Below are 72,089 nucleotides of genomic sequence, written 5' to 3'. Positions count from 1 at the left end.
ATATAAAAGCAAATGTTTTTAACATATTTGAGCCAGTTTCTGCCTTTTCAAGCAAGAATTAAAATAAAAAACATACCCCAAATAATCATACAAAGCAAAGGATTGTATCCTTTCTGAGCCAGTTTCTGCTTTCTTTTCAATCATTTTTTGCAGCGTTCTGAATGGAATCAAGTAATGAAAATCAGTAAACTGTAAGATTTGAATGTTAAAATGACATTTCAGTATTGTGTGATACGTTTGTGATGATGACCAGTTATTAACGAATTCATAATTTCTATAAGTTCACTATCAGCCAATCAAAATGAAGGATTTCAGTAGCTTTAAACTGTTATTGCAAATTTGTTTTAATAACAAGTTTTATGAAATGAGGGGGGCAGAAGTTCAATGAACATGGAGTCATTTGCAGGTCAAAGTCCTCTGTTTCAGCTTCCCATACTTTACCCTGTAGTATTTCTAGGGGAAATAGGGGCATGCATCATTCTCTACTTTCAGGGGGTGCAAAAATATTTTACAATTTTTTTTTAAGTTTAATTTGATTAGTCAAACAAAGATGCCTCCAACCACAGAAGTTGGAAAGGATACAATTTTATAATTTTGGTGCTTGATCATCAAATCTTTTTGCATCAATAAATGTCCATGAGGAAATTTGGGTTGTGATTTTACAAGACATTTAAAAGTAACCTACATAACATTTGTAAAATATATGAATAAATGACATATAAATTGAAAACAATAGCCTTCAGAAAAAATAAATCATTGAAACGTTAATCACCATTGCCAAATTTTAGAAGGGTGCATGCCTTTTTTTGGGTGGTGGTTTTTAGAGATACTTTAGATGTGAGGGATAAATATCTTTAGGTTGCTGCATACAGACAGTCTCGTATTATCATTTTTTTTCCTGTATGACATCCACAGAGTCCCACATATAGCTTTCCATGTTTGTATGCACACACTCCCTAGCTTGTTTTCAATACAGCCCTATATCAGAAAACAGGAAATCGGCAGTGACTAGGGATATACAGAGGATCTGGGTTTAGCCATCACTTAAACCTAATCAACGACATCCAGGCCGAAAGGGACGAGATTGTTACCCAGCAAACCGTCTATTTATCGTGGTTACCGGGCAAAAGTTTTCACCTCTCCAATTTCAGGAATGGATTTGTTTTGTCTGTGGGTGCTTGGAAGGAGGCTATAATTAGAATAGGTACATGATTATGCATAACTTGCCTGGTTTAAAGGTCATCAAGAGACAAACCAAGATCTTGGATAATTTCAAATCTTGAGAGATGACTTTATTAACACCTCTTTCCCCCCTGCTCGAATAACACAAGTTTGTTCTGGTAATAATTTGTCAGAAAAAAACGTTATTCCTGAAAAATCTTCTGATTTGTAAATATTTTACCCATTAAAATTTTTAGCTTGTAATTTCATTTTTTTTTTAAATTAGAACAGTTACCTTACAATGAACATTACAAATCTGTTTTAAAGATCATATATCACTACATATGTGACATGGGCAATAAAATACTACAACACTGCAATGTTCGTGATATTGAACCAAAATTATATACATGTAATCAGACATAATACTTCAGTGAACATTGATTAGTTTTAATATTTTTTATACAAAATAAACATTTGAAGCTATTGAAGTAATGTTGAACTCATGTAATGTTAGTTAAACTTATGTAATTGAGGCTTACAGTGATGCCAAAAGAGCTATAAATGTGCTATTCATACATTTTACATTCACCCATGGCTTTGTTCATTAATATTCCTTTTTTTATGTACAAAGATGTGTTCTCATAAAATGAAGTCTGTCTGGGAGCATTACTGCTTAGTTGTTTTGATGTTGGGTCATTTTAATATGAAGATGTGCAATTTAGCCCCAAAATCCCGCAATCGATAGCGAGAAATGACTTCTTATAATCCAAATCAAACCACATGCAATCTCGCTTTCATTAAGCACGGTGAATGGCATTCTGCAGAATGAATACTCTGACTCATCCTCTAATAGGGGTCCGTTGCAGAAAGAGTTGCGTTTAAACGTAAGTCAAAAATCAATGGCAAGTCCCAAATGCGCGCTGTTGATTGGTTGAAAATCAAGTTGCGATTGATTGCAACTCTTTCTGCAACGGGCCCCAGGGTCTTACAAATTGATCTGATCGATCCTAACTCTGGAAATCCATTGATGTCATAATACTTCATAAAGGAAGTGTACACAATGTCTCTTTGTGAACAAAGAGGAGCATAAAGAGGAGCATAGTTGTCAAGACACATGTAGAACACTTAAAAATGACATGCATTCTAGATTTTGGCATTGCTGGCTTTTCATAGTTGTAATGAATCAGATCAATTGCAACTCTTTGTGAGACATGGTCCATATGCCCTATTTTACCATGCTTTGCTGCCTGTCTGATATTACATCTAATAGAGTCATATCTCAATTTCATTCAGACAGTCATTTATAGTAGAAGATGCTGTAATTCAGGTCCTGCATCCCATGAATAGACGATGCATTCATGATGCCCTAGTATCCCTACATTACTTTGACATGTAATATACATGTAACTGCCAGCTCTTGTATGATTTAACAACTTTTTGTTTTTAGTTGTTGCTTTTAATATTTTAGAGTATTATTTATTTGATACATTTGGTACTCCAATATTGCATTAGTATTCTGTACTCTATAGCTATTAAATGCTTTTACAAACACCTACAAACGAGTTTATACCATTTATTTGTATGTATAAAAATTGTTCGTAAAGGTATTTGTGACCATAGCATTAGCTGCTTGTCATATTTCATTATCTGTCACAACAGGTTTGTTATCTGGCGAGCATCACAGTCACTTTCTTCAGATTCAGTCAATATGAAATGATTTTGTTACACTCTCAGAACTCTGTTCAACTCTTTGTCACATTTGATAATCACTTCAATTTATTATTAATGTTTTATCTTATTGTTATATCTTTCAGCTCCTAAGAAGACGTTATTCCACTTTTCAGTCAAATTCTACTTATCGGATCCAGGTCAGCTGCATGAAGAATTCACAAAGTAAGTGATATATCAATCAGTTCTTCTTTAACCCATAGACTTATATGTAAGTTCAAGATTAATCTGTTTCGCTCCTTAAACTGGCAACAATCATTGATTTTCCATTGATTTTCATACTTTGAAAATATGAAATATGGATATGATATGAGTCAAAATGATTAATTCACAAAGTAAGTGATATATCAATCAGTTCTTCTTTAACCCATAGACTTATATGTAAGTTCAAGATTAATCTGTTTCGCTCCTTAAACTGGCAACAATCATTGATTTTCCATTGATTTTCATACTTTGAAAATATGAAATATGGATATGATATGAGTCAAAATTATTAATAATGGCAAAATGCATCCTACAAGTACTGATTAATATCTTTATGAATTATCATCCTCATAATCATCACCATTACCATCATCATCTTCACTTTCATCGTCACCATCATTATTATCACCATCACCGTCATCATCACCATCATTATCATTACCATCATCATCATCATCACTATCATCACCATCATCACAAACACGACCACTGCCACCACCACCATCATCGTCATTGTCATTACCAATCATTATCATCCTCCTTATCATCATCATCATCATTGTTGTTTTTCATTTATGATAATATTTTCTTTGATTGCACAGATACTTGTTTGCCTTACAAGTGAAGAAAGATCTAGCCAATGGTAGATTACCGTGCTCAGAAAACACAGCAGCCCTCATGGCTTCATATATCTTACAAGGTGAGTTTTGAGTTTTATGCCACAGCTCCTCTAAACAGCGCCATCACAAGACCTAAACTATCTCAAATGGGGACTTTGCATCCTTATCTAAGATGCAATATTTTATTATGTAGTCTTACATTCAATGATGAATAATTTCCTTCTCATATCTACAGAATTAATACCACAATATTTGTCATTAAAATTAAATGAAATGTATGCTTCTGGGCCTGTCTGTTTCTCATTATAGATCAAATGGCCAATTTATTTACAAACTGAAATTTCACAATATGTTTCTTCTGATCTTATTTTATTGAGAGGGTATACTGTATAATTATATCAAGAATATCTAAATTTAAATGGTGGAAGATTCACTCTGTATTGAGTTCAAAGCCCCTAAATGCAAAGGAATAGATCTTGGCAAGTGCACGCATTTTAGTGTTGGCAACTCTCGGAGTTGCCAGATTGAACTCTCAAGATAAACAAAACAAGAGCCATCCAAAATGGCATACTTTTTAAATACTGATAGGCCTATACTGAAATTGCTGGTAATGCTGTAATGAACTTGAATGAAATAAACTGATTTTTTTATCACTGTACAATGAGACATAAACATGAACAGATTGGTCAGTAGCTTTCACTGAATAATGTCTCTAGTTAATGAAATACTTGCATATGATTGGCTGAATGTGATTTTGTCACTTCATGAAACCTCCCCCTGTGGCCTCTTGCATTTGAACTTCATACTTTAAAAACCTTTTTAATTCAAAGTTAGGTCAGCCTAATTCCGCCACTGTCTTTAAAGAAAATCTCTTACAAAATCACTCTTCTGCTATAAAGCATAAATCAACGGTCCCTGGTTTAGCTTTTGAAATGGTTTATACACTCTTCCTTTTTCAGCCGAGGTTGGGGACTACAGTCCGATGGAACATGACGATGGTCGTTACATCACAGCTTTCCGTTTTGTGCCCAACCAATCAAGACCAATGGAACTTAAGATTCAGGAGTACCACAAAAACCACATGTAAGTTACACATTGATTCTCCATTCTTGAAAAAAGATGGGAAGTCAATGTTTTGTATTTTTTGTTTCCCTTAAAATTATTTTTTGGTCAATTTATTAATTTAAATCCTCTCAAACCATTGGAAATTTATATCTTCAGTGATTTCAGAGCCCAGGGTCCAATTTCTTAAAACTTGAAATTATAAAAAAAAAATTGCAATAACAGTTACAAGCTACTGAAACCCTTCTATCTGATTGGCTGATGTTAAGCATTTTTTTTAATTTTAACAATTCTTCATGAAACGTGACCAACGAAAGCTTTCTGAGGATGAAATATTATCAAAAGAAGGAAATGCTAGAAAGAAAGTTTTTATGTTCAAATTGTTTTTGTTCATTAAAGTGTACCAATGAAAATGTGAAAGTTTACATTGAGTATATACTAACTTTATGAGTATCAGAAAAAAATTGTTTGATTTCACAGCAACCTTTGTTTAAGTCAAGGGCTCCAAGTTACAATGTAGGCAGTGTGTGAATTCTGTGTAAAATTATTAGATGTGTTCTGTCTGTCAATTAATATTTTTAATTATCTGATCTGTTCTAATTAACACATTTGATTTTGTTTAACTTGATTTTATTTTTTTCCAAAATCATTCGGTGCAACATAATGTGATATAATACAAATAGTAGATAAGATAACACATTGCATTCACAAATGATTATATAAGTGCAGTAATTCCAATCGAGATGTTACATGCAATGTGAAATAAAATTGATCCCCACTCCAGCGGTCAAACAATGGCTGATGCAGACTTCAATCTCCTGGACGTTGCAAGAAGACTAGAGATGTACGGGGTGCGTCTTCATCCTGCCAAGGACTATGAGAACGTCCAGCTCTATCTGGCTGTATCCCATCAAGGTACCTTGGTCTTCCAGAACAACACAAAGATCAACACATTCTCCTGGGCTAAGATCCGCAAGCTCAGCTTCAAGAGGAAAAGGTTCCTCATCAAGCTACATCCCGAAGGATTTGTAAGTAGTTTCTTTTAAAGGACAAGTCCACCCCAACAAATAGTTGATTTGAATAAAAAGAGAAAAAAATCAACAAGCATAACACTGAAAATTTCATTAAAATCAGATGTAAAATGAGAAAGTTATGACATTTTAAAGTTTCGCTTAATTTCACTAAACAGTTATATGCACATCCTGGTCGATATGCAAATGAGGAGACTGATGACGTCATCTACTCACTATTTCTTTTGTATTTTATTTATGAAATATGAAATATTCGAATTTTCCACTCACTGTCAAGTGAAACAACGATTAATTCCTCCCTGAACATGTGGAATTAGCTTCTTTTTTTTTTTACATTGTATGGTTCAGTCAAGTTGGTCCTTATTGTCAAATCTGTAAAAAAAATGAAATATTGTATAATTCAAACAATAAAAAACAAAATAAATAGTGCTGGACATCATCGACTGACTCATCTGCATGTCACTGAGTTGTGCATATCACTGTTTTGTAAAAAAATAAGGGAAACTTTAAAATGCCATAACTTTCTTATTCTACATCCGATTTTGATGAAATTTTTAGAATTATGCTTCTCACATTTTTCTCTATTAATTCAAATCAACAATATTCTGGGGTGGACTTGACCTTTAAGAATGCATATTGGCCCTGTAGCACAACACTTAGCAATCGATCATTGGGCAGGTTTTGTGATTGATAGCATTGATCACTGTGTGCAATCAGTTATAAGAATGAATGAAATGATGGAATAGTGAAGTCCCATAGGATGTTGTTCAATACGTCCCCTCTGGCCACATCAATCTGAATCTTATCCTGTGGTTAAGAATATAGTAAGTGTCCCGCTTGTCCTTTCATACTCATAAAAAGCTTATGGAACCCCACTCCCCCCCCCCCTTGTTAGTGAGAGAGTGAATCTCCATTGGGGGATTGTGATTTGTGATTGTACATCCTTTTAGCGGCATTATTATGAATCTTATTCTAGTCTGCAACCACAGACTCAAGTTTGTCTCTTTAACAGTATATATGTAGCATGTCTTGAGTTGAGACTAAACTCCAAACTTTCTGTCGAATAATCGGTAGAAGCAGCCTCAGTACATGGGCGAATCTAGTCTCCTATTTCAGACTCTGCATTATGCATTCATACCTGCCAACCATTCCGATTTTGGCGGAATTATACCGATTTTTTAGCCTCCATTCCGAATTCCGAATTTTTAAACCAAAATTCCGATTTTTAGGTCAATCAATATAGTGTTGAAATTATTGAAACGGCTGTATGATGCGACTAACGCATAAGCGGCTGTAACATACGACTAACGCATAAACAACTGGGGCGCACGGCTAAGTGCTAAGTGCACAGTTCCATTGCAATTGCATGTGAAAATTACGAGCAGCGGCCACAGCGGCGCGGCCGATATTAGCGTTGACTTCCGGAACAAAATGGCGGCTGACATCAGCTCGCGAAAGTGCCAGTTTTCAGTGAGGACACGTTTTCAAAATCCACGAACATCGGAAAAACCGTGAAAAATTCACTTTTTTAGACCCCTTGTTTCCTAACTACGATGTATAGAAGTAAGGATGGTGATATTTTTGACGCGAAATATGGTGATTTAGTAAGATAATTTCACTTTTTATTCGAGGTTTTGCTCTTTTCGCCGGATGATTTTGTATTGTGGAATGAGTTAGTGAATGAGTCGTGTACTGGTGTCTAGAGTGTGCTGGTAATATCATTGATGAGTCTGCTTACCGGCGCCTGCTTACCCGGCCGATCGGCCGCGCCGTGCACATCGGGAGGCTCTGCCGCAGTTACTCAAGTTTATCCCTACGCAATGTTAAATTGATCTGTACTTTATTTTTTCGAATAATTGTCAAATTTGTGAGAAAGAAAGCGGCAATTATCAACTTTCGAGTCAAGTTGATCCATCGGAGCCGAACGCCAAATCTACTTGCTTCGCTTGCCTAAACTCCCGGCGCCCGAGTTGCAGCGCCTCAGCCTCACAGTCTCATCGGCGCACCGCAAGTGCAGTGGTGGGTGCGGGTCGGGCGTATTCCGCCGTATTACTTCGGCTCCGTTTTTGTCATGGCTGAAAATATGCTTTCTTATGCCAACAAGCACTTATCTAATAAAGGTTATGATATAACCTTGTCCTCAGTCACTACTCCTGTGTGGTGAAATATAAACATGAATAAGATGACAATGTTTGGCTTATTTTGATGCATATGATAGACTTGATATAATTATAAATGATAAATAAATGTTCTGGATCTGGATGTATACGATGCAGGGCCCTCCTGGGCATAAACGCATCGGGTGAGAGAGGGCGGGGTGAGGATTAGAAAGCTCTGTCAATGGCCTTCTTGAATGAGCTTGTCGATGTTGAGTTGATGACAGCGTCACTCAAGTGATTCCATCACTTGTTAGATTTTTTTGCACTCAGTTTTTAATACAGTAGGCTAGGCCAACTTGAATCTGAATTAATGATACAAAATATCCCTTGGCCCAAAACTCAATTGAATTCTTGAAATTAGTTTTTTTCTGATTAAAAAGAGAATCTTTCCAGAAACTTTCCAACAATAGAGGGCCTTACAAAAATATGCTCAAAATCAAATTATTCCTAAATCTATATAGATTTCAATGAAAACAAATCACACCTGAATGAAACTGGGTGTATTTTTTTGTCACAAACGTGATATCTTAAAGACCCTTGTTTTAATGTTTGATTGATAAATGATATTATATTACATATAAGTAGACTAACGTTACATGTAGGTCATCCTGTGGTATGGTTAAGAGGGTAAATTTGCTTTAAAAAGGGTAGGGAAATGCTACTTTTACATGCAGAAAATGCAGAGTCCCTACCATGGGAGGGGGAAACCATCTCGCGCGCGACCCGCTCGGCGCCCTCGTGACTTTGATACTGATTTTTTATTATCAAAGGTTGGCAGGTATGTGCATTATGCGCGAACCAAGGGTATGTTCCTGCAGACTAATCTTATCCTGTTAATATGAAATAAGTATCTCACTTGGCTTTCCATACTCACAAATAGCTTATGGAACACCCCCCTGGTCAGGATGATAGGGAAGCCCCATTGGGAGGTTGTACAATACATCCCCTTTGGGTGTATCTACATTCCACGATACATACTTGGAATGCCTTATAATCTGTTCAGGTGACGGGGACCATACATCATATATCCTCTTACCCCAGTTTCACATCTGCCTCGACCAGTTTCCTACGACTAGTATTACAGTCACATTTGCCTGGCAGAATTTCTCTTATCAGAACATAGATATATTTAAAAAAAATGACATGTATATGAAAATTATATAGTTGATTGGTTCTTGTGTAAAAATATAAACGGACAATCATGATGAATTTAGATGAAGCGATAGATAATTAATTCATTAAAAGCAAGATAAAACATGTATAACTCAATTATGCCATGTCATTTTCATATCTTGGATATGACTGGGGTTGCGTTCATATTCACTTTTTAACCCAAGATTTGTTTTCGAAGATTCTTGCATTCAAGTAACTTTTATCGGATGTAGAATTGAATGCCTTTCGAATCACGAGTATGACATGATGACATGATTATGAAAACATTCGGACACAAAATTTATGTAATTGAAAAACAAACGAACCTAGGTGGATAGCAAAGTCATTATAGTGGCCTGTTTCATGTGTGAACATGAATAGTATACATTCCCAAGTTGACATTTACTTTCTGGGTCAAAGTTCATGTTATGTGTGCATTGACCTGGTATGAATTGAGGGACATCATCATTGATGAAATAAAATTAAAAAAATCAGAACAAGATATTTTTTTTAATAATCTCTCACATTGACTATGTTTTGTGATCATGTTTTTTGTGATTTATTTTTGTGATTCGAGCTTAATTGATTCACATGAACACACCCCTACTCTAGATGGAATGATAAAGTACTAGTATTTAGTTTATGAAGGGTTTATGATGAGGGTAATGCAATTCATGTTGTGTTATCATCATATGACCTTTATCGATGAAAGAGATTGATAACCAGTCTAGCTATGTATTGGTTCCTTATGATAATCATGTCAATCGTTGAATGGATGGACTGATGGATGGATGAAAGGATGGATGACAGGTGGAGAGGAAGAAAGAGAGAGGAAGGGAGAGAGATGACCAGTCTAGCTATGTACTGGTTCCTTATGATAATCATGTCAATCGTTGAATGAATGGATGAATCGATGGATGAAGGAGGAGAGGAAGAAAGAGAGAGGAAGGGAGAGAGATGACCAGTCTAGCTATGTACTGGTTCCTTATGATAATCATGTCAATCGTTGAATGAATGGATGAATGGATGGATGATAGGAGGAGAGGAAGAAAGAGAGAGGAAGGGAGAGAGATGACCAGCTGGAGCCATGTATTGGTCTCTAATGATTATCATATCAATCATTGGATGGATGGGTGGTTGGACAAACAGACGGACAGTAGAGAGAGAGGGGGGAGGGAGAAATTACCTGTCTAGCTATGTACTGGTTTCTAATGATAATCATGTCAATCATTAGTTGGATGGATGGATGGGTGGGTGGGTGGATGGACGGACAGAGGGAGAGAGGAAGAAAAGGAGAGGGAAGAAGGGGGAGGGAGAGTGAGAGATGACCAGTCCTAGCTATGTATTGGTATCTAATAATGATCATATCAATCATTGAATTGATGGATGGAGAGGGTAGAGATAGGGGAAAAGAGAGGAGAGAGAAAAAGTGGGATTGGGGGAGGGGGGGGGGGGGCAAAAAGCAATGAATAGCAAGAAATGTGAAAATGATATGCACCATGATTTAAAGCCAAGCTTAAGGTTTGGTAAAGGGTCAATAATTCGAAAAATACATAAGTAAAATCTCACATTCCAATCATAGATATGTATCTGGGGCCTTTGATTTTATTATTTTTCTACTGTATGTTCTTTTTGAAAATTTGAATTTGTTTTTATACTAGCACCCTCTCTCTTTAATGTTTTATTTTCTTTAAAAAAAAAAGGGACCTTCTAGCTCCTTCCTTAGAAATTTAGTGATTGGAAATAAACAAAGCTATTCATATCGATAGGATAATATCCCAAAATGTCTTCCCATTCCATGCTTAAACAAGAGATTTATATCTCATCTAACAAAAATATGCAAATATCATTGAATACATGCTTACGCCATTTGCTATTTCTTCTCTCCTGCTTCACAGGGTTACCCTAGGAGCACCGTAGAGTTCCAGATGGAAACGAGGAATGACTGTAAACAGTTCTGGAAGAGCTGTGTAGAACATCATGCCTTCTTCCGTCTAACACAGATCAAGTATCCTAGATCAAGGAGGCGGCTCTTGAGTAGAGGATCAACATTCAGATACAGGTATGTATATATATAAATCAAAGAGTTTTGCGTCTGCGTCATAATGTAGAAAAAAAAGAAGACTTAATAGAAACGCCGTTAGGAGACATAATCTTCCAAATTTGCCTGGACTTTACTCATTACGTCACAATATCTTCTAACAATGCACCTGTCGCGTTATGTTGCGCATTGTATTTATTGCGCGTTGGTATCATCACCAAATGATGCAACCTGTTTTGGATAATAAAATCATCCCTGAAGAAGGTCTATGACCTAAAATTTGGAAGATTATGTCTCCTCACAGCGTTTCTATTAAGTCTTCTTTTGTTTATATATATATATATGTATATATATATATACAGTTGTGCTCAAAAGTTAGTGAACCCCTTCACAAATGCACTCCTTCATAATGAGTGATGAATGTAGACAACAACACTTCAATGTTTGGCGAGCCCTGAGAAATAAACTTTTATCTAATCTAAAACATGGCAAAACTTGAACACTTTAAATATGTTCATTTTTCTGGTGGGGTTCACAAACTGTTGAGCACCGCCGTATATTTAGTCTGTCTATCATTCTCACAAAATTGGTAATCAGGTTGTTATTCCCAACATTTAAGTACTCCAAAGGCTCATTATTCCAAAGGTTTGTTAAGCCGTAGGTCTGCTACTCCAAAGAGGAAATAAGGCTCAATATTCTAAAGATTTGATAATCTGAAAGCAGAATGAGGTTTGTTATTTAGAAAGTTCTATAGTTCCCAAATTGAAATTTAACAAAGTGTTATGTTATGAAATAATCTTGATTAATTTGCTTAAAGAAATGCATTTTGGATTTTGTGATCAGAAGGATTGCAAAAGCACTGGCTTGTGTTATTCAATTTGTTGTGGAAATAGTTCTGTTCACATCATCAATTCTTTTCTTTCTTTTTCAGTGGAAGGACACAGAAGCAAGTAGTTGAGCAGGCCAGGGTCGGAGGAAACTCAAGATCATTAGTGTAAGTTTTGAAAAAGACTGATTTATCGTTAATCCAAGGAATTATCTTAATTTGAATTTTCTAGATATAATATGAAGAGGAAAAAACAATTTACAGTCCATGTTCTTTTTCTGGATTTATTGAATAAGATCTGTAAAAAGAAAAATTATGGTAGGCTGTTATCGAATTTTCAGTTTTGATGTTGAGCAATTCCATGAACAGGTATGTCCAACCCCCTTTGTGGGAGTTTCCTAAATGATTTGTCTATGTTTTCTTCTTTATATGGAAGGTATAATGTTCTCAAATTATCATGGCTAGAGCAGTTCTTACATGAAGTAAGAATGAGAAAGAAATGAAGTGACATATCAAACATACTAAAAGGTTAATTATTTTATGGTATGCTCATGAAATTCAGCTATGGTATTATTGGTATCTGTATCCATCTTGAATTTACAGGACATTAAATGCTTCAAGGATGTCAACAAGAAGCCTTGGTGCTCCAAGGACCACCACCCCTCTCACCATCGACATGACAGAGACAATAGTCACTGATCATCACAGTGCACCTAACCTGGCCTTCCCAGATGACCCCACCTATGCCAAACCCGACATGCCTAAGAGTCCTGTCTCTGAGTCACCGACGTCGCCTCCGTCGTCGACTCCCATCACGCCAGTCCATGAGAACTCAAGGATTGCCATCCACAAAGGCCAGTCCAACTCAAGTATCATGTACGAGTACACAGTGAATGATGACAACTCACAGCAACAGAACCAGGCTGAAGTGGATCCAAGCCAGGCGAGCAGGCTGGCCAGTTCTTCAGGTTCCTTCAATGCCAGGATGGAGCCGGAGCCGTTGGTGTCTTCGGGAGAGACCAGACTGGATGCCCTCTCGGATGCAGAGCCCAAGAGGAATGGAGACATCAACATGGGAGGCAATCAGAGTATGCTTTCTTCTAGTTCTTCCAGTTTAAGTGTTGTTGATGAGCATGGGGAGGAGGAGGTGAAAGAGGAAGAGGAGGGGACGCAAGCGGTCCGTCCCATTGCGGACATCTTGCGTCCTCTCCTCATTGGGGGCAAGTTCACTTCCGAGGACTCTGATAGTGACTCCTCCCTCGTCTCGTCAAATCTAGACATTGAGACGGAGGGAGACAAGGAAGGGGAGGACGGGGAAACAGAAAACCAGGATTTTGACCTGGGATCAGTTTCAGAAATGCTAAGTGAAATGGGTACAGTCAGCCCCTCGGAAGTGGAGACTCAGATTCATAGTGAGGCTACTCTCGGCCTGCTTAGTGAGATGAGCACTCCCGGCACTTTCACTGACTTAGAAGGTGGGTTATTTAGTTTGCCAGAGGTCATTTCGGATACTGAACCTAATTCTGACATATTTAAAAGTCTCGGCTCCCCTGATAGTGTTAGTGATATTGATCATGATGATGATGGTCGTAATTTATCCCCTTTGCAGATTAACGAGTCCCTCTTTGTTTCTGAAATTGGCGATATGCTACATAAAGATGGGCTTCGCAGAAGGGGAAGTTCTAGTTTGAGTAGCAGTAGCTCAAGTAGTAGTAGTAGCAGCAGCAGCAGTGATGACTTTGATCAAAGAGGGCGTACCGATACTGAAATTAAAGTTGAATATCCCGCCACTGAAGTAAAACCTGTTGCAAGTAATCTAACAAGCCCTTCTGTGGATGATGCTTTCACTTTCAGTAGTTACGATTCACCAAGCCTTGACTCTTTCTCACAAGTCCATTCTGATGCAGCGCCAATTGCGAATACGGGAAACGTAGAAGGTAACCTTCATAGTGATTATAGGGCCTTTAGACAAGAAAGAAAACTGTTCTTTGAGAGTGATGAGAACCTTGGTCAAACTCTTGGAGAAACGAACGCTACTCTCCAGGCATTAGAAGACGACCTTGATGAAACTTCCCATACCCTTGTACAGTTAGAAGAATCCTTAGCAGAGACTCGAGATACCCTTCAGGCGGAAGGAGTCGATGCTTTTACAGAAACAAGCTCTGGAACTGACCCAGATGAAGAAGTCAAAGGGGTAATCTCTAAGGGACTTACAGAAATCGAAGTGGGCACAAAACATGTTTCTTTTTCAACAGATACCAATGAGACATCAATGATTCCCGGCGTGCTGGAATCGCTCAAGGAATCTAGGGAAACTTCAAGTCCAACCCCATTAGATCTTAAAATAGATTACTTGAGGGATTACGATGAAATATTTCAAAGGGATAATGCTCTAGTGGATGATGTCTCTGGTAATTCTGCTGCTCCCCTTCAGTCACCACCTCACCATTATGTTAGTCCTGGTATTCTACCAGAAAGTAGTCTTCCTAAACTTCCAGAATTGTCTAAGGAAATGGTTGCCAAACTAGAAGCCCAGACCGAGGCAGCACCTATCCGCACAGTAATCCAGGATGAGATAGAGGGAGGGGGTGATGATATCCTTGGGGATCTACCAAATATTGCAGGGAATGGTTTTCAGGGAACAAACTGGCATCAGAAAGGGTCGGGTCAATCCATGTATGTCAGTAAGTTAAAGGTTCAGATTCCTCGACCAGGTGAACTGTTAATCCAGCCCGGAAGCGCCGGGAGTGCTGCCAAGTCAAGCAGCCCCGGGAGTGACGACTCCATGCGCAGACACTTTGGTACGGTGCGCAACCCCGATGACCTTGTCAGTTGTAGTGAGCTGAGTTTTGGAAACCTAGAAAACGAGAGCTTGCGTGTGCACTGTGATGATAGTGGTAGTAATGGTGCGTATTTGAACTTGGGGTGTGGTTTGGCTGATCATCTGAGTGATGAGAGTGATAGTGAGGTTGGGAGTGATGAAGGCACTACTTCTAGCTCCAATGATAGTTGTGTGTATCAGTATAAGGTCTCTGAAGCCTGCTACACCAAAACTCATTCTAAGAGCAGTCTGGGTGAATCTGGTAGCTCCAGTAGCGAGGGAGGAGACCAAGTGCTAGGTCCGGATGCTGGGAGTGCCGCTGCTCACTTTGATATTTTCAGCAGTAGCGGGGGAATACTGTCTGGGAATGGACACGACTTGTTTGCTGACTTGGAGAATAACGATTTCTCCCTGGCAGCGAGCACTTGCAATTCAGATGATTTTGACTAAAAAACACACATTATTCTCACACTTTGAAAATCAGTCACCACTCTGAATAATCAAAACACTATTTACATTATTTCAATTCATCATTCATGAAGTTTGATTTTTAAACAAAAGAGAGAATATGTCGCACTATGGATAATGACATTGTAAACTGCCTAAATATTAACATATGAACAATAAAAGCATACGTAAAGTGTATAAGCATCAATATAATGCAGCACTTCCATATAACAATACATTTATTAGCATTAAATACAATGATACAATAGAGATTTTAGTAATTTTCTATTAAAAGGGGCAGTCAAAGATCTTTTCTTTTGCTGATGCCCATTTTTTAACAAATATATACGTAAAAGTTGTTAATGATCATGTATGTTTTGCGCCAAAATTTAGCAGTGCATTTGATAAATTCATTATTTTATTTCATAGCTTGCATATATAAGCATGTAAACTATTCAAGCGCATGAAAGGTAATACTGAAAAACATATTGGATAATTGTTATATACATTCACAATTAGTTTGGCAAATAGTATGAACAGAACAGCCATGGGTGGTCATCTCGTGTTATTTTTGTGTTGGGGGGTATTCCTATCCATGGCTGTGTTCACACCTGTACATAATCAAACAAGCTATCGCGGGGTCGATACCCAGTACTACATCAGAAATCTTGCATTGGATGATCGTTGTGAGAATCCAGTCTTTGTATGAACAAGGTACTATTTCCTCAACCCACGGAGAAACCATTGCAACGTTAATCCCACCTAAGACAAGGATACTTTGAAGAAAAAAATGATTGTCTGTACTACATAGTGCGTACCTGCTTCACTAATATTCAGCTTTGATGAATTCTATTCAATAAAGTACCGTGCCCCACCCTGCTTTCTGCCCCCACCCATGCCTCTTGCCCAAAACCATGTTGTAAATAAGAACCCCAAAAATCATGAAATTAACTAGGAATTTACTTGAAAACCCTTCTTCCTTTATCATAAACTCAGGAATAACTTATGTTCAAAAGCCTGGAACTTTTACCATCTAAATAAAAAGTTTCTGAAGCTGCCCCCGCTACCAACCCCTCTTTTTCTTTTCCTCTCCATATTCCACCAATCAAAATTTAGATATTGTGTACTTGAATTTAAGTTTAAATTTTTAATAGAACTTAATTTAATGATTGTGTTTGAGAAGATTTGTCTATGAAATAATGCTCAAATTATAGGTTTTATGTTAATTCTTCAATCTTTGTGATTTATTTCTTGTCTTGATCTCATTGAATTACATTTTTGTTTTGAGATAAAGATAAACTTGATGACCGATCTACTTTTTCTTTTCTAGCTCAGGAAATTTTCTGTACTAATTTCAATCCCACCTTTCTGGTGAGCCTTAAAGTAAAAATTATGTTGGAGCTTTCATTTAGGCATGAAATATAACTCTCACTAAAATGATTTCTCCCAAAAAAATAAAGTAAAAAATTTAAACACTTTGGAACTTACCTGTATTTATATGAACTTTACTTGAAATCTGTTAGATCAGCCATTCTTTGGATGAAATTATTTCAATCAAGTTCTTTTTTTTCTTCTTTTTTTTTTGCTTCCATATGTGATCTCTACCTTAAGTGAAAAAAAAACCCCTCTAAGTGCCTAATTCAGCATTTTTTTAATATGTATCGTACATTATGAAAACTGGATTGAGAGGAGAACTGATTTTATTTAAGATTGAACATGAACTCAAGATGCTTTGATATCAATCAGAAAAATACATTGATAAAATTTTTCGTCACTGTTTACTTCATTTGGAGATATATGTTCTGTCTTCTCTGACGTGGGGGAAGGGGGGAAGGTATTTGTATTAGTTATTTTCTGGCAACCTGTAAGTCCTTTATACTATTTTCGCAGTGTCAAAGCTTTATGAGCCTTCAGTAAACTTAGCTCAATTGCAGTTTGTAAAAAAAATTAAATGATCAGATGGATGGTAAAGTAGAAATTGTTTTCTTATTTTGATTCCATCTTCTTTTTTCTTTTATTTATTTTTTACTCTCAAGTGTTGCTTTCTTATGCTTAAAATGCCAAAAATATGCTTTATTTCCCAATTTTCTAGTTCAATTTATTCCTTTTTTAATTGATGAATTCATTCTGTATTGCAAAAGGAAGCTATACCCAAGTTGACTATTTTCAATTGAAATTACTATGGATATTTTGAATTGAAATTACTATGGATATTTTGAATTTTGGGATAGCAACAAAACTTTCTTTTCCCTTTGTGATAAAGCATATAAACAAGGCAGGTTGCTACATAAGCACTTGCCTGGTTGCCCGGGGCAAGTAAAAGTAAGAGTCGGGGAAAGTGTTTTGAAGTAAAGACCAAAACTACTTGCCCGAATTGGGCAAGCAAAATTCACTCAGTAGAAAGCAAAATTCTCACAGTAGAATGACCAAAATTAGGGTCGATATGATATGATATTGACCCTAATTTTGGTCATGGCAGGCAAGATAAAATTACTTTGGAAAAAGAAATGCAATAACAAGGTAGATCAGTTCATGTGAAAAGAGAGAAAAGGGTCAGTGGTTTATAAAATCGCAAAACTTTCTTTTGAAGAGGTAAAACTTTTTTTTTCAAGGATTTGTTCGGGCAAGTGAAATAGATTTTTGGGCAAGTATATTCCAACCATTTAAAACTTTACTTGCCCTACCGGGCAAGCGCTTCTAAAATGTTATGTAGCACCCTGGCAAGGTAAGAAATAAATGTCTATCACACAAACTGGAATGTGATATTATGTTTTGATTGTCATCACTCGCACCAAATTAATCATCACAATTTTACACCCCTTTAAAACTCTAATGTCAATGCATCAAACAACTCTGTTCGCAGCAAAATTGATTTACTTATTAATCCATTATTGCACAGATTAACACATTTTATATTTAGGATTGTAGTGGTTCTAATACATAATTTTCATATGGAATGGTGGCATTTATTTGACTGACTACTAATTACTAATAATTATGATAAATGAATGTAGTAACCTCTTTTGTAATGCAAATATATCTTGCCCTTAAAATAGCATTTTACCCCCCCCCCCTCCCCTCACCTTACATTAAATTTAGAGATGAATATTACAGGTATTTTTTTATACACTATAAAATATATCACACTCATACAGGAAAAAAAATTCCATCCATTTATTTTTAAACATATAGTAGTACCGCAATTTGAAAAGAAATGTAAATTTGTATGATTGTAAATACTGCTCAAAATGTTGTTGCTGTTTTTTCAAAATTATGCAGCTCCAAACAAAAGCTGGTAAAATGCACATGAATTTAGATCAAATATCTTTCAATTTCTTGAAAAACTAAGTAATTTGCTATAGTTTTAATTTACCCATGTTAAGTGAGTGATATGACTTCGGAGTGGATGCCAATTAAGGCTCTTTTAAGAACAATGATTTGATAAAATTGTATAACTTTATCCTTCCAAGTACGATTGAGTAAAACAAAGAAGAAAGAAAAGAATAAATAAGTGTGTCAAAGTCGGATCTTTAGTTGCATTTTATTATTTTTTCTTCTTTTTTATTGATATTGGTTTGGGGCCTTTAGGAATACTGGAGTAATTATAGCTTTTGTTCTGAGAATATGGGATATAATACTTAATATAACAAGAACCCTTAGGCCTTTGGATAATTCAGTTTGTAGGACAAATATGAAATATGATCAATAATAATATTTAAAAACATGACAGTTTAATGGAAAATGCTATATCTAAGTTTTCATTTTGATTTTACATGAGTATTTCCATCCTAGTCATGAAAGCTTTAACGATTCAGAAATATATAAAAGATTATTTAATAAAATGCAGTAAATGAATGCTATTTTTAATCAATTTAGCACTATAGTTTTATTACTTGATTTTGCCCTCAGAGGAAGCATAATGTGCTATTATAGAATTTTTTTTCATAGAAAGAGTGAGAGACAACTGTATTACTTGTATACCTCATTTTTTCATACTTTTTCACACTAACTTCCATTTTTATGTCTCCACTTGTTGAGGCAAAGATTATATTGTGATATTTCATTTGTTTTTTTATTCCACTACCAAACATTACCGGTATACACTAACCCAGAGAGCTCCCGTCCGCGCAGCGGGCGGGAGCCCAGAAGCTCACAGTGTATTCTACCATTGCCACCGGACAAGGGTGATTTATGGTCTAAATATTTCTCCAAATGAATTGTGAAAACAAAAAGTGTACAATTACCACGATTATATGGATGAAGGTCTAGCGAGTGGCAGATTCCTGACATCTGAGCACAGTCTGGAACCTCAAAACAACGAAAAGTTCTCTGCTTCTACCCCGTCTCGATCGGCCATTTTTGTTAAAAATCGTAACAAAACGGCCGATCGAGACTGGGTAGAAGGAGAGAACTTTTGGTTTTTTTGAGGTTCCAGACTGTGCTCAGATGTCAGGAATCTGCCACTCGCTAGACCTTCATCCATATAATCGTGGTAATTGTACACTTTTTGTTTTCACAATTCATTTGGAGAAATATTTAGACCATAAATCACCCTTGTCCGGTGGCAATGGTAGAATACACTGTGAGCTTCTGGGCTCCCGCCCGCTGCGCGGGCGGGAGCTCTCTGGGTTAGGTATACACTTGTTATTCTGAAGATGTGTTATTCAGGAGGTTCGTTATTCACCAAAAAAAATCACAAATCGCATATATATACCAAATTTTCATCGTAAGGTTGAAAATGAATAAGGGTTTGTTAACCCGAACATTTATGGCATTACCCTGAAGATTTTAAATCTGAAGAGAAAAGGAGTTTGCTATTTCAAAAGTTCAATTTCCTACAGTCAGAAAATACAATAATGTTTGTTATTCCAAAGGTCTGATAATCCAAAAATGAAATTAGATTCATTGTTATGAAAATAAGTAAAGAACTATAAACATTTTCCATTATTTTCAGACTATCAAACCTTATTTCATTCACGGATTAACAAACCTTTGCATCAACAAACTTTTGAAATATTGAACCTTCAAAATATCATATCTTTAGAATGACGAATGTTCCAAATAACGAGTGTTAACCAATATAACATTGTGTGAATGGTGATTGCATGGTATATGGAAACAAGCTTTAGAAAGCCCCTTTCTTATTTTTTTTTCTCTGTCTCATTTTGTTTCAAATTGTGTTCTGGCTCTGATGTCGAATAACGATTTGAATGTTGTTCTGGGTTTCCAAAATTCAGCTGATCTGTAGGAAGACAAGATTACAACTAAGATGCAAGCGTTATGTGGGTGTTAATATCAAATTGCTTTTTGTTTCGTGTCGTTCAAACTCTTAATATGATTTTGAAAAAAATGTCAATTTTTTAGAAAAAAAGAGGAGCATTGTTTATATTATTTTTAATCTATTCTATAAGACCTCACATTGATCATTCAGATTTAAAAAAAAGTAAGAGGAAAGAAGCTCTGATCATAATTCATTTAAGTGCCTTAATTGGTATTTATCTAATATTCCCAAAACTGAAAAAGCCTTATTTAGTATACAGTCCAATAAATATAGGGCACAGAGAATATCCATTTTAGCATATCTGAAATTGGTTTCTATTCGTTTCCTTATACTGAATGTTTCTGGAATTGAGTAGATGATTTCAATATTTGTTTTTTTTAAATGTAATCTTTTAAGATCAAATTTATATGTACTTCGTTTAGTGGTTCTCTCATTTTAAAAAAATACACCAGTTTATGATTTAAGCCAGATCTGGAACAGAAAAGGAAATGACAATCGTATTAATTAGAAACAAATATTTTATGAATAAAATGGTCTCAATTTTCAGGAAACTTCGCTTTCACTTTTCATAGTATTCAAACAATGATAACGTATATCATAGAAATATCTTCCAAAGTATTCAACAAAATCATGAAGTATTCACCATAATGTATCAAAGTATTGATCTGAAGACTGGATTTCAATTTAGAAATACATTACAGTGCCAAATTAAGTTCGCAATAGATCTGTTTTTAGAATTTTCAGTATTCCAATAAATTATTGCCAGGAAAAGTGTTTAAGTGTACACGTAGATGAGCAAAAATCAAGTTAATTCAATAATTTCATGTGTTTTGTTTAAATTGTGCAAGAATTTTTAAAAAATATTATGTGAACCTGAAAGACGGAAGGTTTTTTTTAGAAAGAAGAGTCCATTTTTTTAAGATGATAATGAGATTTGATTTTTTTCTTCATATTCACATTGTAAATATAGCAATTAATGAATTGTATTGCTATGACAATCTCTGAATTTTAAGACATCTAGGCTTAGATAAGATTAATTTAGTTAGATTATTTGATTCCAATTTTATGAAAATGTTGGGTTAGTGATTTTTAATTTGTAAATATACAATATGAATACTATGTATAAATTGTGTTTATTTTGTTGCTATATAATTGTATGCTACTGCTTTTCATCAATCTTTTTTTTCTTTTTAATTAGCAAATTTCTTTTATTGTGCTAAAGCAATCATAAAGGAGTAAGGACCAAACAAGCTGAATGATTTTATAATTTTCTAATCCATGTCATAGATCATTGGTAATTGTAGTCACTCTCGCATGCCCTTTCTAGCATTGTTTTTATCTCTTTAGACTTTTTTCTTTTGCTGTGAGTTTTTCCATACTACCATACCATTCCATCACACTTTGTTTACATCAGCTGAATAGATAATCTCACAGTAACTCAATCTCCATCTATTGTCTTGTTCATTTATCACTGTTTGGTTTTGAAAAGAATGGCTTGCCTGCTCATAAGCCATTGAGTGTTTTTTGAAGTATAATTTGCTGTGATACGTTGTCCCATAACTAGTGATGCTTGGTACTGCAAAACTGGGCTAGATCAGGGGCAGATCTAGGGTACACGTAGGGTACATCTGGGGTGGATCTGTGGTGGACCAGGGTCACATCTGGGGTTGATCTAGGGTAAATCTGGGTTAGATGTGGATTGATATGGGGTAGATTTGGAATACACATGGAGTACATTGAGGGTACATCAAGGATAAATATTTGGTATATCTTGGGATGGATATGGGGGACATCTGGGGTAGATCAAAACAATGTCAGTAGGCATGTCTTCATCAAATTATCCAACTTTGTTTTCCTTTCAAGCAGTCACAGACTATTTCATTGGGTTTATTTCAAGATTCCTTTTTTTTTTTAAATAGCACTTTACTTGGTGAATAATCAAGCTACTTCTGTTAATTTCAAATGAAAGCACACTTGTTTTGTCTCAGGAAAATTCATTAATGAGACTATCCCATGACACACTTCACAGTCGAAGGTAAAACAAGAATTCTACTAGCTGGGCTAATGGAAATAAGGTTTCTTTAATTCTTCAGATTTAGCAAATTAAGAAGAACCCACCTGTTTCTCTGTTTTATTCCTTCACAATGATTATTCTACATAATGAAAGCAGTATTAAGTGTAAGTAAGCAACCAAGAGACAACTGGTCTGTAGTCCTTTCCGAGGGACTATGATGATAATGATGATTATCATTATTCTTTACCAATCGACATGCATATTGCTTCGGTATCAGTCCACAAGATTACTGGACAGATTTGCTCCTGAGTGATTGATAGTTATGATTACATTCTTTACCTTTTGAAAATGCTTCCTCATCCAAGGAAGTTTACTTCCAATAAATTTGAAAAAAAGTTGAAGGGTATTTTACATTTCCATATTTTTTTATTTTATTTGATAGATGATATGGTAACATTTCTGGTGAATGCAAAATCTCTTTTTTAATGAAAATTTATGATGAAGTTTTGATATGGTATTAAAATTGTTATGGGCTTCCTTGAAATTATGCGGATAAAATCTAGACATTTCAAAATTATATGGCAATGGAAATTCATATTTACTTTGAATCAGAATGAATATGATTTATATAGGCGTTCTAGTCATTCATGCGACTTTACTCCGATGAGTGCATGTTGAATAGCTTCAGTATGTCCGTTTTTTAATAACAATAATGATACATAACATTTATGTAGCACTTAATGGAAAATTTGAACATCCAAACAAGTTCTTTATTTAGAATAATTGACTCGGAAAACAGGAGAGGAAGATTCCAAGTCCACACCAAACATTCCTCGTACTGACGTTAATCTACATTTGCCACTCTCCACCCAGGTTTAGAGCTAGGGGGTAATGTTTGCTAAGCATGACTGCCATAGAAAATTAGCCAGGATGAAATTTTCCCCAGGAAAATAACAAATTGCTTATTTATGTACATACCAGAACCAGTTAAAAGAGAGTTATACATACATCTGGAAGGATATCAATGATCATATTCCATGAATATAATTCATATATGAATTTAAATCAACATTCTTTCCATTCTTTCTATTTTATTCTACCATTCATGGACATTTTCTGATAGAATTTTTTTAGATTTTGGACAAAATGATTTTGGAAAGTATTAAAGCTCAAGATCCAATATACAGTATCAATTTATTCTATGGTGTGAATCCGCCAATGCCAACATAATGTGCAATTGAATATTTTTTTTTTGTGTGTTTGCCTTTAAAGTGCTTGACATGCTTGGCTTGCATGGTATTTTGCCAATTTAATCTTTTTTGTTTGTTTTTATAATATTCATATTTGTATTCATTCTGAAACTTTTAAATTCTCATTTATATATTACCAACTCATTACACCTGTGCCAATTTGAAATATATCACAAAATCAGATGCTTAAAAATGTGCAATGATTAATCAGTTCATAAAATTTGCTTATGTAGGATCATTTTAAATCCATTGTGATTATTTGAGAGGGTTACAGATTGGAGGAAATATAAACTTTTCCCCCAATTGTTACACTTTATAAAACCCCATGTTTCAATAGTTAGAAATGTATTTTACATCACCATGGCGATTAATGGACCTGAGATTACTGGGTTTTTTTTATTACAGTATTATTTCAATAAATGATTTTAAAGACTTCAGACTCTAAATGCATTTTCATATAAAATGACATATTATGCATTTAACATGACGAGATGAAATTTAGTAACTGGCATGAATAGGCAAATTTTATGGTCAAAATGTATTTACATTTTTTAATGATCCCCAATTTTTCTCTTACAATTTTGTATGAAAGCACTTATTAAGCTTGGCATGGGAGAAAATTTTAAGTCTGTACAAGAAGTACATGCTACACGTATCTTAAATGGACACTCATTTTTATACCACTCTATGATGAAATAGGCGGTTTTGGGTTTTTTTTTTTTCTCTCGAACATATCATCTCCATCAAAGTTTTTCATACCTGAAATAGTAATTTTACTTCACTGAAAATTGTGATAATCCTATGCAATCATAAATATCTTTTTTTTTCCAACGATATACAACACCGACTTATATTTTTTGTGAAATTGGAAGCAGGCATCATTTCTGCTTCAAATTTTAATCTTACCTATTAACTCCTTGTTGAATAGTATTTTCTTCTTTCTTTTCTCTTTTATTAATCATTTCAATTCATTTTACTGGTGCTTAACTCTTAAGCGAGATTACCCAACGAAAAAAAACCTCTTTGTTTCATGTTTATTTCAACAATGACTTACCTAGGTTTTATATTCTAACTTCCAAATTCTGTGAGAATTAAAGAGGAATTTGTAAACTTTTACAAATTCTATTGATTAATTATAATCCACTTAATGTTGTGGGATTTGTATGACCAAATTATTTTATTATTGCTGCTAAGTGTCATTTTGTCAATTACTTGAAACAAAATTTGTATTCCAACGTTTTATCTGAAAATTTCTGCTATTATGTTCTCTCTTCATTGAAATTATTTGTTTTTCTTCAATTCATCCCACCTTTTTTTTTACTCTTTAAAAAAGATTCAAATATTTATTTTCACAAAAAAGATATAATATCGTAAAAAGAGTCTGAAAAGCTCGATCTGAATAGTGGCATTCATACATTAGTACTTAATGCAAGAATAATATGCTGTCGACAGAATTGTCTTGCATGAACTGTCTGTGCTACTCAATGCTAATACGTGTAAATGTGATATCTAAACATTTGCCTTCAGGCTCAAAACATTAATCTTCACTGTAAAAACTTTGTTGTGGAGACCAACACCAAACTGTGTACTGAGAGGACCACACACTCAGGTGTTAAATATACACCATGGAGTTTGAATGCAACACCAATGTGTGTTGATTTGACACCATGAATTCAAGCACTGCCAGTGCTAAACACCAGTGACTGGTGTATATTGCTTGGTGTAGTCCTTTAGTAAACACTGATGGTGCAGTTTTAACACCCTGTTTTTACACATTTCTTGCTTTATGTATTCACTTTATCTTCCATTTTTTAATGTATCTTGTGAACCAGTTTCTCAACATGTTTTCATATTTTCAATTATGATTAGGGAAATACATGTTCTAATGTCTTCACATTCTAATGTATGAAATCGTTGATAGTGCTGGTGTTTTATATCATGATGATATTAAGTGTCTTGTGTAGGTTTATAATTGTTAATTAATACTATGGAGACTTACTGTAGCCTTATAAACATTGATGTCTGTTTCTTTCACGTGATCTTCTCTTTAGAGAGCAATAATCTTCTTACCAATCAAGCCTAGAAATTAACAAGTTTAATTGTCTTGAGATTTGGAGAAATTGTAAATTAATCTATTCCAATAATTATGTGTCTTTCCTAAAACTTGTTATAGTGTTAAGTGTAAATCATCATAGGCTTTTTAAAAAGTTTGTAAATCAAGTCATAGAAATCATATAGATATTCATGGGCTTTTTAATTCAAATAGTGTAAATGAAAGGGGCACTTTTAATGCCCTGATACATGTAGTGCATAACTAAACTATTTATTTAAAATGTACTTCAAATATTCATGTTTAATGTTAGTATTTCTTTCAGTTTAGTAACCTTGGGGGGGGGGTACATATACTAGGTAAGGTTTGGCTTAGGATTTCAATAGGCTTAGTTCAGGGTTGTGGATGATATTTAAGTACGGGTCTAGATATGGGTTATATAATGATTAATATTAGGATTAGTTTATAGTTAAGGTTAGATGCGCTGTTAGGATTAATTCAGAATTTTAGTGAAAGTTAAACTTAAGGTTAAGGTTTAACATTAGATGAGGGGTGTGTTTCACAAATATTTTAGTATGACTTACGGTTGCACTTAAATTCCTAGTTGTGTGCATACATGTAGGCATGACTGCATTGGTCAGATCATGCCAAGGGGGCGTGCACTACTGCGTATTAATCAATAAGATTGCGCGTTGCATATCATGTATGCGTTGGCATTTAAGTGCGACTCTAAGTCATACTTAAATCTTTGTGAAACACCCCCACCCCACAGGACTGTCCAATTATGGTTACAGAGAATACTAGTGCGTTCATCAGTTTACGCTATGGCTTAGGGCAGCTTTAGGTTTTTGGCCAAGATCTAAGGTTCAGTATTTAAATCAAGAATTTGACTTAACTTTCCACCCTTTCACACAGTTAAAAATTAAAAATTGGAATTGGAATGATGATTCCAGTGAAAAATAAGGCTAATGACAAATTTTTAGCACGTGTGAAACCAACTTTAACATGATTAGAATCACGAACGCTGATCACAAATTCAAATTCTACTCCGGAGGTAAATTCCAGTTCCATTCCATTCAAATCACAGTTTTCGAGCGAGCGTGTGATAGGTACGATGATTCTAAAGACGAATTGCAATCATCATTACAATGATGATTCAAGATTCACGTGTGAAAAGGCCCTTTGTTCTGTCTGTCATCCAAGGAAGAAGGAGATAGTGGGGTCATATACCAGAGACCACACAACCGATAGGCAGTAATGTCACAATGGAACAGTGACATTCACATTGAATCGTAATTAACAAGTAGAGGGTTATTTTCAAATTTCTGTGAGACTTCATAACAAACAAGATTTGATAAACCCCACTTTATATTCCTTCAGAAATATATTTAGTACACAAGTTGATCATTGAAGCTTATGAAAGGCAGTTATCTGCTTGTTAATGAATTTGAGATACTTAGATTGTTGGCTATCCTGTTTTTTCCTGAAGACTGTCAGAATGTAAGTGGGGTTTTGTTTATCCTGTGAGAAATGTTCCTATTTTTTACATTCATCTTTTGTAGGCTACTGTTAAGACATGCGCATCTTTGATTTGTACATAAAAGAATATGCCAAAAATGCATGCATGTGGTACGGGGCAACGCAAAATCTTGCTATATATGCGCATGAATTTACTTCACATATTATGTACATGCAAAATTAAAATCTAATGTAAAAGCTTACAAAATGATAGCAAATCTCTTTCAAACTTGTGACTTTTATTATGTTGCATTGGAGTTTAAGTTAATTACTTTGCAATAAAATATGTTCAATATTCATCGGGGGGCTCCATCTTGGAAATATATAGAACTATTATTTTGCTACAATAATGCCAACATCACTCACTCAAAGCATTCATGTAGTCCCAAGAAGATTTTGAATTTAATTCAAATTATATAATACTAACTCATGTTATGTCATGTATAAAGACAATATATAAGTATCAGTAAATGTGATACAAAATATAATAATCTTTAAATACATTTTCTGTGAGAAAATGATTAGATTATAATGTAATGGCTGAAAAGAAGATCATTTGATTTGTAAAGATCGTATTTTATAAGTAGATTCATGTGATTACACCATGGTCAGACCATCATTAGTTTTATTTTTCCATGATAGATTTTTGTAATTGTCAGTCAGATTTAAAATAGAATTTAATCGATCTGTGTACTTGCTGGATGCAAACAAAAATATATGATTAAATAAATAAAGTATAATGAGTGTGAAACCTACCTACTCGAGTTTATCTTATTACATGTAAGTCTGTGTAGCAACATTTATTTTCAAATTAATTCATGTAAATTTCTTGTCAATAATTATGTCCAAGTACTTTTTATCGTTTCGATCTAAACCTCATGCTACAATAAAACTTATTTAGTATTTAGTTTTCAACATGTAATGAGAATATCCTTCCAAATTATTAGTTGCTCGAATTCATATACAGCTTTGGAAATCATTATTAGACCATACTACAGTGTATATGGAAGGTCAGTAGGAAAGTGGTCTTGTAATTATATCCCAAACTGTATATATACAATGTTCTCTAAAAAATTATGTTTATACCCAAAAAAAACATTAGATAGGAAATTATTTACATACAGGAACAAAACTTCACATCAGCCTGGGTTATGTTTGATAAAGCTGCCCAGAATTTATGCATTACTCTCTGCATGAATGGTGACCATTTCTTGTGCTAAGTTAGAAGACAATCTGTATTCTCATCAAACAAAATTGATTTTAGATTAAAATTCTTGGTGTTAAGAAATATTCCAATCTATAGTCTTTTATTTGTCAATACTAGTAGTTGATTACAGTTATAGAAAATTAGCTCTATTTTGTTGAAACAGAAAGTGTTGGGTATCTCACACCCATCTCACTTCGGGTCACCGTCATGCATAAAGTTATGTGTAACTTTCATATGAACAGTTTTAATAACGGCCCTTTGGAATAAATCTCAACATGCTGGATGAATTAAATCTTTATATGAGATTTGTATTATATGTGGTGTCTAATAGCGACTTTGACTTGTTGAGGGTTTGGAACTTTGGAAGGTTGCTGCTCTTCCATATCTGGAGCCTTAAAGCACAGTTTCAGAATCATGGAGCAATGGTTTTGTACATCAGTATCTCTGATTCCGTCTGATACGATAGCCAGAAGTTGTGTAAGGTAAGAAATACATGCATGATTGTGGAGACGCAGAAATGATCTTGTGGGACTGTATATGCTGGTTTGTTGGGTAAGGGCAAGATGCATTTGTGGATTAAAACGGGATGAAAATGTGGGAGTGCAAATGTGTCAATGAACAGATTATGTGAGTTAAATGGATGTTAATGGTTTGAATTTGAATATTTTGCTCATGTGTTTGAGTGTATTGTGGATGTAATAATGTGTTGGAATGTTACAATGTATTTTAGTATGGTTACAAGGTGGTTGAGCTGTTATCTTATTGTGGAGTGAAAGACTACTTAAAATATTATCTTTTTCATGTTTTAAAGTTCTTTAAAAAAATTGTAAAAGTCTTTGAATTTGCTACAGTTGAACTGATAATTTCATTTCATCATCTTGTCCCTTTTAGTTCTCTGAAGCAGACACACTTTTCCTTATGATTTATGTCAAAATCAATTGCAATTTCAAAGAATTCTTTTTCCCTCTATAGGAACTTTCGAGTTTTATAGCTACTTAAAAATGCACTTAAAACCTAATTTTCATCTTGATCAATTATCTGTTTCGAGGTTTTATGGCCAAGGTGAAGTGCTGGAATACTCAGCTTTTGACATATCATACGTATGTGGAACTACATTAAACATTTGGGAAATCAAAGTTTTAACTATCTATGGTTATCATTATTACATGTATTATCACTTATTATCGTTATTTTGGTCATCATTATTTTATGATTTTGTCTTTAATTTTACTTTTTTTTTTCCTCTATCTTTTGTAGGTTCTCCTGCCCCTTCACCCACCAAATCTATACCATCATACAACAATGATACATCAGAAGTAGTCTCATCACCAGTCTCAAACCATGAAGAAGAGCCTGTCAAGAAAAAGGTGGGTTAAAGATAAATGAAAGCAGTTGTGGTAAACTCTGATTTAATGAGAAAGTATGTAAAACCAAAGGTTACATGTAATTGTCACTATAGCATCATAGATCAGGGGCCCATTTCATAAAGGACTTACAACTGTTGTAACTTTGCCATTATGGCAACTACCATGGAAAGCTTCATTATGATTGGCTGCTGACCCCTGTTACCATGGTAGTTGCCATTATGGCAAAGTTACAACAGTTGCAAGTCCTTTATGAAATGGGCCCCAGGGCCCTGTCTTACAAGGAGTTTCGAATGATTCAATCAATCGTATGATTCAATCAATCGTATATCTATGGAAATCCATCAGTGTCATAATTTTTTCTACAGGAAATTTGCAAAATGTCCTTTGTAAACAAAGGAGAACACACCAAACTGTCAAAAAATCAATGAATTTATGGATGTACATTCATATCTATAATTTTTTTTTACCAAACATGCATTTTATATGTTGACTTTGCTGGCTTTCCGTAGTTGCAATTGATCGGATCAATCGCAGCTCTTTGTAGGACGGGGCCCGGGATCTGGTACAGCTACATCGACTAGACTTTGTAAAATCATGAAATCCATGCTAAAAACATGATTGCACTGAAGATCACCAACACAGATAAGCACATGTGGGACAGTGTAGTAATATTATTGCTTGGAAAAAGACCTGACATCGTGCTCAAACTTCATGGCTTGTTTTGCTAATTTCTTGGCGTTACACCATTTCTTTCAGAGTCCTTTGGCACAAAAAGACACTTGGATGGTCATTTTATTGGATTCTGTGCCTAACTCATTTTGAAATCGTTACCACAAAGACAAAACGTTTATCTTTAACATGACATATTGTCAGAGATATGTAAATGGAATGTAAAATATGAAAAAAAAAGATGTAGGAGAATGAGAATATTGCTGCAAATGAATGCTACACTTCAAAGGGCTGCTCTTCAATTGCTCTTGCATTAAAGATACAACAATTGAGAGCTGAAGCTGTCAGGATCTTAATAATTTAGACATAGTCCCACTCATGCTTATCTGCGTGCGGTGATTGAGTCAATTTGTTGTCGATTTTTGTGATTCCAATGCTCTCCAGCAAATACCAGCCCCCCCCCCCCCCCCCCCCCGTCATGAAGGCTTGTTATAATTACAAATGCATATTTCTTAAAACAAGTTCACTGTCAACCAATCAAATTGGATGATTTCAGTAGCTTTAAACTGCTATTGCTAATGTGTTATTATAACAAGTTTATGCAACAGGCCCAACTTCTTAGGGCATTATAAACAGCCTTTCACAATCACTTTGAGACACGATTTCCTCCATCATTGAAATTGACAACCAGAATTAAATGTTATATTTGATAATACATGTGAGTTGAGTATAAGAACAACTTCATTTCCTGTACACATATTATCTTTAGAAAATGTTATTGAAACTTGAGCATTTGAAGAGCTCTTGCTGGAATAACCCCAGTGAGTTGATATAGTGCATACATTTTGCGTGGACAATGATGTATTTGTAAAGTGCGTAGAGATGTTCGATGTATTATATAAAAGCATTCTATGAAAGTGGAAGATTGTGGTTGTTGTTGTTTTAATTATTGGTTCGTTAAAACAAATCCATTTAATGGTGTTAATCTACTTGAAATTTGCAGTACAGAAAGGATTTGAAGAGGATATCAAAAGATAGTGAACAAATAAAAAACATTAAGTGTTCAAGTTCAGTGATCAAAGAATACACTGATGCTAGCTTTAAACATACATGTCAGAAGACAGTGTATTTTGGTCTAGAATGAATTTGGAGGAAGACAATAAAAGGAAGAGGTAAAGATTATGAATAAGAATCAGATGAATATGAATCACAGTGGTAATAGGTCATCGTAAAGGTCATGCTCTTATCAACAATAGTCCATTTGAAAAGGAAGTGGTATTTATTAGCTGCTGCCACTCAGATCATGTGACTCCGTGTAAGAGGTTCGTCTTGTAAGTCTTTCGTTCATGAGGACGAGGGAAGTAGAGGGGATGGGGGAAGGTTATTGAAAATTGTTGGCAGCAGAATTTAGTTTGAATTCAAATTTAATTCATATTCTCTTATTTTGGATTGAATAATAGAGATTGAGCATAATAGTAGTGATTCTTGTTCAAAACTGATTCTAATTTTATACTTATATGTATTAAACTATTAGTTTGATATGGCCAGCTCATAATTGTGTAAAGTGTAAGAAAGTGTGTTAGAGATTGGTGAAATTAAACAAAAGTGATTTCATGTGTATTGTGTAATATACCTGATGTTATACATTCATTATGGAGCAGGCACAATGATGAAGACACATTCAATCCCCATTGGAAATCGTCTTTACAACAATATATCACTTTGAATTGGAATATTGTATAATCAAATGAAAAAGGGTTTTAATTGATCAAAACAATTATTTAAAGTGCATTGTTTATCACAGTTTTCCAATTATTATGCTACTTCCGTACTCAAATTGTGTCCTTTGATGCATTGCGATAAAAGAGCAGTAAAGACATATATTGTTTTAAGTAGGTTTCTTTGTCTAATGATCCGGGGTTTTTTGTTTGTTTTGTTTTTTGCTTTTCAGAGACACCCTCCTGACAGGGCATACTTCATTGCCAAAGAGATATTGACAACAGAAAGAACATATCTCAAAGACTTGGAAGTAGTTGTAGTAGTAAGTATCAAATGTAAATCGGAATTTAAAGACCCCATCTGATGAGATATTTGATATTGACAAATTATTCTAATCAAAATGTCATAAACTACAAAACATAACAATGCAACTTTTATGCATTTTCACCATATGCCAGGTGAGTATTTTCTTTAAAAAAAACCTAGAATAAACAGGCTTTATCATGCTTCTCACCTGCATGAAGTATATGTACATGTATGTAGAATGCATTATCAGGCACAATGTACAGCTTACCTTGATTATTTGTCGCTTGACTAGATCATTTACTTCCATTTTGTCTAAAGCTTTCAGGTATTGTTGATTATACACTAGGAAACAATACAGTATTCCTTTCATTCCATCAGAATCAAATGTTTATTACACACAACAAAGATGATTCACCCCTTTAAAGATATTATTGTAAAATAGTGATATGGATCCTATTTTAAAATGGTGATATGGATCCTAAATCAAATGATTAGCTGAAATCTATCTCATGACCAATCATTTATTTCAGCTAATAAATGTAGGCAAATTTGCTGATGATGATAATGATCATCCATATTTTATTGTTCAAAATAGAAATCAGAAAACAGAAATCCTCAAATTCATTTTGCCCAATTGATTGGGGCCCGGCAGCAACTGAGCAGCACCAGATCGATGTTGCTCTATCCCTTAAATCGTTGAACGCCAAACAGGGTAGCAGCAACTCCCGTCTTTTGGTTGACACAGCCAAGACGTTCCGGTTGTGAGGCGGACGCTCTACCAATTGAGCCAACACACTGGTGACTGATACTAATGACTAGTTCTGCTGACTGGCCTTGGTTTTGAAATGAGGATGATTTATCAAATGATAAAGATCCACATTACTATCATTTTGCATAGGCATCAGACTAAATACCCTTACTTATGATCTACAGTTGAAAGAATCCAAACTTGTTTAATAGAACTGTTCCAAAGATTCTTGTGTGTAAGTCTTATTAATGCTCTTAATGATGTTATTTTATTTCTTAGTGGTTCCGGAAAGCAACAACGAATGAGGCCAATCTACCAGAGACCCTTGAAGTTCTCTTCAGTCATTTAGATCCTATTTATGAATTCCATTGTAAATTCCTCAAAGAAGTCGAACAACGCCTTTCATCATGGTAAGAATTCATTTATTTCATTAGTTATTTCTAAGGCAACTTGTCAGAAGTCTGTGCTACACCACGTCTTTTAGCAGGTGCCCCGCTATAAAGATGCTATTTATCCTTTTGGCAAGGTGCTAGTGATCTTTTATTGGACCTTCAATTATTGTATGCAGTTTTCACATATTAAGGGCTATTCCACGGTTACCCAGGTTACATATGGAGACACCTTGACTCATACTTGGAGCTGTAACTCCATTATTATTGATAGGAACTAAACATCTCTTTATCACAATATAGTACGCAGTCTGACTATCCTTTGTATAAAACAAAACTTGGGAAATTTCATTATGCTCCCGGCAAATCTTTGAAATGTGTCGGTTACTCATGTTACATGATTTGGACATGCATAAAATGAAAAGTGGACATAAGTGAAAAGTGTCCTCATACAAGGCTTTTATGAAAGTTGATTATATCCATTTCAAAGAAGTATATTAGGGAGACAAATTTGTATATAATTAAAAAAATAAAGAACACATGGTTTTTACTAGGGGTGCAGATAAATTGGTTACTCACGTTACGGTTCAGATGGGCTATATGTATAAAGACACATTGAGCTCATGTCCACCAACCTATGGAATTGCCCTTAACAAAATGACTAAAGGCTTGGTCCCACTGCACTTACAGATGCAGAGAGGATGTAAAACATAAACGAATCTTGCCATCTGTTGGAAAACGTTTTGTATCCATTGTGTAATCTTTGCATACATGTTTCATATACACTCTATATACATCGAGTATCCGTCTACTGTGATTTCATTGTTTGCCCATTTTGTCCATTGTCTGGAGCGGATGAAAACGGATGGAGCCACCCCAAAATTTTGCATGTCCGCTGTATCTGTCATGCGTACGTTTTGTGTCAGTCGGACAGTGGGACCAGGCCTTTAAAAGAATGCTATTACGCTGGACAGTTTTATGATATGGTGTAATTTGAGCAATTAAGAATGAGCATTAATATCCGAGATGATATTTTTTTAAGTTCTTCTGTTGTGTAGGACATTCCCCACATTGATTTCACCTATGTTCCCTAGAACAGAAATAGATATTTGTTGCATTCATCGGCAAATTTCAAGACATATTTACTATACGCAACATTTTTTAAAGTAATATTTGTGGTACTTGATACCAATTTCAGTCCAAATTATTCTTAGATATTTGGTAGACATTAATAAAATGTATGATTGTACCTTTTCAAAGAGGAATGCAGGATATAAAGTGTAACAAACATTTGCCATTGATTAAAGAAAATGAATGTAGTTGCAATACACACTGATTCCATGAGAAAGCATGTAAGACCAAAGTTCAATTGTCACTTTATCATCGTAGATGTCATTCAGGTCCAGTTACATTATCTGGACTTTGTTAAATCATGAAATTTAAGCTGAAAAAACAACTACACTGAAGATCAACAACACAGATAAGAACATGTGAGACAGTGTATTATTATTTCTGGGGAAAGACCCATCATCTTGATGAAATTTTGTGCTTAGTTTGCTTATTTCTCAGTCATTCCGCAATTTCTTCTGAAATGCTTTGGCACATATTTTCTTTTTCATACAAACAGACACTTGGGTTTGAAATTGACCACAAATGGTATTAATCTTTAGTCCATATTCACATATGTAATTCTGTTTTTAGCGTTATTATACAAAGATGGAAGTGTGCGCATATGTAATCGTAATTATACTGAAAAGCGCAATAGTCTATGATGCATGTTATTTCCTTTTGTCTCTATTTATTTGCTTTTGTTTCCTTACAGGGAAGGCAGGCCCAATGCCCAGGGCAAAGGTGGTTTCCAGAGAGTAGGTGATATACTTCTCAAGAATGCTCAACATTTGAAGGTAAGTTTACCATAACATTCAAATTAACCTGTTAAAGACTGAGCACTCATATGTGTGGGCTTGAGTCTATGGAATACATGTGTTTTAGCTAAATCACTCAGTCACCAAAGGGTTAAAAAGATGAATACATGATTAAAGCATCCAAGATCCTCTAAAATAGCAGGTTAAACCCCAAAAAGTGGTAGAAGAGTTTCTGTGAGAACATGTTTTCTATTTTTTTCCCTTTTTTTTTGTACATGTCATTCTTGGAGCTCTCTGTGAATTTCTTCTACATTGTTTCAAGTGTTGTCATTGACCAATTTTTCAACATGAATGCCATTTCAAAAGGTTTGGTCTGGGATCTTTATTCAAAATTTAATAATAATCAAAAAGTTCATTTTGGCTGACTTCTTGTGGGTTTTGCGGTCAACTGTCGTTCATTTTAAATGCTTTATTTGTATATAAATTCATTTTCTAAAATTTCTCTTGTTAACTTCTTAAATTCTACTTTTTCAGCTGTACACGGGTTATATTGGAAAGCTGGAAGAGGTCCTGAGTGATTTGGAGGCCTCGTTGAGAAAAAACAAGAAGTTTGAGTCTTTCTATCGTGACTTTGAGATCCAGAAGGTCTGCTATCTACCCTTCAACACATTCCTTCTCAAACCTGTACAGAGGCTGTTACATTACAAACTGGTGCTAGAAAGTAAGTGCGAAAGTTCCTTAAAGGCCATCTATCAATAAAAATTGATTAGAATAGAGAAAAAAAAAAGGACAAATCAAGTATGTAATCCTTTGCACACTGAATGTCAATGTTTTTTTCTGACAACTCCTGATTTATCCCACTGTTAACGTAGTAAAATCAGTCATTAGATCTAGTAAGCAACTAGATTACCGGGTACCAAAACAATTGATATGCAGTCATTCTGTCAGGAATTTATTAGTTTGCAGCACTGGTACCCAGACCGTGTTTGTTTTAGGAAACTTAAACACTGAATACATGTAATTCTTCAAAATTATATCAGACTATGATGCAAAACAAGAAAGAGGTTGGGTTTATTCCATAAGTATATTGGACCTCCACGAAAGGATTTGTCTCTGTTTGGTAGTTCATATGAAGAGCTGCAATGCTCTCAAATTATGGTGACTTCAGTAAGAATTGATGTAAATGGGGTTGGAAGTATAAAAAGATAGCCATTATTATAATCTAATGTGTCAATTGTTTAATTCCTTTTTAACCTTTCTTATCTCCAGGGCTTGTGAAGCACTATCAACCATCACATCCAGACTACAAGGATTGCAAAGGTGAGTGTATACTGTAGTGAACCAGCACAGATATTTGTATACTTTGTTCGGGAAAATGAGTTTCAAGGGTTTCAAGCCATGTGTATCTTTAGCACAGTAGTGCCGAAGCATGAACATCACGGATGCAAAGATAATAATGCCTCGTCAATAATGTGCTAAATGTTTTTACAGAAGAGATGATGCTATTGGTCGATCAAATCTTAAAACAGTTATTGATTTGTTGACCAAGGAAAAATTGACGCTTACAGAGATGAAATATGAGACATTTTTGCGGAGATGAGACAATTTTCAGATTACCGATTTGAGATTATATTTAATAGCGAGCTCTTTCGTCTTACTGAGATAACATAAAAGTTACAAGTAAAGATTAGACAATTTTCAGAAAACCATCCCAAGATGATAGGATCCACACTTTTGTTGTTCCTCCTCCCCCAAATTCCACTCACCGTTTAGGCTATATCTGTTGATTCTTGTAACATCATTAGCCTACCAGAGTATCTATCCTCATTGGCTTCATGGCCCTTGGTAGTTAAATATCTTGCAGTTTCTCTGTTTTTCTTTAACCTGTTGTCTACTGAATTCTGAGATTCCCATAAGTTTTGTACAGGAACCATCCAATTTCAGTATGAAACATGTTAAAGGAGTATGTGTGGTTTTCTTTCAGCTGCCATGGGAGATGTAGGAGACCTGACTGCAGACATCGAGGACAGTGTCAAGAGGATTGAGAACTTCCAGAAACTGACTGAGTTACAGAGAGATCTGGTGGGCATGGATACGCTAATACAACCAAATAGGGTAAGCAAGGAGGGTGGGTGGAGATTATGGTGGTAACAAGCATATGATGACAATGATAGCTAATGATGATGATGATGATGATGATGACAATGATAGATAATGATGATGACGATGAGATGATGATGATGATGATGATGACAATGATGGAAAATGATGATGACGATGAGATGATGATGACAGTGATAGATAATGATGATGATGATGGCAGTGATAGATGATGATGATGGTGATGATGATGATGATGATGATGATGATGACAATGATAGATGATGATAGATGATGATGATGATGATGATGATGATGATGATGATGGCAGTGATAGATGATGATGATGATGATGATGATGATGATGATGATGATGATGATGATGACAATGATAGATGATGATAGATGATGATGATGATGATGATGGTGTTGATGATGATGATGATGAGAATGATGATGATGATGATGAGGATGATAATGATGAGGATGATGATGAGGATGATGATGAGGATGATGATGATGATGATGATGATGGTGATGATGGTGATGATGATGATGATGATGATGATGATGGTGTTGATGATGATGATGATGATGATGATAACAATGATTATTATGATGATGATGATGACGATAATGATGATGAAGATGATGATGATACTGATGATCATGACGATGATGATGATGATAGTGGTGATGTTTTGTTGGCAGGTGGGGATTCTTATTATGGTATTTATGTTGATGGTGGTGGTATTTCACATTGAAATTGTTAGTGGTATTTGTGTAGAAGTTTCATGGGGGGTTGCACAATGCTTCTATGAAATTTAGCAATGTGGAAATCTCTGTTTATTCCCACAGCATTTCATCCGAGAGGGTTGTCTTCACAAGCTATCCCGTAAGGGATACCAGCAGAGGATGTTCTTTCTCTTCTCAGACGTCTTGGTGTATACCAGTAAAGGGGTCACGCCTACCAACCAGTTCAAAGTTCATGGCCAAATCCCTCTCAAAGGAGTTGTGGTGAGTCAAAAACATATCCTGGATTACACTCAAAGCAGAGGAAAAAATTATTTGACTTATCAAATCGTTCCATTTCCTTATGTTATTGCTGGTTGAAAAATTCCAATGATTATAAAAAATAGACCAAATAGATAATGGATGAATTTATTTATCCAATTCAATTAGGTTTCATCTAAATATTCCACAAAACTCCAGAGACTAACAGTGCGAGTATACCATTATTAGATATAAAATGAGTAAATAAAATATATAATCCATTGGCAGAACATTAAAAAATGTTAGAATTGTTGCATCACAGGTACGGAGATAGACGAATGAAGAAATTATATTAATAAAGTGGGGAACTTTATAGATAAAGGACAAAAGCTTTGTAAAATCCACTTACTATACTTTCAATTTATCATTACGGAACTTTGTGTTTAAAAATGGATCTCCTCTGACACCCCAATTTCAAATTCCAAGCTACTTTCACTCGCCCCCCCCCCCCCCCCCATCCCAATATCAACAAAGAATGGTTATCCTTAAGTAAACAACCACACACTCTCCCAGCTAATCCACCTTCCCCCCAAGGAGAAGTGACCTTCATAAGGCCTGGCAGAGAGAGAGAGAGAGAGCAAGAGGGGGAGAGAGAGAGGGAGTTAACTGGGGGTGATTTTTTAAAACCTATTGTTATTTCGGCAATTGTGGGTCATTTTGCATCGTTCAAAATTTCAGTTCGATCTCCATCTAAATTTTGAATCGTTTTTAGACATGCTAATGTCCTAAAACAAATAGAATACAAATATATTCTTTCAAGATTACTGTCAGCCAGGAAGCTCTGAAGAGTTTGTTTATACTATTACGTAACAAGGGCAGCTGCAATCCCACTCCATGCCGTTCATCAGCCTGATGTGGTGGCATGCACAGTGTTTTATCAGCTCTTATCAGCAGCTGCAGTCACTAAATCGACCCCACCCCAGTTTAAACGAGAGAAATGAAACTTTCCCAAAAACTGAAAGTGGGGTGTCAATACCCCACTTGAGCTCCCATTGACTAACACGCAAGACATTATCAGCAGTCAGATGAACCCCACCCCAGTTTAAACGAGAGAAATGAAGCTCTCCCAAAATCTGAAATTGGGGTTTCAAATACCCCACCTGAGCTCCCATTGACACAACACGCAAGGCAATGGAGTTCCTGTGTTATAAGCTGGTGGGGTATTTTTTAAACACAGGATTCGCGTAATGTTTCATGGTTGTTGTGTAAGGAACATATTTTAAAACCCTAACCCTAAGTACATTTTTTTAAATTATATTCTGAAAAGAACATTTTTTGTTTATTTTTACATTGTGTAAAGAACATAATAAAAAAGAATGAGTTTTTTATCTTTGATGAAAAAGCTACCTTCTGGACAATTTATGTCATGTGCATTTTGTCAAGAAAATCCTTTACCTTTTAATTTCAGCTTGAAGATAGTGAGCTTGACCGCTCCGTTGCAAACTGCTTCACATTATACGGAGGTAACAAGACAGTTGTCATAGCAGCAAGCACACCGGAAGAAAAGCTTAGATGGATGGAGGTAAGATTCAACATAATACAAAACAGAAAAAAAAAATGATTTTAAAAATAGATATCAAAGTCTGTCCTATGCCAGATGATATGTTTAGTTGGAATAATGATAATATGAAGAAGAAGAATAAAGAGTTCTTGTATAGCGCATATCACCTTATGATTATAGCGTCCTTGTGCACTTCCATAATGCCACACAAACAAAATACCCCAACAAAAAATGCTTTAATTAAATCTGCTGTAATCTTTGGCATTGAGGCAAAAGCTAAGTTAAATCACATCTCCTTCCAACTTTTTATGCTGGTGGCTTTATTTTTTTTCATCAGACTTCAAGCTTTGTTTGGAGTTTAATATGTGGAGAAAGCGATAACTGGCTACCTTAGTTAATTGTTTGTAAATTGGCCTTTTCAGATTAAACTGCTGTTTGATCTTGCTATACAAATAAATAAAAGTGGATTTTTTTTTCATATAACATATTTGTATATAACGAATGTGATATTAGTTCAATTCATGCTCACCTTTGCCCTATGGGATGTGGTACACTTAAAGAGAGTGCAGGTTCTTATCAACATAAACATTACTCTTTTTCTTGCAAATAACTCCTGTGTATACCATTTGGTAGTTTGATTTCTAAAGGTTTTATTTATTATTTACTCAGGATTGTATATCATTAATATGGTCACTTTATTTAATTTCAACATAAAACATGTACGGTACATCGTATCTTTGATATTGGGGACCTTCATGAAATAGTTTGTCTCTGTTTTTTATATCATTTTAAATTTGTTAATGTTATGAGATTAAAATGACCTTGGCAGGTAATGAACTGATTTGAAAAAAGGAGAAAAATGTGGTTAGACAAATAGAAAGGTTGATTGTTTTATAAAATTGCCAAATATGTATTTATCAAGATTTCCTTTTTTGTTTCATTTTTCTACAGGATATAAGGCTAGCAATGAGTATGTGCCAAGATGACCAACCTACAGATACATTAAGTAAGTTAGACTTCAAATCTTAGTTTATTATCAGAGAAATTGCGATGTTTAACCCAGAAGCTCACATGTTAATGTTTATGCATGATAATGATAGTAAATGCTTATTCCATTTTATATGTTCTAGCACTGAGAAAGAGATGAAGAAGTAGGACAAGAAAACAAACATGTAAATTCAAAACAGTTATACTTGTTTACTTCAGTTGCTACATATGCATTCTAAAACACAAATTCATGATATTAAAAGCACAATTACCTTTGAGCATAATTTATGATATCTTTTCCTGAAACATAAGATATTATATATAAAAGATATTGAACTTCCTTGATTTTGTGTATGTATTTAAATAGACTGCCAAGTGCATGCAGTAAAATGTTCAATATGCATGTTATTTTAGGAATTGAATTTCATGTTTATGTTAATTTTTTTTTCATAAATACTCAGTAGAAATACAATGATTTTAAATCATTAAATCGAACAGCATGAAATGAGCACTGCCCATCTGAAACATGACGTTTTTGATTTTCTTATAGGTTCGCCGGACCAAGATTCAGCATTTGAGGAAGCAGAAGACGACGTGTCGTCACCGTCCAAGTCTATAGATCGTCAATCACACCATCGGGCTAATACAACGGTTCATGTTTGTTGGCATCGTAATACTAGTGTTAGTATGGCGGACCATGTACAGGCCGTAGAGGTACGTTCACATTGATATTTTGATACAAGAGTTCATGTTTGTTGGCATCGTAATACCAGTGTTAGCATGGCGGACCATGTACAGGCCGTAGAGGTACGTTCACATTGATATTTTAATACAACAGTTCATGTTTGTTGGCATCGTAATACCAGTGTTAGCATGGCGGACCATGTGCAGGCCGTAGAGGTACGTTCACATTGATATTTTAATACAACAGTTCATGTTTGTTGTCATCGTAATACCAGTGTAAGCATGGCGGACCATGTACAGGCCGTAGAGGTACGTTCACATTGATATTTTAATACAACCATTCATGTTTTTTGGCATCGTAATACTAGCGTTAGCATGGCGGATCATGTCCAGGCCGTAGAGGTACTTTCACATCAATTTTTTTTGTGAAGGATGGTGTCAAATTCAAAATTGCTATATTAAATTTGTCTGTTGGAGGTAGAAAAATAATTGAAATATTCAAAGAAGAAAGAGTGCAAATCATAGAATTATAGTTCTGAACTCTGAATTTTAGTTAAGTTTGACTGTTGAACCAGTCTCATTTGGGATTACAAGAGCTAAGTTTTTATCCATCGTAGGGTTCGTCTATGTGCCACTTTTTAAATCTAAAATCATGATTTAAAACATTTTGAAACACATTTCTGGAGAATTGCTTTTGCCATGATTTATGTTTGTGTTTGTGATTCTCACTTATGAGGTCGCGTAAACTCGGCCCTAGAATAAGTGTATGTAAGGTTTAAAAAATATATACACATTTAGGACATGCATCTGATTGTTTTAGTGGTGTTTAAACACAACACAACTGATATGTAATTATTGGATTTCTTCATTTCTTCTTTATCTCTTTGACAGAATCAGTTGAGTGGATTTTTATTGCGTAAATTCAAGAACAGCAATGGATGGCAGAAGCTGTGGGTGGTTTTTACAAACTTCTGTCTCTTCTTCTATAAAAGCCATCAGGTTAGTCTGGTCATTTCTTCTATGGGTCATGCTTCATACATTTTGTTATTGGTCTATTACATTTTTGCTACTCTTTTTGTTACTCAGCAAATCAAATTACAGTATTTCAGTTGCTTAAGGCCCTGTCACATCCTTCCGTGCAAGCCTTGCAGGTGATTGCCCCGCAACTCACCCGCAACAAAGTTTAGAGAATGTTCAAAACCATTCTTGCCTGCGCTTCTGTGGGCATCTGCGTGCTTGATACGTGTGAGATACTGTCAATGCGGGCGACCTGTGGGTATCAAAATAGTTCCCTGCAATGCTTGCACGGAAGGATGTGACACAGCCTTTATAGCAATATCTTGTCAAGTCAGATAATGCTTAATGATTACCCTTTAGTTAATGATATTCATTCCTTTCCCCTTTAGGACGATTACCCCTTAGCGAGCCTCCCCCTTCTGGGTTACTCTGTGTAGATACCAATGAATATTCATTCCTTTCCCCCTTATGACTATTACCCCTAAACCATCCTCCCCCCCTTCTGGGTTACTCTTTGATAATACCAATGAATATTCATTCCTTTCCCCTTTAGGACGATTACCCCTTAGCGAGCCTCCCCCTACTGGGCTACTCTGTGATGATACCAGCTGAAGAGGATGATATTCGTAAAGACTATGTCTTCAAGCTACAATTCAAGACCCACGTCTATTTCTTCAGGGCAGAGAGCGAGTACACATTCAGCAGGTAAGCATCTCATAACAATTTCTTTTCAATGTCAACATACATGGCGGGGGGGAGCGTGTTTCACAAAATATTAAGCATGACTATATTCATGTAGGTTATATCTGTGCGACTTCATCGTCATGCAGATTATCTGGGCAGTGCCATAAAATAATTTACCTTTTTGGATGTCCAACCCCATCTTTCTCTATTCTTGCTCTACTTCATGACCTGCTCCATCCATGGTAATCTGAGAGCATTACATCTTTTCATTTGAACTAGAAACAAATAAAATTTAGGGTTCAAAGGATTTCAAGAACATCCCTAGCATTGGAGGTTAGACGAAGATACTTTATGGAACTGGCCATGTGTTAGATTTCATTTGCACATTGGCACTTAAGCTTGATTTAAAGTCACTTTATTTTGTGAAACATCTTCTTTACATTGTTGCATAATACCAGCGATGGATAAGGCCATACTATAATGAATAGCATGTTGTCCCAAATCTTGTAGGACAGTTCATGGAAAAATGGAAATGAATAGTTTTGAGTCTACACATATCTAAGAATAACAGCACTGGACTATTATTGTCCAGTGCCATGAGCTATCATAAGCTAGGTCATTCCTTTGATACTTAATTTAATTCCTTTTTACCTTGTAAATTCATTCTGATGTATCATGTTCTAATATAGGCATGACACATAAAGTAATGGATTGTATTGGCTTAACTTATTTACAAAAGTATTGAGCAAATAAATTCATAGAAGCATGTTTGCCTAACTGTTTTGTAATCTCCATCTACACTTTGATAAGGTTAAAACTGTCACTTTTCAAAGCTCACAGGAGTATTTTTTTTAAATTTCTCTTCATTCTTTCTTTTCACAGGTGGATGGAAGTGCTAAAAAGTGCTACCTATTCCAGTAAGATGGAGAATGATGTCATGTAATGGACGCTCCGAAAGCAACACACAAACTGCCCATGATGATATCCCCTGAGACATCATCTCCTCGATACTATCCTCCATCCAAGTATTTCTCCTTGATACCAGGGAAGTGTTTCATGAAATATCTTGTTAGTGATTTTTGCTTAATAATTTGCTCTCTGCCAATCAGATGCAAGGATTTCAGTAGCCTGAAACATAGATCAGTGAAATCATTATTTATTTCATGAAATTGTCTCCAGTTGTAGTTTCATGAGCCAATCAAATGCAAGGATTTCAGTAGCCTGAAACATATGTCAGTGAATTCATTATTTATTTCATGAAATCGTCTCCAGTTGTAGTTTCATGAACTACCTTGTTAGTGATTTTTACTGTTTGCTTTGAGCCAATCAGATGAAAGGATTTCAGTAGCTTACAACAAGTAAGTCGGTGAAAATAACTGACAAAACTGTATGTGAAACACTCCTCTGGGAAACTTACAAGGATCAAAGAGGAATGCTGTTTCTTCGTCCAACCTCTCTTCCATCAGGTTGGTGTTTCATAAAGCTCTTCATAGGTTACAGGTGACTTTATGAACGACTGGTGATCCTTTGTTAGGAACATGAGGAACTTGAAATCAACGCCAATAGAAGTCATTTACCAAAAGAAAGGATCACCAGTCTTCCGTAAAGTAACTTGTTACTTGCGAACCGCTTTATGAAACACTCCCTTGATTTACTTTGAGAGTGCCCATGGGAGAAAGAAATGGTCCAGTTATCAACGAGAAACATTGCCAAAGTTATCACAGACTCTTTTCTTATGTAAGCACTGACCATTACAAATGTCCATGTGTGCTTCTATCAGTAACAGCTGATTTTCCTTTGTAGAATTGTTGGATTTAAGATGAATAATTGCAGTCATTTGTGGAAGAAATATATAATGACATATATTGTATACTGCCTCTTAGATTTCTTTTCTTTTTAAATAAAAGCTTTAATATTATGCAAAATAAAACAAATTTTGAAGTTTGTTTGACAGTGCAACACTATAGTATAATTTTACCTTTTGCTCAATTGATGAAGAATGATGAGAATTTCAAAGTTGCTTATTGTATCATAAAATAGACAGGAATCCCATCTAGCTCAGATTTTCTTGACTCTTAAGAGTTATGTGCAAGAGGAGAGTTCCAAAAATGATATCAGTTCTTGCTTTACATGTAAGTTTAATGTGTTTTATAGGACCACTGCCAAGAGGGCTACATTGGAAAGTTTGAGGTTTTGTTCCAAATTCCTTTGCACACCCTCGCTTTCTATATAAGAATTTCCTGTAGATGTATTTTTTTTATGTTTTATTGATACAAAAAAATTCTAGTTCATTCCATAGAATGTTTCCCATAAGCATTTCCTCAGTATTGATTGCTTAGAAGAGTGGTCTGTTCTATTCAGAAAATTATTGTAAAAAAAATGCAAAATGCCTTGACACATATTTTTTTCTTGGCTATTCAAATGGCCAAATTTTAAGTAGCTTATAACAAGAGCAATGGACTTTCCATTAGTAATGAGTTTTGTTTAAATTGGGGTCTTTGATGAGAAATAATAGGTTCAATCAGCAAAATGTTGAATGGTGGTCATAAATTGCCTTGAAAGGGAAATAATAGTCGATAATGCCTTGAACAATTCCTTGAAACTAATTCTTTAAACTTTGACACTATTAGCCTAAAATTCCTTGAAAAGTTCTTCAGACTTGATGTTATTAGCTCACACTTGCAATACACCGAAATGACTTTAATCCATTCATATGGCGTAATGTGCTATAATAAATTTCTAAATGATATTTAATTGTGAGGATTAAAGAAAATGTCCTCTTTCAGTTTTTATGCAAGAAAGATTGGTCTTTTTCTTCACAGTACATGTGATTCCAGAGAAGGAAATGTTGTATGGTGTCCTAAAAAATGAAAGAAAATAATAACAATCTTTCCTAATTATTGAAAGGAAATAATACATATTATGACAAACCTTTTTTTATTCATTGCGGATACCTCACGCTTATAAGTTGCTTTCAGACAAATATAAGGTCTGCGTTTTCTTAACAATTTTTTTTTATGCTCAGTGATATATGCGAAATATGTTTACTCTTTGTCAGACATTGTACATTAAAATTGTATCTTAGCATTGTAAATGTATGTATTCTGTACCTATACTAACCTTTCTCTATGACTTCTTAGAGATATATTTTTCTTAGCATTGTGTTACTTTTGAATTAATTTATTATTTAATTTGTAGTCCTTTATGATGCATATATGGGAGAGGTTATAGTTATTATCCTGTGTAACCGGCCAACTAATGTTGGGTTCTGGTGTTTTCTTTTGGCGATGATTCAATCGCCACATGACTAAACTCTTTCTTAATGGCTATGTGCATCTTGATATATGACATGTAAGAGAGTGGGTGTGTGTGTGTGAGAGAGAGAGTGAGTGAATGAGTTAGCATATTGTACAGATATGTATTTGTGTACATTTGTATATTGAAACCTGCCTTTAAATGATTGATAATGTATTCGAAAGTCATTGCAACCTTCGTATGAGGTAATATCTGATTTTTTTTTTCAACTCATCCAAACCATGTTATCGCCCATTGCTAAGCGTTTGATTCTCTTCACCGTCAGTTTAGCGGAACCTAATATGCCCAAAACTAGTCTTAATCAATTCTTTGAAGGTCACAATACGATGTACTTCTTTTATTTTATGATATACTTATCTTTGACTTGTACACACAGCCCCACAGCTTGGATGCATTGTTCATGTAAAACAGATCATTTGACTTGTGCTCATGTAGCTCCATGCTTTTTTCTTCATATCTTGCTTATTATAGTCATATAACTGTGCTTGAATATTCTATTATGAAAATAGAATTTTAGTGTGTCAGCCATGTCTTTGCAAGATTGCTTTTGGTTAAATCTCTGCCGTCATCAATCATTGCTTGTGTTTTGTTTTGTTTTTCGTTTTTTCCAGCCATAGTGCTTTATGCAATACTATACCAATGATGTTAACATACTTTGATCAAACAAAAGGACAAAAATTAAAGTTAAGAAGAGAGGTTGACAGAGAAAAGATAAAGGTCTTCCAATTTGCGGCTAAGAATAAAACCAAATAACCTTAGAATTCTAGGATCTTTTAATGCAAATGTAGCTTTGTTTTACAAGAAGTTCATGTGTTGTTTTGTGCCCAAGTTTCTCTTGTAAATGCTTGTCGCAGGGTTTGTTGTATGCCCAAGTTTCTCTTGTAAATGCATGTCGCAGGGTTTGTTTTTCAGGTAGGTAAGCAGTGACTAGTTCAAAAATTGTGAAAATCTCATGAAGTCTTGTGAATTAATTTCTCCCATATCTTAATTCTATGGAAAATTGATAAATCTAAAAATGTGAAGTTTAAATTCTTTGTCAGTAAATATGGATATGTTCTATGTGCAGTCAGAAATTGACATGATAGATATATTGTTGTTTTGGGTTTTTTTTTGGGGGGGGGTACTATGTCAGGGCTTGCTATGATGTATCAATTAAGTTATTGTGATTACATACTGTTTGTGTGCAGATCACATCTTCAGTATAACTTTAAGAAGGTTCATGTACGCTACACTTAGAATTGTCTAATAACAAAATAGCAACTCTTGACCCAGTGCATAAGACATTGGAATAATTGGATGTTATGATCTTTTGAACGACTCCAGGTTTTAGAACCGATTAGGTGTGTAATGTTTGGGAATACCCTTTACATGAAAGTCATTGCAGCAGTGTGAACCTGTTGTCTAGGCAACCAAGTGATCCCTGTACAAAGTCTATGGGAATAGGAGAATGTAGTATCCACTGGGTTCAAGTACCTTTATACAGTAATGTTAACAAGATTTATTTAGGAACCTTATCTCTGCAGTGTCTTTTACCAGGAATAGCTGCTGTGAACTCACTAAGCATCTTTTCATAGCAGTTTTCCTGCATTCCCCATTGTTTATATCTATGATGAAGTTTGAACATTGGTAATGAAAGGCTGCGTGCAGGATTCCTCTTGGATACAGGAGTAGCGGCTCTGCAGTTTAGAAGGTACCTTAGAACCCTTTCCATCTTAATTAGATGCTCGGGTCTGCAGAGCAAATTAACAGACAACAAGAGAAAAAATATATGTCGTCAGTAGAGGGATAAAAGTACATAGCAGAAAGGCATCCCTTTTAGGTACGCATTTGAAAATCAATGTAAGTCCCCTAAGTTAATATTGCATATTTTGTCTGAATGTTTTACATTGGTTCTTCATAGCTTTATTGTCTTTCAGTTGGATCTTTTCAGTTCACTTGCACACACATTTGTTGGACATCTTGCTATTTTTGATACTTTTTTGGGGGGGGGTCTGTGATAAAATGTTAAAGATGTTTTTAGTGTAATTTTCTGTTAATGTTAGGATGTGTGTAGATATAGTGCTATTTTCATACCCAGATGCTAACTTGAATTATGGCTGCTTTGAAATTCAAGAAAAAAATTGTCAAAATTTGAACGGTAAAACCACTCCCGGTTGAGTGGTTTGTACATGTACTTAATTCATAGTTCAAAAGAAAATGCAATATAAAGAATTATCTAACTTATCTCTTAATCAAGTTTTTAAAAAGTAAGTGACTTTGAAAGTTGATGAAAAGAGATTGATTAACCCATCGCCTGCTGTAACCGGCTGATCCCTGTGCAAAATCTATGGGAATCTCGAAATGTAGTAGTCAACAGGTTGATTGTTTTTATTGGATAGAGGTTATTGATACGGCGATTCACTTCAAAGTCTCAGATCATATTTTTGTAAATAGATTTATTTCCCCCATGTGATGATACATACTGCAGGAAGGACTCTTAAAATGCAACTGGCGTGTATGTGCATGTGTTCAAACTGCTGCATTGATGTCAGCTAAAAAAATGCAAAATTAAGTGAGAAATAAAGAACTAATCCACTATGCTCTGTGAATTATTTATCAAGCTTTACCTGCTTGATATATTTATTGTAAGGTTATTAATGTGAGATGTTGTGTTGACTTTCCATTAATGTGCCATCCTCGTACGTGATGCAGATTCTCTTTTTTTTCTAAAACCGGCATAGTATTTTGGGATATATTACAGTCTCATAGAACTTAAGAAAGTTTGGATATTGCAAAGATTTTATTATGGAGTCATGTACGGTCACAGGAAATCTGTCTTTGCTTGTACAGATTCAGTTAACCCTCGTTATGTTTTTCTCGTATTATTTCCATAATTGTTTAATCAAAATTGGGAGGGGCGTTTTTGTAATTGTTTTTAAAACTGTTTCTCGAATCAACGATATGTCAGTAACACTTTGAGAATGTAGTATAATGCCTTGCCACTTCACATACATCTTGTACAGTTTGTTCTTATACTCTTTCATAATGAATTCTTTTAATAAATGATGTGATGGAAGATGTATATAGACAAAATGCAGCATGGTCATTTGAGATTAAGAGGAAAAATTAAACATTTGAGAGTGTGACGAAAGTCTTGTTTATTATTAATATTATTATGCATTGTATAGTTTTCAGTCATTTGCATATGTATGGCCGGATGGTAAATGCTGGCGCATTGAATTATATACAATTGGTATGATACGATTTTACTGTAGATTAAATGACAAACAAACCTGTAAGTTTCTAGGTGAATTATTTTTTTATTCCCGTGTGTTTCTTTTATTGGGCATATGATGATGATGATGATGATGATGATGATGATGATGATGATGATGATTATGATGACAATGGTGATGATGATGATATTGATGATGATGATGGTGATATTGATGATGATGATGATGATGATGATGGTGATGATGATGATGATGGTGATAATGATGACGATGATGATGATGGTGATGATGAGGAGGAGGAGGAGGATGATGGTGGTGATGATCAAGGAGACAGTAATACAAGAAAATTGTCAAGAGAAATTTACTATTAAATACAAGGAATATAAAGGGAAGCAATTAAAATATGAACATGCAAAATGATGAAAATCAAAGATAAGAATGAGGAACAACAAAATTAAAATAGAAATTTAAACCAAGAGGGAAAGAGAATGAAAGTGAGAGAAGTTTCATGTGTTCATCTACCTCCGTTCCTCTCACCCCCCCCCCCCCCGTCCTTCCTCTCTATAGAAAGAAAACGTACAACCTATAAATCCAAATCGTCATGTTATGAAGCATTGCGTCATTAACTAAAAATCAATTTTAACTCTGACAGCTTTCTAATATCACGTTAGTGACATACGTAGTAAGCATAAATATTGTTGATTAATAATTATTGTGTGCAGCTGTATGAAATCATTTTAAACGAAATCGATCTCCTCATTGCCCGCCGGATTTTAGCTTAACGAATTAGGTTACCTCGACGGTTACATCTATTAGGTTATTGTAGAGGGGTGCCAGCCTTTAAATGCATGTACATGTAAAGTGGATGGCTTGAAGTCGGTCGGAACTTTAAGTATTAAGGCGTGTCTAGTTGGTAACAAATGACACTATGGTTTATTTTCTCTGTTCTATTTGTGTGAGTGAGGCTCCTGTGACACCAAACGTTACCAAAGTTTTCCCATCCTACCCTATTAACTACCCCATTAACATACTAAGCATTGTGACGGGTCTTTAAGATTAAGACCTATACATTCTGGAATAAAAAGTTAACCCAATATTAGCTTAAGAGGGACCATGCATGTTTGTTGGGTAAAAGACACCAAATGCTATGTAAATCTTACGCATTTGGTGTGGATATTTACACATCGAATGCTTTATACCCAATATTTTATCACACAAACATACGTGTCTCCTTTGACCAATAATTGATATTTTGCTCTCAACTCTTTTTTTATAATTATATCGAAAACAGTGTTTGTGAAAGAGATACATGATTCCCAAATCTGCTCCATCCCACCACGTACTATAGACACCCGCCTCTCTCTTTTCTTTGGTGATAATTTTCTCTTTGATCATCTTTGTTGTTATTCTCTTTCATAGGTTGTCCTCTCATAGGTTGTCAAGCTGGGTTTATTTTTCTTTTTGGAAAAGTAATTCTTATCTTTATGATATTAAATCTCAAATAAAATACCAATCACCACCCTTTTCTTAACTTTGAAAGGCTGTATTCGTGGTCTCATAACGTGTGATTTTGTTCAAACAACGAATTTCAGAGAGACACATCGTAGAATAATGACTTATTTATTTAATATTATGAGCTCATACTGTGAAGATTATTACTATTAAGCTAGAAATATAATCACTATAAACAAACTTATATCGTAATTCGTTATAATACCATTTCCTCTATTCTGTTTGTGAAATCATACCGTATAATATAAATAATGCATTATATATTTCGCTTTCGTTTCATCTCTAGCTCTTATTCTTTTATCATTGAAATCTGACCGTAAACTGGGAGTGCATTCAGACATTGATTTGATCTCTACGCACCCATTGATAACAAAAGCTATTTACGGTAGAAAACAAATACAGTTATTCACACGGCGTGGGTTATGAATTATTATACACTGCATTGCATGCTGCGCTTTGAGAAACTTGATATCCAACGGACAATGAATGAGATTTGTTGTAAAAAGCTATTCGTTCTATCTCCTGTGGTGATATAAGAATAGTTTTGTACTAACTGGTGCCATTTGAAAAAGTTACTTTCATACTTTCGAGGAACTCTGTTAGAGACATCATGTGGCATATGCTAGTGTGTGTCCTGAGAAGCAGTCACCGAAATGTAGACCATACAGAGCAACATAGTGGATCACTTTAATCAACAGAACAACTATTTTATTGGCGTCCTACAAAGATTCAGATGAGAACCAGTTCCCCTTTCTCCATGGATTCACTATTTTGGGGTTTGGATGTCAGACTTTCTGCACCACCCGCTACTGATGGGTGAAAAGTATACTGAGGCATATATCAATCGTTTCATAAAGTATAGGAATCGTTGATAATTGATCAATCACTGATATAGAGACGGAAGTGTTTCCCGAAGTTCTTAAGAAGTGATATTTGTTACTGACACCACAAACACTGATAACATCATTTGAAGTGTGTCTGGATTCAAGTTTGTATGCTTCAAGGTTTCCTGTTTTAAGATAAAAGCGATATCTTACCTAACATGGTGCCTCAGTCGGTAAGTTCAAAGGTAGATGATTTTTAGTACGACTGTTCTAAATAGACTAAAAGTGATGTAATGATTGATTGATTGATTGATTGATTGGTCGGTTCGTTTATTGATTGATTGATTGATTCGATTGGTTGATTGGTTGATTTGTTGGTTTATTGGTTGGTTGGTTGATTGATTGATTGATTGATTGGTCGGTTGGTTTATTGATTGGTTGGTTTATTGATTGATTGATTGGTGGTTGATTGATTGATTGATTGATTGATTGATTGATTGATTGATTGCTTGGTCGGTTGGTTTATTGATTGGTTGGTTTATTGATTGATTGATTGATTGGTGGTTGATTGATTGATTGATTGATTGATTGATTGATTGATTGATTGATTGATTGATTGATTGATTGATTGATTGATTGATTGATTGATTGGTCGGTTGATTGATTGATTGATTGATTGATTGATTGATTGATTGATTGATTGATTGATTGGTTGGTTGGTCGGTTGATTGATTGATTGATTGACTGACTGACTGATTGATGGAATGATTGATTGATTGATTGATTGATTGATTGATTGATTGATTGATTGAGAACGATGGATTGATTGATCGATCGATTGATCGATTGATTGGCTCAGGTGCCGTGGCCGAGTGGTCTAAGGCGCCTAGCTATACATAAAAAGTCCGGGGTTCGATCCCCGGCCACGGCACCTATGCCTGTGAGCAAGGCATTTAATGTGCAATGCTCTTTTATCCTGCTTTCAAATAAATGAAAATGCTATAGGCATTATTGGTAACTTGGTGTGCACTTGTTTAAAAAAAAAAATTGATGGAATGATTGATTGATTGATTGATTGATTTATTTATTTATTCATTGATTGGAATGATTGATTGATTGATTGATTGATTGATGGATTTATTTATTTATTTATTCATTGATTGGAATGATTGATTGATTGATTGATTGATTGATTGATTGATTGATTGATTGATGGATTGATGGATGGATGGATGGATGGATGGATTGATTTATTTATTTATTCATTGATTGTTTGATTCATCGAATGATGGATGGATGGATTGACGATTGATTAGTTAATTGATCGAATGAAACACAAATAATATAGACACGGATACAGAATATCTTTAAAGAAATATGCTAATAATGTAAGTTGGTAGTTTTCATTCAAGGTATACATTTATTCTTTGTGAGGATCATGATTACTTGTATGACTCCAATGGTCCTGGCGACGTACACTTCATTCGGGCGGAAGTTTAACTACAACACTTATCACAAAATATCATATTTACACTGTATGCTTAGACTCTTTTGGTTCTATTTACATTTGATAACGAAACTCCTGCAACCGTCCTTAGTAATCATTATCATTATATTAATCCTGCCTTAGCTTAGAGCATGTCAATGATAGAGTCTCCCTGTCTGAGCAGTGTTCCGTAATAAAGACTGTTATTATCATATTTGTTTGATTTGAGTTCCATGGGTACTGCACTTTAACAGTGTAAAGTGCGTTTCACCGTCACGGTGGCAAAAATAATACGTGCATGGCATCAAAGACTAGACAATTATTTTGAAAACGATTGGCCCATTTCTTTTCTTTTTCGATATTTTTTTTTACTTGCCTTTATCTTTTTCATATCAAGGTTAGAGGAGCCTGTTTTGTATTTCAAATATAATAGTGGAAAGTAAACAAAAAATTGTTTTCGCTTCTAAAATTGCATATTTTTTAAAAACAAGCAAAGTGATGTTTTTAAGAAATTTACATTTGCTGATTTTTCTTCAGAGAATAGGTTAAAAGAAGTTCAACCTTAACGCTGACACAACAAAAATGACGTCCGCCGGTATGTTATTTAATAGAGTCACTTTTGATAAAGTACAACAAAAAAATTATGCCTTTTATTTAGGCATTGTACCAAACTTAATAATAAAAATCAGATGAAATGTACACTGTAAAAACTGTGGTGTTAAAGCTGACATCAGTTGAGGTGTTAAAATTACACCCTAGAGATTGAACATAACACCAAAGAGTGTAAATTTAACAACCAAAAGTGTTGTAATAACACCTATAGGTGTAAAACTAACACCACCAATTTAACACCGGTGTAAAATAACTGGTGTCGTCCTCTATATACACCAGTTAACACCACAGTTTTTGCTGTGTACTTTTAATCAATTATCATGTTATCACATTAGTGTGCTGAAGTAAGAGAGGGGATAAAGAGGGGGATAGAGGAGGGGAGAGGGGGAGGCCAAGTGAGCATAAAATTGAATGTGTCAATAAACATGATTTAATTAGAAATAACTTATTTTTACAGGACCTTTCTTTGTGGTTTTGGCTGACCGTCTGTACGCTCCTCATTGGGTCTTCATTGACCAGTGGCTATCAGTATGGTGTTATTACTGGACCATCACAGGTGAGGATGAGGTCTCACGAGAAGATACAATTGATCCGACCGTGTGGTCCAGTGGTTAGAGCATTGGACTCATAATCGCAAGGTTGTGAGTTCGAATCCCAACTCTGCCATTGTCTCCACTTTGATAAAAAGGCCCACGAGTGATATCTGTCGTCTATTACGTCAGCCACTATGACTGATTAACCTAGACGTAAAATGTTTCCTAGGTAATTGGTTACATACCAGCTTGGCGTTTACCAGCAAAATGCTGTCCTGCTGAGTTCCTGCGGGAGTTACCATAAACAGAACAGAATCTTAACTATATAGAAAGCCAGAGCCGCCATAATTCTTTTATCTTGAATGAATTGGAATCTGTCAAAACAGAGATGCATAGTCAGCAGCAATGTTATGTCCATCATCATTTTTATTGAGAACATTTTACCTTTGCATAATCAATTTTGGCAGTTAGATGATGGTGTCCATAGGCCTTATTGAGATTGATTGTATACATCACAACTCTTTGTAATTGGGACAAATGAGGCAAAATGAAACTAAACCGGGTCAATGTGCACGTTCAAATATTGTGATAAAAATTGTTGCCATTATGATATCTGTCTCCGAATTTTTGAAGTTTTGTTAATCTTAGATAGACTTGGTGACAAAAAAAAAAATATGTGACAAATGCAAAAATCTGGCAAATTAAAACTTTTGGTTGTAAACCTAAATCCTGAAGGTTTTTATCAAAAGGTTGTTTCCTTTGTGTCTTGAACTATGACAAAGATAGTTTAATGGAAAAGCTTCTGTTATTGAAAGTTTTTGTTATTTATGTCCATAAACCTCCAGTAAAACTAAGTAGTGTAGGCCTACTTTTAATAATTTTAATAATAACAGTCTTGATGCAATATATATCTTTTCATGTTTTTGATGAAATTAATGGTAAATAAAGGGTGCACTTTTAAACACTGAGATCATGTGAAAAAAAATGATGAAATGCTTTTCTGTTGTGGTGATAAAAACTCTTTCATTTATTTGATTTCTAACTTTTTTGGCAAACTTTTCGTGACGATATTTTGTTTTGGTTTTCTTCGACCAGTTTGTCAAAGAATTTTACAATGAGACTCACATCTATCGCTATGGTTCACCATTAGATGAATACGGACAGGCCTGGTTATGGGCTAGCACTATTACAGTCTTCTGTATCGGTCGTATTGTGGGTGCCGTGGCAGGGGCAAAATTGTCTCACAAATTTGGAAGGTTAGTCCCCGTCTGTTTATTCTTGTTTTACAATAATTAATTATTTCTGATCACAAATTCGTTTCTGCACAGATTGTACAAATAAGTAAGGGTTCATAAAATAGGCGAATGTGGGAGTTAATTTGCAGTTGATTGCCCCTTTCTTGTCACATTTTCGTTAAGGCAAATATTGCCACGATCGACATAATGTTCTACCTCCAAGGGCAACCCTTTTTGTCGAGGAGAATGTGTGCGTGTTTTTTTAACAATATGAATCTCTTTCATATAAGAAGAAAGGGGGAAAAAGAATAAGAAAAAGAATATAAGAAGGAAGAGCAGGAGGGTGAGAAAAACAAAGAAAATGAAGAAGAAGAAGAGGAAGAAGAAGGAGAAGAAGAAGAAGAAGAAGAAAACAAAAAGAAGAACAAGAAGAGAAGAAAACAAAACAAATAAATTCATAGTTACAAACTATTTGATAAAAACCAATAATAAGTGGGTTATTTGACGTTACGATATTGAATCAACTCCAATTATGTCGAGTATGTATATATATTATTTTGAATGTTTGTTTTCGCAGGAGCCGTACATTGATTGGCAACAGTGCATTTTCCATTGTAACATGTATCTTAATGGGGAGCAGCGAAGCCGCTGGGTCACCCGAGCTTCTCATTTTCTGTCGAGCAATGAAAGGTCTCGATGTTGGTGAGCAAAGAATATCTATGTAGGGTCGGATCTAAGATTTGTCAGCCCCCCCCCCCCCCCCCCCGGAAAAGAAGTCAATCAACAACATAAATCCAATCAAAGATTATCACCAAACACTTTCAACATTTTCAATTAGCTAAATTCCCGAATATGAAATATTCTTGTGTTCATATTCTTCCAATAACTTTGTTCCAAGGGTCTCCGATGCTTTTGGGTTACTATCGTTTAAAGCAGACTAGTTATTATTGTTTGCCATTCCTCGGATTCAAAGTTCGATTGAAATTTCTGCAAAAAAGATATTTATTAATTTCTTTCGTTTTTTTTAATTCCCAACATGGAAAAGGCAATGGTTAATAACGATAAAATGTAGAATAGCAAAGTTTGTTAAAGAAATAAATACTATGACTATCTGAACTATCTCTTGAGCCATTGGTGTATGGCTACTTCATAGTTTTGTGAACTTCAAAGTTGGTAGTGCTGAAGTTGCTCATGTTTTCCCCAAAAGGAAAAAAGACGATTGTTTACTTTTTTTCTTTTTTTATTACTTTGAATTTATTTGACTAATACCTACGTAATACATAACCTAAAGACATTCAAAATATCATGGTTTAATCATACGCTATGTAAACCTGGAAGAAATTTATATACTGATGGACTACTAACATTAATGATTCCAAGATGTTTCAACGTGAACTTTCTTATGATTATTTATATTCCTTACTTAACATAATCATAGAAAAAAATACAAGAAACGTGATAATGAGAGTCATATGGAGAAAGAAGGAAAGAAAAAAGATTAACAAAATAAGAATAACTTAAAAATCTTCTATTCAAATTGTAAATTCCAAAGATTTGTCTAATCTCCTTTTCTCCAATCGTTTTCTTCTACTTTTTCTTTTGACTTACCTTCTCTTCTTCTTCTTCTTCTTCCTCTTCTTTCCCTTCTACTTCTCCTTAATTCTTGACCGATAACTTCAGGTATTTCGTTGACCATAGTCCCTGTGTATCTCAGTGAGATCAGTCCTAAGAGAAGACGAGATTCTATCTGTGGGCTCCACCAAGTATTATTCACTGTCGGCATTGTCCTCGGCCAGGTATGATGAATAAGGAGATTATAGTTTTAATAGAGTTTATGAAAGGGTGAAATGGAGAAATGCAAGTATATTACTCTGTTCATTTTTCATATTTTCACTGTCATATCACATAATTGTGTTTTCGTCCATTAATTTTTTTAGAAATATTTTTACAAAGTTACATCGACACCAGAGAGAATGATTTCGTTTGAATTAATATTGGTCTAAATTACAATTAAACTTAAAATTCCATATGAAACAACCTGCTTTACTGAAAACAAATATTGGGGTTTCTCCACTCTGTCCTCCATCCCTTATCCCCCCCCCCCCCCCTCTCTCTCTCTCTCTCTTCAGATAATGGGTTTCTTCGTGTTCAAAGGCAGAAATATTTGGCCTGGCGCTCTTGGGTTGCCCGCCCTCATCGATCTCTTCCAGATAGTTCTTCTTCTGTTTTGTCCAGAGAGTCCTGATTGGTTGCTTCATGTTAAGTTTGCAGAGGAAAAAGCGGCTGGAGGTATATTTTGATTTTTTTTTTCTAGCCAGAATTTTTCCATTCAAGACTTTTCTTCATACAATTGATAAAACCATTTCATACATCAAAAGCGACATTTACTGAAAATTCATTATTGCAAGAGAATTTTAAAGAAATAGATTTGAAGATAACGACATCCTTTGGAGGAAGTGTCCTTTTCTTTCTGTTTTATAACATGAGATCCTTTATTCATTCAGGCGAGTGCATTGTTGCTTACCTGTTTTGAAAGAAGCTATTATTTTTGTTATGATGTCAATCTATCAATCTTCTGTAATTGTGTCGATTTATTCATCTCTTTTGATTGACAGAATCTTCTTCGTTTGACAGAAAATTCTTCAGATATCGAGACTCACTCTTTGTTTTTCACTCTTCACTCTTTGAGTGACAAACGTTTTTGTTAATAGCTTTTTACCTGTTTAGTAAGACGTGTAAGAGATGTGTAATCATGGCTGTGCCACGCCCTCCCCTCAAAAATAATAATGAGAATATCTCAGTAATGATCGTTTTCTTTTAGCTCTTCGTCAACTTCGGGGTGAAGATGAGGTTGAACAGGAGATCCAGGTTCTTCGTGATGACCACCGTTTCAATTCAAGAATCGTCCGGGCAAGCGCATGGGAGGTTATCTTCCTCAGGGATGCTAACTGGAAAATGCCGTTACTTATGTGCATCTTACTGCGGTTAGCCCGACAACTTTCCGGTATTAACGCGGTAAGTGTGACCGGAGATAGTTGGAAAACAACAGGCGTAATGAGGCTAAAATTTGAGGGACCAGACATGGCACATGGGGCAAATTTCTAAAAAGCTACTAGCGAGCCAATCAAGTTAGCAAAAAAATATATCTTTTTAATATAAAAATGCAATGATCTGATAGATTTTGGCATGATATTCAGAAGAATAAAGTTATATTTCAATATTTTCCCTTCCCTTTACTTTCTTTTATCGGGGTCCATGACCTCACCACCTCCCCTCCCCCACCATTAAGTGCATCCATCAATAAAGCCAATGCAGACTTTGATATAGATATAAAAATATATATTTCATTCATGTCTGAGTATAAGGAGGCGAAATCTGTTTAACTTCCTTGAAAGCATAATAGCTCATTACACATTTTGTCATAACACGTGATGTAGTGTCGTAGCTGTGATTTATAATCTTTTTCTCCACATAACCCTTTAATTTCAGATTATTTTCTACTCGAATGAAATATTTTTGTTTGCTGGATTGACAGACGTACAAACTGGATTAGGATCTCTGGCTTGGGCTGCTTGTTACTCTACGGCTACTGTTGTTGAGGTAGGCCTATAATACTTAAAAAAAAAACAAGTCAACCCAAATAATCAAGTTGATTATAAGAAGTAGGGAAATTTAATAAGAAAAAAAAATATTTAGCAAAAGCAGACCTGTGCCTGATGTTAAGAGGGGATTGAATTTATTATTTCAATATTTGTCATTTTCAATTTGATACATTATCCCGCTGTATATTAGACAGAGCGCGGTTTAGTGTATTTCTTGTTTTTTAAATGTTTTTTCTTCTCACAGTATTTTGCAAATCTATCAAGATTTCAACGGAAGCCTTTGCTTTTCTCAATGTATGGGCTGCTGACGATAAGTGCCATTGCTTTTACATTGTTCCTGATTTTCGAGGTAACCACAAATTTCTATACCCTTAGAAAAGAAATATAGTAAAAAAATATTTTTTATTTCATTCATCTGGGATTGTCGGAACTGTGTATCTTTCTATTCAATCGGGCCATCATGGGCAATATCTCGGAAACATTTATATAATAATGATGATAATAATAAACAGTTCTTGTATAGCGCATATCACAATAATGAATAATGTCAAATCGCCAAATTATATATTTGGCGATTTTTGTTTTTTACTCTGATTTTTTTTTTGTGTGTGTTTTCTTAAACAATCAAGAATCAGACAAGAATATTATGGAGGGGAAGAGGAAGTTTTAGAAGACGATAGACAGAATAATAAATCGCACACACTTGCGCACAAAGAGAGTGGGAGAGAGAAAGAAGAGGGAGAAAGAGAAAAACGAGGGAGCTGCAAATTTAACAACAAAATTAGTTTGCTGGTTTCTAATTTAATTGATTTTGCATAAAGTAAACACATAAAGTATTTTTCAAAAATGCACATTCAGTTTTTATTCTCCTTTTGATAGATAAAGACGTTATCAGGAAGGTGTTTCATTATGAAGATGTAGAGAAGTAATTGTGAATGAATTTATGAAAAACTGGGATGCAATCGGCCAAAGTGTAAGCTGAACGTGTTTTCCTATTGTGATCTGCAAGTCTTTGATTTTATCCACACAAACATTTCATGATGTGTCGAATATAATATTATGGATGGAAAGGTATTTTTACAGACAAATTGTAAATCAACATTCAGCATTGACTAAGATGATTGGGAACTCCATTCCGAATTTTCGTATCCCATTTGCAACGGGAATTTTCTGTAAATACTATAGATTTTATCCTTCTTTAAGTTGTTTTCTCTCTTTTTTCTTTAATTTCTAGTACCGTGTTTCATGGCTGTCGTGGTTTGCCCTCGTAGCTAATTGTGTATTTTTCATCGCATTCCCTCTGGGTCCAGGTAAGATAACATTTTCAGCCAACATTATATATTTGTCTATTCTTCATGTTATCACAATACTCTTTAAGAATATATTTTAATCACCCCTAATTTATTTTCTATTCATTTAATTTCATTTTTGATCTGTGCTTGATTTTCCTAGAAATATTTACACCCTTGGTATGTTCTGAACTGTGGTCTGTTGGTCCAAGGAAGGCCGCCCTCTCCGTTACCCAACATATAGGTTGGTGGGTCGACGTCGTCATCCAATTTTGCTTTCCCGCTCTTTTAGTGAGTAAAATCTTGTTTGATTATTGATTACTATTTCAGTTCTTTTTGGATGATCCTAAAATCTACTTTTGACCTTCTCTCCCTATCTTGTGTTCACTTGGTATGTTGTTTCAAGAGAGAATGTGGAACCTGTTGGTGTGCCGAAAAGTTTTCACAAGTGCCGAGATATTTTCATTCGCGATGACACACCCAATGCACCGTTTCACGAAGCTCAGTCTGACAAGAACAAGATGTCTTTGTCTGAGAATTTCTTTAGTAAAAGTCATAGGCAATGTCTTCTCAGACAATAAAAATAAATGAAAAGTTGCCAACTGATGGCGTAGTTGTCAGAATAATCAGCTTGTCAGATGAAACAATTTAGTGACCCCATCGGCGCTCCCTCTCTCTCTCACTCCCCCTTTCTTTCAGCCCCTCCCTCTCTCTCTTTCTCGCACCACTCTCTCTCTCTTCCCCCTTTCTCAATTTCTCCCTTCTTCTTTGATTGATAGAGACGAATAATTTGTTTAACTTCATCGCCCCTTACCTTTCCACAAAGGTTTTTTCCAACCTTCAGAGGGGAGATATAGGCGTTCCGGCCTGTCTATACACGGGCTGTCCATTTTTATCCTTTCAAACTAATTTTCCATTCGTGTTTATTTCCAGGTAGCCATTGGCGCCTACACTTTCATCATTTTCGCTGCTTCCCTTGCCATCACCACCCTCATCATACTCCTTTACCTGCCCGAGACGAAGGATCGGCGGTTCGTCGAAGTATCGACAGGATTCGAAGAAATGAAAAACCCGGATGGTGACGAGGACCAGAGTTTCACAAAATACCAGGAAGGGTATTCCCCTTTACCGCTTATGAATCGATGATGACTATGAGGAGAAAGGGAAAATCTAATATTACAATGTTCGGAAGTGCAATACAGGCATATGGTTTTCATTGCTATGAAGGCTGAATTAACAGAATAGCATAACTTAAGGTGAACTGACTTTACTGAGTTTTCAAAATCATCATCTTTTTTCGCCTGCACGGTATTTATTAACATGATATTATTAACATGTCAGAAATCCAAAACAGGGGCCGCGGAACGGTTTTCAAAGTGGGGGGCTGAACCAAAAGTGGGGGGAGGGGGGCTGGCCATGCAAAAAATCACAATCATATGGTCATATTTACGTTTTTGTACACAGTTTTGGGGAAAAGTGGGGGGGGGGCTGAAGCCCCTCCAGCCCCCCGCTTCCGCGGCCCTTGTAAGAGGCATACACCTTATTGTTGCAATGTTTGGTAGACCTCTGACAAGCTTTCGTGTTTTGGGAACGACATTTGTATGGTGTCCATCGTGTTCTTCGCCTTTATTATCATGCTGACAATACAATGAGAACCCTTTTTTTTTACATCGCACATTATTGATACTGTTTTGTTTACCAATGAAGATGTAGATTATTCTTTTAGATGTACTTTGATATCACAAGTGAAATAATCGTGTTTAAATAACTCATTTTCTTTACGTGTAATGTCATTTCAGTTATAATTGCCTCGGTTGGCTGAACTATAGTATATTTACTCATTTGAGTGAAGTATCAGGCTTCCATTCATCATTCTTTAAGGGTGCTAAAAATTATATTCCTATGTAAATCATATTTTAAATAATGTAAACAAAAAAATACAATTTGGTTTTGTAGGAATATCCTTTGCAAATGTGCTATTAAGGAGTATTTTTTTCAAGGATGAATAACAGCACTCTATCTTAATGACGATGAAATAAGACATTATAGTCTTCACTGGAGTGTTGATGCGATGGAATAAGATTCAACCTGTTCAAACATGCATATTTGCCCTTGGGTAGGCCTTTATAGATTGTTTAATAGTGATTAAATTAATTTAAGATTTATTTTAAGTTGTAGTACACACGAATTGCACATATGGATTTAAATGAATGGTATTATGCATTTTAATGTGTCTTTGTATCTCAAAAATGTGAGATGCACAAATGTTGACAAATAGCTAACCATTAGGGCATCAGTCGAGTCTTTTCCCAGAGGCAATCTTGTATGTGCATGAAACTCTGTTTCTTCAATATTTGGATGTGGATGTATATTAGATAAAAATGAGATATATGGCAGTAATATTAATCATAGAATAGTTCATTCATTAACATGAATATGTTGGTATGTAGATACATTACTACATTGGTTAATGGTGAAGGGAGATTGAAAAAAAAGAGAAAGGAAAGAAATAAAGTATGAGGGAGTGGGAGCGAGAGAGAGAGAGAGAGAGAGAGATGGAATTACTTTTGAATTATTTCTAACTACAGTGATTATCGTTTTTATAATCTTTTGATATGAATGTTGCAAAATTATTGAAATTAGATGAAAATTACTTTGCAAATTAAAAAGTAAACCTGTTAATCTCTAGAAATTTGTAACCGTGTTCCACAACAACATACTTTGATTGGCCTGTTTTACAAAGGCATCTATTTTGTATAATATTTGTATTTGTAAATTACAGATTCGAATAATTTTGTTATTGAAATTAGGTAATAATTTGCATTCTTTATAATAGATTTGCAAGATCTATGCACTTACCAGCATTTGAAATAAACTATCTATATAAACAATTTGTGTATGCAATATTAATAAATCTTCGAAATCATTATCTTAGAATAAGAATATGATGACATGTACTTTGATATTCATGGTATATCGTATTTTATCTTATCCCGTTCTAAGGTGAACAAGTTGATTTACTTGTTGTTAATTTGGATTTATATGAGGTTAATGAAAATAAAGCAAAATATTTTTTCATGACATCTCTTTGTGGTTATTTGAATTTCTATTTCGTTTATTTTCTTCGCTAAAATCTCAAACTACCAGACAGTGGAAAGAAAAATAAACATTTTGATGAATTTGAGCTTCTTGTTCGGGCAGCAACTTTTTTATGAAATAGCGCTATCTCTCGATGAACAAGGGTCACACACCAGGGCGCCGTAAGACAAAAGTTAACGATTAATTGCTAAATGAAATGACCAATCAAGATCCTCGTTGCATGCGCATTTTGCTAAATAGACTGACTATGAGCTAATCAGAATTGTTCTTTGAAATTAACAATCAATCGTTAACCTTTGTGTTACGGGACCCAGAAATCATTTCCCGTATGCTCACGTTATCCACGGGCTTCGAAAATCTCTCGTTGAGGCAATAACTTAAATAGCGCCATCTGTAGATGAACGAAGACACTGAACAATAAATAATTGCACTAAACTTCTACTAGACCACATTCACCCACTCAGAGTCTCAGCATAATGGTGCATCGTTGTACTTGGATTGGATCTAGTTCGTCATCAGCATGATCAAGAATGGATGCAGAATTTCAAAATATTTTTATTTATCGATTTTAGTTTATTTCTCCAACATCTGATGAGCAAAATAAGGGGGTTATTGGGGTTATTTCTTCAAACAGGGGGGACACACTCAATTTTGAAAAAAAATGTACATGACGTAAAATAATGTGGCCAAAATGGTTAATTTTGCGCCTAAATCATCATGTTCAATTTTCCAATATTTCTTTATTGACAGATTAATTTTCACTCACCCTTCGGACAAAGTAATTTACAGAATAATAGTGCTCTCAGAAAAACATGGGCTAAGAATGACAAAATATAAACAAATTACTGGCGATTGTATAGCCTTATACTATTTGCTTGATACATTGTCTTAATGTAATCAGATCATGAAAGTATGTTGTTCTGAGAACAGCAAGGCTAGTACTTACCCTTTCATAATCATCGGTCTTTCCCGTTACATTTTTGCTCCCCTCGCCACCTCCCCCCCCCCCCCCCCCGGTCGTTCCCGATCCTCCTCCGACCCTCATCCTCATCCCCCCCCCCCCTCATCCGACATACCCTCGTGCGACTGACCCTGTTCAGTTCGCCCAAGTTCAACTTCATACTTTGTCCTCGCAGCTTCGTGCCTAACCACATCCATTTAAATCGCTGGGTCAGATGGGGTCATATTCCAAGAAAACACCGTCAACCAAAACATATGCGAAGAAATAGTCTCTATCGAAGGCGCAAATTTGATTTCATGATGGTAATGGAATCTGATTAGGTTCATTATAGCATGCAGGTCAAGTTTTGTTGTTGACGTTGTGATTACTGGTCGATTTGCATTTGATTTTCTCGTTTGGTGATAGTTCACACAAAAAAAGCATTACCACAAGGTCCTATTGATAAATAGAGGGCCTATAAAGTATATTTATCAATACTTGTTGAGTAGTGCATGTACTCTTGAACATGATTGGAGAAAATACTTTGGTTGAGGAATTTTGGTCCGACTAAAAAAAAATGTTAATAAATATGATAAAGTCGATTACCCTATATTCAGGCGCAGTCCTAAAACATTAAAAATGGACGGATTATGAGGGGGGGGGGCTTCGAAAACTTTATGAAGACCCCGGGATGCAGACTAGAGAGAGGCCGATTATTGTGGTGAAAATTATTATCACCAAATTCATACCCTATTATACACCTACACTTTTTATGGTAGAAAGGTAGAAATGTTATTTTATAATAAAAATGTGCTCTTCCGAGAGAGGAAGATGCATCATTATTATTGTATTTTTTGTGAAAAAGTGTTTAAGTTTGTTTAACTTTGCATGCCCCTCAGCTTGTTTTTCTAAACCATGTTATATCTAAATAATCACCCATATCGGGCCAATAAAAATGAAATTACATTTTAGTACTTCATCTTTCTACCTATTAAAATTCATCCAGGCGACGCCCCTTCCATTATAACACCCCCGCCGTTGGAACTACTTTATATCAAGACATTGTTAGAGAAATTGAGAGTTAGGAGCGATCACTGTCAGAAATCAACAAGAATACTGACTTCACAAGCCAGAGCAAAAACATAAATATAAGAATGCTAATTTCGATTTTGTTTACAGTGTACACTATCATCATCATTTTATTTTTATTTATTATTATTATTATTATTATTTTTTTTTTTTGGAAGGGGGTCGTGGAGAAAAATAAGAATAAATAATGGAAAAGAAAGGGGAGTATACATAAAGGGGGGGTTGTGTCGTGTAACTCGTGTTACCCTGCTAATCAAGTGAGGGGCCGGGGGATAACATCCCCTTTAGGTCGTCTCCCCCCATCGATTTATGCGACCGGTCCTGATGGTAATATTAAATCAAATACATTATACATCTCTGCAGTATAGCCTATACATCAACATTATTTCAATTTCTAAGGATGTTTCTATTCAGGTTCAATCCATCGCGATAGGCCTCATTGTCATAACTTTATTGAACAACCTATACCATGAAAATCGTTTCGTGTTGACAGAATTCGAAACTTTGTTTTTATACGGTAAACGAACCGACGGTAACATCTGAGAATGAGACTATATTTCCCCTCTGAGAGCCAAGTTCAGGGGTAAAGTTGGATGCCATAAACTGACAGCTTGATAATTCTCGCTAAAAGTGCACTTGCATGGGCAACTACTAACGTATATGCAGGAAAAGAAATACACCGGAAATTCATATTTCATAAAGGTAAATCAAACTATAAATCAACACAAAAAAAAAACCTGGATTAATGTGGTATGCAAGCGATATACAATACTGCATCCAAGGGGTATAAAAAAAATTCCTTCCATTCAATGAAAATATAGACTAAAAAATTTGTAGATATTGAATGATTAAACGAATAATGATTATAATTAAATCGTTCATATGCAGTAAATAATATATCTGTCTTTACTTTGGTCATCTCCTTCATCATGTTTCATTTCCTAGTATTTAGTCTGATATCAATTCCTTTGCAAGGGCCGCAGAACGCCCCCGCCTTTCCACTTTTTTCAGAAGTATTGTACAAACACGATAAATTACACAATATTGCGATTTCATGCATGTTCACCCCCTCCCCTCAAGGGGTTAATTTTATAAAACGTTATCATGGGTATAATTATGATGCGTATAAGTTAAACGTTTTGTTTATAATAATGTGGACAGAATTTCATAGTGGAGCCGAAGACCCCAGCCCCCCCCCCCCCCGGTTCCGCGGTCCATGCAATAGCTTAATGTGTTATATGAGTTTGTTTATGAAAACAATGGGATGAGGCAAAATACATCATTTCCATCCTTCTGCCCGTCATTAAAATTTTGCAAAGCAGCCAAAACATTGACGTCATTAATGGCGTATTTGTTGAAAATAAACATCCCCCTCGTCGTTGGTTAACACTTTTTTTGTCCGATTATTTGCGAGACGAGATCGGTAAATCAATTTTGTTTACAAGATTTCTCAGAGACTTGGCTAAATGGATGAAATGAATGACCATACAAGCACTTTATGCCCTTGAATTTTTCTGATATACATAATTTTCATCGGTATCATGATTATTATTTAGCTATCGCGGTAAAAATAAACCTCGATTCGTTAGTTCAGTCAATAGATACTTGACATTTTTTTTCATTACTGCCTTTGATTTTCACTCGGACTTGGAGTAGTGATTTTATGGCAAATTTTTTTAATATAAATGTGATGACGTTGTACGTGACGTCAATAAAATTCATATGAGCCTAAAGGTTATTTGTTAGCTTGATGAGAAAAAATATTTGTCGTTCCAAATGCAATGAGTATGGATGCTTCTCGTTCCTGTTAATTGTATTTACCCCCCCCCCCCCCCACCCCACTCTCTCTCTCTCTCTCCTACCATCTACTCATGCATCATACTATCTCCCTTGCTTTCATGACAACATTTTTGTAATTCTAGTTTCAATTGTTAATTCATATTTTTATTGATATTCAGTCAGTCACGCTAGCTTATATGTTTTTATTGTATTTTTGTTTATTAATTCATCTACCTCTTTTTCTAATTCTTTCTTTCTTTCTTCTCTTTCTTTCATTCTTTCTTTCTCTTTCTTTCTTTCTTTATTTTTGGGAAGTTCATTATTAATTTACTATTCACATGAAAATCATATAACTATTAAATCAAACGAGTTTTTTATTATTATTAATTTGGTTTCATTTTAATTTCTAATTTTACTGCAACAGTACACAAGTCATATTGAGATGGCAATAAAATCTAATTTTGATAAAATCATCACTTTGGGATTATCTTGACCGGCTTCATCAATTTTCAATTTGAAATCGCGATCGTGTTGTATTTGTAGATTTATTTTTCCCCATGGTTTCCCTAATTATTGGCAATACGAAAATAAAGTAAACATAACAATTATGTCTATATCGTAAAAAAGAAAAGAAAAGATTATTATACTTTGAAGAGTCTTCGTCCAACATTTTAGGGGATTCTGTCATGCGGAAGATCTTATTGTTATTTCCTTTTCATGTTTAATTTCTTTTGATTTACCCGATGTAGAAACCCCACTAATGTAATAATGATTTCGAAATGCCGTCGTTCTTATATCATTATAATCCCATACATAGGGGTGTGGTATTTTGGGAGTGGACGTGTTTCCATTCCTACGGATCTGTTTCCCTGTTTCATTTAGAAGGACCATCCTTAGTTAGAGGGGGTATTTCTTGAAACAGTTGCATTGTAATGCAACTAAGACGTGTGATGTGTTTTCCCATTACTTTTGTAATATTCAATTTAATAGTCCCGTATGTTTTTATGCATTTTGAGCAAGTTTATACGTGCATCAGGTGTCTTGTTCTACAAAATTATAATCGATTAAGTGTTTGTTTGTACTTTTATTATCGAATAAGAATTTTTGTTGTGGGAGCCGGGGATATATATATATTTTTTCCAATTTCTTCCCCCCCCCCCCACCTGCCCACAGTATAGGGTGTTTTATTCAATAAAGCTTCAGTTTACATTTGCTTTCACAGTCAATAAAGCTCCAGTTTACAGTTTACATTTGTTTTCACAGTCAATGTACAAAAATAATCAGCTAGTGAGTGTTTAACAGTAATACAACAATAACTGATAATATACAATCTTGTCATGAAATATATCATTTACAGTACCAAAAAACAAAAACATAATTATAATTTATGTAGAGAACCAGAGATAAAGATACCGTAACTATAGCAAACCGATTAAAATCTTTTCGACATTGGTCGAAAAGATTAATGAAATTTGACCAACATTTTGTCAAAAGATACTTGCTTCATATTTTCACATGAAATAGCTTTCTCGTACAAAAAATATTTCTTTACCTCGCTGAGGATTTTCTGTGGCATAAGGCGAATTCCAGCCAATTCAATTTTATACATCCTCCATTTTACCCAAATGATAAGTGTATTTGAGGCTCTATTATACTTAATGGGAGTAATTCCAAAAAGAACATTTTCCATAGTTAATTTTAATACTAATTTTCATCTTTCAAGCAGACTCTTTTCAAAGTATTCCCATACTTTCCTAACTAAAAGTGGCATTCAAATAACAAATATTCAATAGTTCAAACTCGGAGGTACAGAAAGTACAAGTACTACTTGATTTAGCCTGTTGGAATAATACAGTTAATTAAGCAGTATTGAAATCACCTGATTGAAACATCTTGCATTACTTGAAATTGTATAGAATTAAAACAACGCCATTTCTCTAGTGAAACTTGTTTTCGGATTTTCTCTTCCCATTTTTCTTTTCTTTGAAAGTTATTTGATATCTTTTCTTTCATGATATTTTATGTTTTGGTCCAAAGTGGAGAAAGTAGAGACAAAATAATGTACATGTGTTTATGGGATGATTTCTTCATCACATTATCGTTGTCGACACGCTCATATAACTTTCTCATTGTCTGTCTAATTTATATTCCTTGATTTTTCTGTTTCCACACGAGCTAAGCTAACTTATTCAAGGGGTTTCATTCCCCTTTTATAGCACTTCATACCTTAATTTCAAGTATCTACGTGCAATATTATACTTATTTGAGCTGGAAAAGGCGCATCCCCTTTAACACGGGGAATTCCTCGGCATGGGGAATTCCTCAGCCAAAGTTCTTCTAACATTAATCCGGATAGCCAGGCAGTCGCTATGATATTCAAACATAATAAACATAATTATTATTAGCTTACATGCTTATCATGTCTAAGATCATCTTTCATGAAGCTTTGGAAAATGGTATGATCACATTCCAAGTGGTGGTTATGTTTCCTCTCTTGTTATTTTCTTTAATAGGTTTAAATATGATATAAAGTGGAGTGCAAATAATTTATCATAATTAATCATAGTGACCGATTTCCATTTGGCAATTTTTGATTGGTTTACACAATTTAGTAAGGGGATATAAACATGCTCATCTTGTACTTTGTCAAAATATTTATATGATCAAATGAGCCGGGGAAATATATAGGCCTATCTCATGATTTTCAATGATCAACATCGGTAAATAACATTGTAAATAGAATATTCTAAATTCTGTTCTTTGTTTCATATAAATCGAATGTTTATTCAACACCAAATAAACGCAGACACACCCACACACTAAAAACAAAAACAAAACAAAGCGACCTCCCCCCAACCCCCCAAGTGTTGTCATTCGACTTTTGTTTTGTTTTTAAAGCGTTATAAGTCATAAAAATGATTTTCACTGTCACGATGAGCTTATTCTTTGCGCCCCTAAAAAAACAAAACAATACATATTTTGTTTATTGATTTTTATTTTATAATAATAATAATTATTATTATTATCATTTATTTTTAAATTTTTATTATAATTATTTATTCATAAATTTTTATTATAATTATTTATTTATAAATTTATATATATATGTATATATATATATATATATATATATATATATATTTTTTTTTTTTGGGGGGGGCGGCGGCTGAGAATTAACACTTGAATTCCGATGGTGTATTTTATTCCTATTCTGCTGCAAGTAGTGGGAGTTTAGACCAAGGACAATGCTTATATCTTGTCTTTAAGTCCCTACTTTGATTTAAAAAATCTACTATATCTTATGATTTTTTTTCCTTTGGTAGTGAATCCGCTTATCGTGAATGGTACGTGCATCACATTTATTCTTTCTTTCTTTTGAGTTTTGTTGTCAGGGCCAAAATTCGGGATATAAAAATACACACTAAAAACAGAGGCGTCAAAATATACCGGTAACCTTCTAAAGTTCGAGTAAAATTTCCCTTTTTGCCGTTTTGTTCACAACAGGACTTCCGAACGATACAACCCTATTTATGGCAAATATGCCACTCGCAGTACTATAACTCGTACATTACAGCTAAAAATGTACACAATAATATTATATTGTACATGTACTTTGAGTCTTTGACCATGTTTTTTTTTCTAGAGTTTATTGAGCATGCGCAGTCATTGAAGTATGGCGGACGTCCTATGCATAAACATTCCGTGTCTCCAGAAAAGGTCCAGATTTTACGTTTCTTCGTCAGGTAAAGGTGAGACAATATTGATTTTCTATTATTTTATGAATTTAGATGGAGAAATCATCATTATTATATCGGTGTTAATTTGTATAGTTGACAAAGTAGCTGAAGAAAATAGGATAATAAATTGCTAACATGACATTTCTTCGTGTCTGCGG

General features: G+C 34.8%; 3 protein-coding genes across 3 annotated transcripts; all 3 read left to right on the top strand.

The window, feature by feature from the left end:
- Positions 1-2,974: 2,974 nt before the first annotated feature.
- LOC129279508 (band 4.1-like protein 2) lies at positions 2,975-18,402 on the top strand (the record flags this gene model as incomplete). The annotated part of the gene is made up of 7 exons (XM_054915616.2): positions 2,975-3,057; positions 3,699-3,796; positions 4,676-4,799; positions 5,563-5,806; positions 11,019-11,182; positions 12,093-12,155; positions 12,591-18,402. Coding segments are annotated over 7 exons (3,444 nt in total), but the record flags the coding sequence as incomplete, so codon positions are not given.
- A 9,969-nt stretch (positions 18,403-28,371) lies between these two features.
- LOC129279525 (FERM, ARHGEF and pleckstrin domain-containing protein 1-like) lies at positions 28,372-50,257 on the top strand. The gene is made up of 15 exons (XM_054915632.2): positions 28,372-28,378; positions 29,833-29,942; positions 32,563-32,652; positions 33,664-33,794; positions 35,596-35,677; positions 36,173-36,359; positions 36,908-36,958; positions 37,623-37,753; positions 38,597-38,755; positions 40,200-40,313; positions 41,244-41,298; positions 41,830-41,993; positions 42,855-42,962; positions 43,534-43,685; positions 44,547-50,257. The coding sequence occupies exons 1-15, from the start codon at positions 28,372-28,374 to the stop codon at positions 44,605-44,607; spliced, it is 1,602 nt and encodes a 533-aa protein (XP_054771607.2). The 3' UTR covers positions 44,608-50,257.
- A 1,847-nt stretch (positions 50,258-52,104) lies between these two features.
- LOC129279509 (solute carrier family 2, facilitated glucose transporter member 5-like) lies at positions 52,105-64,368 on the top strand. The gene is made up of 12 exons (XM_064111147.1): positions 52,105-52,763; positions 55,086-55,184; positions 56,257-56,417; positions 56,974-57,098; positions 58,077-58,192; positions 58,526-58,685; positions 59,218-59,411; positions 59,886-59,996; positions 60,243-60,347; positions 61,233-61,308; positions 61,451-61,578; positions 62,221-64,368. The coding sequence occupies exons 1-12, from the start codon at positions 52,749-52,751 to the stop codon at positions 62,431-62,433; spliced, it is 1,503 nt and encodes a 500-aa protein (XP_063967217.1). The 5' UTR covers positions 52,105-52,748; the 3' UTR covers positions 62,434-64,368.
- The last annotated feature ends 7,721 nt before the right edge of the window (positions 64,369-72,089 follow it).

The sequence above is a fragment of the Lytechinus pictus genome, chromosome 16 (assembly GCF_037042905.1).
Source record: "Lytechinus pictus isolate F3 Inbred chromosome 16, Lp3.0, whole genome shotgun sequence".
NCBI classification, from domain to species: domain Eukaryota; kingdom Metazoa; phylum Echinodermata; class Echinoidea; order Temnopleuroida; family Toxopneustidae; genus Lytechinus; species Lytechinus pictus.
The sequence above is the reverse complement of the archived record's forward strand: the minus strand, read 5'-3'. Positions and strand labels throughout refer to the sequence as shown.

Coding starts and splice junctions, on each gene's coding strand:
- LOC129279525 (XM_054915632.2), top strand. Junction 33,795..35,595: donor GAACAACGCCTTTCATCATG/GTAAGAATTCAT, acceptor GTTTCCTTACAG/GGAAGGCAGGCCCAATGCCC. Junction 38,756..40,199: donor TCCCTCTCAAAGGAGTTGTG/GTGAGTCAAAAA, acceptor TTTTAATTTCAG/CTTGAAGATAGTGAGCTTGA.
- LOC129279509 (XM_064111147.1), top strand. Junction 55,185..56,256: donor TTATTACTGGACCATCACAG/GTGAGGATGAGG, acceptor TTCTTCGACCAG/TTTGTCAAAGAATTTTACAA. Junction 61,579..62,220: donor TTTGCTTTCCCGCTCTTTTA/GTGAGTAAAATC, acceptor GTTTATTTCCAG/GTAGCCATTGGCGCCTACAC.